Source organism: Rissa tridactyla, chromosome 5 (genome assembly GCF_028500815.1).
Source record: "Rissa tridactyla isolate bRisTri1 chromosome 5, bRisTri1.patW.cur.20221130, whole genome shotgun sequence".
Lineage (NCBI taxonomy): Eukaryota > Metazoa > Chordata > Aves > Charadriiformes > Laridae > Rissa > Rissa tridactyla.
This window is the reverse complement of record NC_071470.1, coordinates 8,428,120-8,496,256: the sequence shown is the minus strand read 5'-3', so window position 1 is coordinate 8,496,256 and position 68,137 is coordinate 8,428,120. Positions and strand designations below refer to the sequence as shown.

Below are 68,137 nucleotides of genomic sequence, written 5' to 3'. Positions count from 1 at the left end.
GGGTTAAAATGTGGAATTCTATTAGGTTTTTAGGTTTGCGACCATCGTATTCCATCTCAAATCCATGTGGCTTTAATGCGGCTTGTTTTTTTTTTTTTTTTTAAGGTATGCAGAGTGGAGGCCGGTGCTTTGCAGGGATGTGACTTAGGTCTCCTGGGTATGTGTTGCGGCACGACTTGTGCTTTCCTCACTGCTGCCGCTGCTGGAACTCCGACTTTCCAACTTCCCCGGGGCCGTGGGGAGCCCCGAAGGGCGGGAGCTCGTCTGCGCGGGGCAGGCTGTGGGACCGGCATCTGTAAACGTCGCTACAGAAGGCGGTGCCTCTCAGAAACAGTCAATACCAGAAAAGAAATCTCCTATTTTTGTAGCTGTGACAAGAATTTAGATTTCAAAACACTTCAAAGGTTCGAGACTGCAGTTTAGAAGCAGCAGGAGCAGGTGACTATAAAGAAAATCCCTGAGATTGGCTCTGCTCTTGCTTGTGATTTATGGTAGCAGGGGTTGGTGTCATGCCTTATGCTGGGAAAAAAACCTGCTACTACTCTTTTTTGTTCCATTAAATAAGAAACATTTTGGCAGATACCCACAACTGAGAAGAATAATTGGCATAAACCTTCAACTGCAAATGTAGGATGTAAAATTCAGTGGATGTGCCTCGTTCCATATAGTGGTTCTCAAGTACGCGCCTTTGTTGTCCTGTTACACCAGGAAACGCGAAGGAGCGCGACTGCTTGCTGGCACCTGTTGGGTTGAGGCTGTGGGGAATGTTTACAGTCAATAATCCCCGCGGGTTTCCTCGCCGGGTGTTTTGAACGGGGAAAGTGCCGTGTAACCCCAGCGCTGGTATTCGTGCGACAGCCTGCGCGTGGAGGCGTGGAACCAGATCACAAGAAAACGCGAAACAGTTTTCTAAATTAAGGAGAGCGATGGTTTGGCTGGTAACGTGGCGTTCAGAGGAAAGCACGAGCACCGTGCAAGCTGCGGCCGAGCACACCAGGGCTGTTCAACACGACAGTCAACCTCCACAGCAGCTGAGGTAGATCTCCATGTAGCAAAGGTGCTGCTCAGCCCGGGGGCTGCCTCTCTGGTGCCTGAGAGGGGGTCGCGCTCTGCCGCCTTCGTCCTGCAGGCTCAGAAGAGGAGAGAAAATTGCAAGCCAAATTAAAACAAAAAAAAAAAAAAAAGAAAAATCAAGTGCGGTTTGATTCCTGACTCCTGGCACCGAGGGCCGTGGGAAGCGGGATCGCTGCCGGTATGTTGTTGCGATGTTGTGCAACAGGGACGTGAGTGAAAGCGGGAGCTTGAGACGGGGACGGGCAAAGTCGCCTGGCTGCCGTTCAAACCCCTTTGGGTGTCTGGGAGGCTTATCTCGAACGGTGCGGGCCTGCGCCGCGCTCGCAGGCTGCCTGCTTAGAGGCGGCAGGTAATGAACTGAGCAGTCTCAGGCGGGAGAAAGCGACGCAGAGTCTGACCAGGGGTTGAAGGAGGAAATTAGTGGGTCGCTGCTTTGGGGGGCAAAGGTATGACCAAGATGCTCCCAGAGCAAACACAGAATGTTTCACTGGTTGGTGTAGATGGCCCGGCGGGTGGCCGTGATGTGCACCTTGGGCAAACGGGAGCTCTTACGAGTGGCTTTATTGTCCTCTCCAGGCCCAACAGCTGCTGTTCTGCCTTTCTCCGGAGCAGCACGTGGAAGCTACATTCTACTGTACCTCATATTCTCCACACCAACTGATACCCAGCCCTCAGTTCCAAAAATACAGTCTGTAGCTGCCAGGCTCGTACGCTCAAGCACTGCCAAGTGAAAGACCAACAGGATGACAGTAAGTGCCCGTACGTAACCCGCCCCCCTCGACACGCGGGGCTCTCAATGGCACAGTCCCGTCTCTCCTCTGTCTCCCCGTGCTGGCCCTTTCACAAAGTCCCAGCCAGCACACGGGGCGTGCGCAGTCAGCAGCAGCCCCTGGCCCTGAGCCCTGCTTGTTTTCTGATTTGGACAATTCGTTTTCTTATCTGTTTTCCTGTGGTGCTCTCCCCGTATTACCTAATTCCACGATCCTTGAAGGCACGCTGGTATCGAACTACATCAGCTTTGTTTGAGGGCTTTAGGCCTCTTTTGGGATTAGTTTATGTTGCCATCTCCCAGATACCTCGTAAGATAGAGGATATTGTGCAGGCGGATGCGGAGCTCTGAGGTACAGAACTTGAAACCAAGACTGATGGATAATTTTTTGAGAGCCTGAACTGAGATGTAAAAAAAAAAAAATAAAATTAGGATACATTTTACAGTAGTTGACACGATTGCAGCATAGCTCCCTCTGTCTTGATTGTCAGTGCGATCAGTACTTCCCAAATACAGCCACTGGTGTCACAGAGCGGGTAAGGGCCAAACACCAGAACGTGCCGGGCTGCCTGGGAGCGAGAGCTCCGTTGTCCCGGTGGGTGCTCAGCCCTGCCTGGTCTCTACCGCCATCCTCCCTCTCGCAAGGCATTCTCGTCTTCGGCCTGAAAGCTGGAACAAAGCAGAAGCCTTTCTCCCCTTTACCGTGCCAGCCTCCTTCACCACAGGAACGCAGCCCGTCCTGTGCAGCCAATGAAACGAGGGGTTTCTGGAAAAGGAATTTTGGGATCCTGCAAAGAGACTGTAGCCCAGCCAAAAAGAAAGGGGAGTCAGCGGCTGCTACGCTTGTTGGCTTCTGGACGGGGTTACCTTCACAGCCTTAGTACACTTTTAATGTAACTCATCCTGCTTTTAAATTTAAAGAATGGCTGCTTGGGATAATATGTACTTTTAATGTCAGTATTTTTTTCTTAGAGGATCAGTTTAGATCTACTGTCCCTCAGCATATAAACATTTGAAAAAATGTAGTGCCAGCAGTTCCTAACCACGTGGGCTCCTGCGGGCGGGGAGCCCCCTGGTTTGCTGGGGGTTTCGGGTGACAGCAAAGGATGCTCGGTGTCGGGGGTCAGGGAGCCAGCAGAGGAGGACGCTGCAGCTGCGAGATCTGCACAGCCTGCTGCTCCCGGCTGTCCTCCTCTTCTGTTTTACTTCTCTCTGACATCTCCTGGCGCTCTGGCTCCTGCTCCTCTCGCTTTTCTTTCTGTTCCCCCCTCTCCAGACCAGTTGCTTCTGCTCCTTTCTCCCACCTGGTTCATGCACCTCCTGCAGCCGCTTAACAGAGCTGTTCCCAGCTCTCGGGGCACGGTGCGTGTACACCACTTGCAGGAACACAGATGCAGCATTTTGGGAACGAAGCTGATGCAAATTATATGTAACTACTCAAAGGTTTAAATACTGGTGCAATTCAGACAGTGGGTGTAGCCTGAGAAAAGGCTATGTCTCACCCAAACCCTCCAGGTACCTGAATCAAAGTTCCGCTTTAAAAACAAGATGGCACTTCAGCACTTGGCAACAACTCAATGCTCATGATCTTTTTTTCACCTGTGGACAAGCAAATATTTTTTTATTTATCTTTCTTAACAAGATGAACCATTTTCACTGAAATACAAAGAGGCGAAAAAGAAGTCTAGGATGATTTTTTTTTCTACATTGGGCATCTGCCTAATAGAGAAATCTCAGCAAGATTAAAAGCCAAGACTCATAGTGGAAAACCTTAACTAAGGCTTACGACTGGAGCTGCCGTCAATGCGGAACACCCAACAGAGGCAGCCTCACGACGGGGGTTCTGCTATTGCTCAGGCAAAAGGGAGAATAAACTTTGCAAAACAAATCAGACTGAGAGGTTGTCCCATATACAATTAATATAATTCTGAGCTGATTCACTGTAGATCAGAAAATGTCCTGAATACACAGCTTCTCAGTGTGTAAACAGACTCACTCCTTTGTAATTAATTGTCCTCTCTTCTAAGTCGCAGAGTGTGGGAGCAGACTGAGCTACAAAAGACCTTTAAAATCTTTGATACCGCAAGTTACGACGGTCTGAAAAACTGGTAGGGAACAACTGCGTGGTCTGCTTGCTTCTTGATCACGGTACCTGGCCAACTGGCATGTTGGGTTTCCAGACTCTTTTAACAGTCAAAAGCAGCTTCTTATAAAATGCATAAATAGCTGGAGATTTCTTCCCAAGGTAATTGTGGTTTCTGCCACCGCTTTGATTGAGCATTATTCTTTCTGGCTCATCTTGTTCTTCTGGTGCAAAGGATGAGAGGTTTTGCTGCTCAGAGATCTTGGGTGTGCCCTTCTCACCAACACTTCTGGTCCTCCAAAAGCAGAAGGGAGCCCCGCTGACGATCCATGGCATAAGCAGGTCATTTGCCTGCTGTTGCCACTAAGGTGAAATCCAAGTTTTTGAGCTTTTTGTTCGCATTTCTTTCTTTCTCCTTCCACCTGTAGCCCAAAGAGCTGTCCATGTAAAGGTGGGACGGGTGTTTGTGCTGGGAGGGAGTATTTTGTTGTTGGTTGTGGTGCCTCCCTAAAGCGCTCAGCTGCTCCCTGTCCACAGTCCATCACGCCTGCTCACTCCAGCTCAAGTCTTCTCTTTACTCTTGCTGCTTTCCTTGCAGATACTTGCCAGGTCATAGAATGACAGAATGGTTAGAGATGGAAAGGACCTTAAAGAACATCTAGTTCCACCCCCCTGCCATGGGCAGGGACATCTCCCACTAGGCCAGGTTGCTCCAAGCCCCATCCAACCTGGCCTTGTGCGTGCTGCTCTGGAGTTTTGCTTCTAAGCAAAGCCTTAACTTGTGGCTGACTACTGCAAACTCACTGGCACGTGTGTCCCAAAACTACTGCTTGATTTTGACAGAATCAAGTTCCTTTCCCGGATTTCCCTGTCCTCACCAGCTGCCAACATTTTGCTTTTTGACATGGGAGATGCCATTCTTACTTCCCGTGAAATGCTTCGGAGCTTCCCTGCATGGGTTTCCTAAGTTGTAGGGGTGTAAAATTTTCTTGGCAAGTGATGTGTTTTTGCATTTAAATGCCAGCGCCCAAACAAATGCTTTGTCTTTCCTGTAACATCTTATTTAATCAAGTTCAAAATAAACTGGATTAACTCTTAGTATTTACATTAACAGTAAAAATCTGCTGGAAGCTAAAACAAATACTGAGGCTGTTCTTCATAGAACTAGACTATGCAGTAATAGTAAAAAAGTATGTTTGTCTTATTGCTTACATATCTATTGCGGGTTTTTGGCAACCATTTGATGATTTTTTCATAACATAGCCAGGAAAGCTGTGTAAATCACATATTTTCTCTTAAGTTTAAATATATATGGTTGCTTACTTGACCCGGGGGGAAAAAACACACCTGAAAAAAAATACCAGACCATCAGACCACCCTCTCAGCGTTTGTGAGGTACCTCAACTACGTGTACAGCAAATGAACATGAAGAAACATACCTACTTTTGTTCTTTGGGTCTGTTTAAAAGGAAAAGAAAAAAAGCGCTAAATTAAATCCCAAAGTTGCAAGTAGTTGTTTACATTTCTTCAGTGAAATAGTCTTAGCTTCCATTACAACGCCTAGGGCAGCAGAGGCAGGGGGGAGGCAGTAAAGTGACATTAAAAATAGATGTCTCTATCTGTAAAAAGAGGAAATTAAACTTTTTGTCGGGGTTGAGAAAACCTTTAGAGCGAGCACTTTCAGAGCTGACAGATGAAGGTTAAATCAATAAGCAATTAATCACGTTCATCACTTTTTCCGTATTAAGGCAGACACAGTAAGACACAGCATTGGGGTTTTTGCTTTTAAACAGCTCTGTTTATTTGAGTCAGTGGCAGGCACAGGCATTCGAGCTCTGGACAGACTTCCATGGGATTTAGCTCTGCTTTTGCAATTGTAAAGCAATTTCCAGTGTGGAAATATGGATTGTCTTGCACAAGGGACATACCAAAAGCTCATTAGTTAATGACTGTAAATAGTCTACACTGCCTTGCTCCACATATGCTAAAGTGGGACAGGACTAATTAAGCAAGTAAACTTACTACTTATTCTTAAATGACGAAGTAATTTCATTACGGCTGTTACACAACTAATTCCAAATAAATCTGAACAAGCCCCTACCAGATTAAGGTGCAAGTTCAGCAGTATATGATGTGCCCTTCATGGTACAGACCGTAAAATTTGACTTGGTTTAACTGTTTTGCAGGTATCAAGTGTCCCAGAAGGTGCATTTCACACCATACATGCATTTTTCCCTAATCTAACCATGCTGCTATGTTGATTTTGGTTTACATAGGTTCAATATTCGCGACTGACATTAAAAATGGACTCTGGTAGTACAATCATGCTAACGCGCTTCTGCTTGCACACTTCAGTTCAAAAAAAAAAAATTAGATGTACAACTAGACGAGCACTTTTTTTTTTAAGGTCAGTTTAACTAGTGGGATGCTGATTTCTGGGTGCTCTCAATGCCTCAGTGCTTCACACCCCTTTGAATTGCTTCTTGCCGTGGTACTACAGGCATTGTTCTAAGGGCTAGAATATCATTTTCCTCAACCAGAAGCCAGGTTTCTTTATCAACTGCTAAAGTTATCTGGCAAAGAGCATTCCTTTTGTCCCTGCTTCTTCCAGTGTTGGTGGAGGGAGAGCTGCGACAGTTTGCTGCAAGCTGGTGGCCTAGTTACTGAAACAAGGGGTGATTAAAGGTTTTCTTTTAATATTTCGTTCAGAAAGGAAGCAATACTAAGTAAAACTTAGCCAGTTATACTTGGATGAAGGTTGACTTTGTATTATAGATTTATGGACAACAACTTGTTTCCCCTTCTGTAAACTTCTTAAAGTGCTAAATTTGCAATTATTAAAAAAAAAAAAAAAGATCTTATTGTAGCCTTTACTGTTTGGAAGAGAAAACTGTAGTATCCTCTGGTCTGAACTTCTGCACTACACTAATACTGTTCTGCATGTCCTGGACACTACCAAAAATCCCATTGTGACTGGGTGTCACAAATTTGCAGGCTTTAGTTAGAATCCCTCGTGCAAGACCGTCTCTGCAGACCCCAAAGAGACAGCAGGCACTTCCCTTCCTTACACCAGTGGCAACTTTAAATGCAGGGCTGAATGGGAACAGGAATAGCACCTCTTTCCCAGGGCGGCCAAGAAAAGATTACAAGGGAATCACCATAAATCCCAGCCCCTAACCTCACTCTCCAGTGTCTTCCCTTTGCGTGCTATAAAACACAAGAATGGCACTGGAAACAGCCAGTGACAAAGATAAAACTAAACTACTGCTCCCTAGGACATTAGGGTGCCTCCTCTCTTAATTCTAAAGGAACTTTACTTTCTTAATTGGAATTCTGGCCCATGTTGTAGTCTGATTTGGCTTCCCTCCCCCGCTTTCCAAAACCCAACCAAACTGCTCTCCAACAACACTATTAGTACCTGGCTACTTCCCATTACAGTTAAGGAAATAAATCAGTTTTTCAGTCGCTGTTAAAATCAGTCTATTTGGAAGCGAATGCCCTTTCTGCCGTGTGATATGTAACATGCACGGTAACTTCCACTGAGGTATGAAATCAGTGCATCTGTACTTTGGACGAAGAAAGTAATTCTTAAGAATATTTATTGTATTAGTATTTATTTTTTTGAGACAACAGAAAAATCTGTATTAAAAAAAATATTTGTTAACAGGCCAAGCAAGAGCTTCAGCAAAAGATCTATAAATCAGGGAAAAGACATTTTTTGGCTCAGATCTCATTTTTGGTATTTCCCTAAGACCCTGTTTCTGTGACTAGATATGACATTTGGTAGGTTATTTTATAACAGGGCTTCTTAGACATACCCTCCTATCGGACCAGAACACTAGCAATTCATCTGAAGTGCTTAAGAAAGAATAACAGAACCGCCCTGTCCCAGGCGGCCTTCTAATAACCTAATTCTTTTCCATGCCTGCTAGGTGCCATTTTAACTCATGTGTGCTTTAGAAGTATTTTCATCTAAAAAAACCCAACCCAACCAAACAACAAAAAAATAACAAACCCATAAACCAGCAACAAACCAACCCAAGAATACTGTCAAGACTGAAGAGATCTAGAGCTAACTGCTGAACTCATTGGGTAGAAATGGCTGAAATCAAACCAGACATACATTAGTATACATTTCTCGTCAGCAGAACTGCTGATCAGAAAGCAAGAAAGTCCAATGTGAGACAGGGTCCTCCATTGTTAGAAGCTTCAGTGACATTTCTATATAGCCATTAGATTTCTGAAGAAAGGAGTTAGGCTGAGGAATCTTTTTCCAGAAGTATTTTTTCTTGGAGGACCTCCAATTCAGACAAGCAGCTTCCAACATAGGAAAGGTACAGGACTACCAAGGACTACAGGGATCTGGGCATTCCCGCAGGTAAGTCTCTGTATGACCATTATACACCTCCATCAGCGTTGTGCACACAGTCAGCTAACAGGCAGGCGGGAGGAAGAAGAATGAAAAAGAAGAAAAAAAAAAGAGAAAGCCTCATTACAGTAATTAGTGAAAAACCGTCTCTGATACTAGCTGAACAGTTCAACTGAAATGAGCATTTATCTTATTTAGTCAACAACATGCAAGTATGAATAGCTTGTGTCCACAGCCAAGAACACTGCCTCTACTGAATATAGTAACTTAATTTCTCATTCAAAACCTCCTCTCACCCCTTTAGTCTTTTTTAAACACCAAACCCTTAAGTTCAGACTAAAATATCATCTGTTGCAAGCAGACTGTGACTGTAGTACGTGTAAACCATGCGGCACATTAACTTGTTTCATGCTACTTATAAGGGTACGTATCACAGGTTAATTCATGTTAGAAGGGTCCTTAAGGTGTCTGCAGTGCAAATGCTGCCTCAAACTGTGAGGAAAGGGCTCAGGCTGCACGGAACTTTGAACCTGTAGGGCCTTTGCAAAACAGCTATTCCAGCAATTACGTTTTGCTTTTACAAAATAATGTGGAATTAGTTTTGGTTTTACGTGCATGTTTTCACCTAAAAACCCCCCAGAACGTACCACTGTTCCCTTCTCCTTAAGCGTAAAGTAGTTCGTGGTCTGCCCCCCACCTCCCCACTCCAAACATTCTGCAAGAATAGAAGCATTACCTTATTGAGGACAGGCTTTGTGGAGAGAACATCATAAATTCTTGGTAAGGAGATGTTCTGAAAGACAATAATACATTTATGTTAATGGCCATTTATCTGTTAGTGTAAATGCGGAAAAGTGTAACTTTTTTACTGCTCAATTAGATAATAAGATAAAGCTTTAAGAATACATCGAGATCAGATGAGCATGGGTTACAAAAACTTGAGCAGACCAGATCTCATGGGACACGTGAGTGTCAGTGTTTGCTGCCTGACAGTGCGTGTTTGAATTTCACTGGTGATAAAACAGCTCAGGAAACAATGAAAATCTCTCTCAAAGTATCTCCAAGTTTATCCCCCTGCACACGCAGCCACAGACAATGCAGGAAACCCACCTAGATGAAGAGAAAACCTAAAACTAAGAAAAAAAAAAAATCATGTACAGAGCCACCTGGTACTTTATTACCCAGAAGCACAAACTGTCACAAAACCGTTAGCCGCTTCTGTCACTACAGCTGTGCTTGCCAATGCCCTGAATGTTCCTGGCTGTGTCAGATCAGTACTGTAACCTGGGAGTTTCAAAACAGCAAGATGAGGTACGGGGAGGATGTCTACCTCTTGCATGGTCTGGTTCAGGCATTTCATTGCAGGTGTTCTACGATTATCCAAGACGAGTGGAGGCTTCCAGCGATCGTAGTTTGTTTCTAACACGTACCACGTGCCTTTCTGGATATCAAGGCTGGAAAAGAGGTATATGTTTGTGTTTTGCTTCTCTGAGTATACAGTAAGTACATACAGAGTATATACTATATACAGCTGGATTTTTTTTTTTTAGGCTTGCTGTGGTATTGTTGAGTGGGAGTGTTGATCTACGTGAGGATAGGGAGGCTCTACAGAGAGACTTGGATAGATTGGACCGATGGGCCAATGCTAATGGAATGTGCTTCAACAAGGCCAAGTGCCGGGTCCTGCACTTGGGCCACAACAACCCCATGCATCGCTACAGGCTTGGGGCAGTGTGGCTGGAGAGCTGCCCGGCAGAAAAGGACCTGGGGGTTCTAATTGACAAGCGGCTGAACATGAGCCAGCAGCGTGCCCAGGTGGCCAAGAGGGCCAATGGCATCCCGGCTTGTATTAGAAATAGTGTGACCAGCAGAAGGAGGGAGGTGATTCCCCCCTGTACTCAGCACTGGTGAGGCCACACCTTGAGTATTGTGTCCAGTTCTGGGCACCTCAATACAAGAGAGATATCGAGGTGCTGGAGCGAGTGCAGAGGAGGGCAACGAAGCTGGTGAAGGGCCTGGAGAATAAATCTTATGAGGAGCGATTGAAGGAGCTGGGACTGTTTAGTTTGAGGAAGAGGAGGCTGAGGGGAGACCTAATCGCTTTTTACAACTACTTGAAAGGACATTGTAGAGAGGTTGGTGCTGGTCTCTTCTCACAGGTAATTAGCGATAGAACAAGAGGGAATGGGTTCAAGCTGCAGCAGGGTAGGTTTAGGCTGGACATTGGGAAAAAATTCTTCCCAGAAAGAGTGGTCAGACACTGGAATAGGCTGCCCAGGGAGGTGGTGGAGTCACCATCCCTGAATGTATTTAAGACTGGTTTAGACGTGGTGTTAAGGGATATGGTGTAAGGGAGAACTTTGTAGAGTGGAGTTGATGGTTGGACTCAATGATCCCAAGGGTCTTTTCCAACCTAAATGATTCTATGATTTTATGATTTTTCAATGATGCTAAAGAAGTGAGTTTTTGCACAACCACCTAAAGGAGGCTGTGGCGAGGTGGGGGTCAGTCTCTTCTCCCAAGTAACAAGCTACAGGACAAGACGAAAGGGCCTCAAGTTACACCAGGGGAGGTTTAGATTGGATATCAGGAAAAATTTCTTCACTGAAAGGGTTATCAAACGTTGGAACAGGCTGCCCAGGGAAGGGGTGGAATCGCCATCCCTGGAGGTATTTAAGACAGGTAGAAGTGGTGCTGAGGGACATGGTTTACTGTGGTTGTGGCAGTGTTAGGCCAATGGTTGGACTCGGTAATCTTAAAGGTTCCTTCCAACCTAAATGATTCTGTGGTTCTACGTCACAAGAAACAGAGGACACAATTATCGGTGGAACCTGTCCCCTTCTGGAAGGCTGAGTCAGGTGTCCAGTTAAGCATACTCACTCCCAAATATCCAGAGTAGCTGTCCTGGAACGAGTTATCACACACCCTTCTCCAGAATTTTTTCCACCCAGTATAAAGTAAGCTGGAGCCAGCAGTCTTGTTTTTGACAGTCTGTCTTTTGCATCCTGGTAACTGCAGATAACAAAGTAGTGTTGGACTATTAAATGTTATAAATGGTTCAAGTACTGAAGAATGAGTTTCACAGACCCAGGAAAAGTTTGGGTAGTTACACCTTTCTTCCCCTCTCATGCACATATGAGGAGATTGTATCACAATGAAGGAACACATGCAAGCAAAGCTCCTCTTCTCACTTTGTACTTAAAAGTTGAGAGGTGCTCTTCGCACTTTCTCTACATTTAAAACAGGAATAAAATGATGACATGCTGTGCCACATTCCACCTAGTTAATTTACTGTACGAGACCTTTGTTTCTGTTTACTTCCTATAATATGCTACTACCTGTTGGATGTGTTTTGATGCAGAATGCTATTACACATTCACATACTGATACGTTGATTAGAAAAAAAAAAAATCCATCTGAGAAATTTGAGGAGTTTTAAGGGATCATGTGTGATGCCTCCCCCCCACCAGAGTACCAGCAAACCCACAACTATTTAATGTTAAGGCTTCTAGGAAGATACCTATACCATTAGATACTAAGCATACATCTACAATATTCATGCCAGTTGGAAGCAAACCAGATTAAAGCAGTAGAATATTTGGGGGGGAGAATACCTTGTAGCATTCTCTAATACTGTTCTTGTAAGAAAGCCCATCCACATACCATCTCTTCTACCAAGAAACCATTCGAAGATTCCTGCAAAATATCACTGGTTACAATCATTTGTTTTCAGAAGGTTCACTCATGCTATTCTGACTTTCACAGGCTTTAAAATGAACTGTGTTTTGTCTTACTCGTTTCACCATTTGTGTGGCTGTTTGTTAAGGTAACTGGTATGCCCAAGGCTGGAAAACTTGTACAGAATGAAAGAAATGAGCGTTACTCACCAACATAACCACCATCAAGACTGAAACGCTCATTCATTGTCAGAGTGAACAAGTCCTGAAAAGCATTAAACAAATCAACCTTAATCCATCGGCAGCCCATTAATACCAGTAATAAACAAGACGCAGCACTGCAATTTACATGCCACTTGAGCTTTTTGTTCATTAGACTTCCCCTTTGAGTAATGGGCTGCAAGCTCAAGCCCATGTGGAGAAGAACCTAATTTATCACTGCTTGAGGAAGCAGAAATGACAATTCATAGTTTTCTGAGCTGGCACAGCAATCTGGCAAACCATGCTTTTATACTAAGTAAGTCAAGCCTGTGGCCATTTTTCTCTTGGTCCTTGTTGCATCACTGAACTAACAGTTTTCCTTCCCCTGCTGTACGTAACCTCCTTCTCAGACTTCTGAATACTACTCTAGTTTGAAGGCAGATTTTTAAGTCCCGGTGCTAACGTTATTGCTGTTCACATGGGCTTGCAGCTGTACACAATCCAATCTGCGCTACCTGCAACATGCAATTCAAACTCAAATCCCAGCCTTCTCCAACCAGTGTTTCTTTCAGAGGGAAGTGGAATTCAGCTACACTGGATCATTTTCAGAATTGACTCTTCCCAGTGTATTTGACCAGAAGATAAAAATAAATGGATACAATGCAGGGATTTACGCCAGAAATGCTCTACTATGAAAAGGGCCACTTATAATTGAGGATAAAGGCCAAGCATGTAGAAAAGGAGGAGTTGTGGTAAGCTGGAGACCCTAGTATAGTTCTATGCTGCTGGTTTTTAAGATGTAGATAAAACTCAGATTTCAGGCGGGTATTAAAAAAAAAATTAAAATCTTGCCTTGTAGGACTCCTTTTCCAAGGACTGGAGAAAGAATTAAAATAGCACAAGTGCGCTGTTTCACCTCTGGGATCACAGCAGTATCTATTTGCTACCAAGAAACTCCGACCAATTGAGCACTTTGTATTCACTCCTGTTTGTATTCAGAATTCAACACTGTTTTTTAAGAATTTTCCAAACATAAGTATTTAATTTCAGCAGTCTGCTTTTAGGAGGAAGCGTGCAGCATTGTTTTCTTTCTTCACAGTAGCTATACTGTGTACCAGAACAACTAAGAGGTCATTTATTAAAAAACATCCCAAGGCAGAAGATGAAAGCAGGAAAATTTACATCTTAAAGGAAACTCTGAAGCATTATTAACAAATTGACAAGCCCCCTTCCCCATACTTACTGGTTTGACTCCAGACACCATGCCTATGTATCCTGCAAAATTTGTGGACCTGAATACTGTTTTGTTGTTTCTCTGGAAGTCCAAGTTTACCACTAAAGGCTTCAGTTCCCGAGTTAAAGTCCAGGAACTATTTTTAACATCCCACCTGCAGAAGATGGTACAGCATTACAAACTTCCCTCCCTCAGCAGCATTTAAAACTTGCCTTTGCAGCACGCAGATTTCCTGTGTGAGTTGCCCGTCCTGATCTTACTCGTGTAGTTATTCAGGAGTTACCTGAGCAGCACCAGCAAGGGACAAGTAGGAAGTCTAAACGCATAGGCAGTCGGTGAAAAGAACCAAGTTGTGTTTGAACCAAGAGCATATCACCACTCAGTATTAAACAGCACCACCATTCCAGCTGGGGGGTTGTTTTTGAACACACATAACTTTGTTCTGTTCCCACTGGCAAAGGGAGGCTGCTACGGGTATTGCCCGTGACACCAAACCCACTGTATCCTGAAAGCATGTGTAGCTTGTTCCGCAGCAGAATGAGCCACTTCCCTCAAATTCTTACTTGTCAAAGTGAGAAAATGAACCGCGCTACTGGATTTGCTCTACACAAAGGGAAGTCCCAATTCTAGTTTGTAAAATAAGCCAGAACAATTTGAGGGCAAGAGCATGCTAAAGAACACTTAGCAGATCGTTAAATTCTCTGGAAACAATCCAGGTTCTGGAAACACCTTTGAAAGTTGCCTTCATTTTCAGGGAGCATATTCCCAGGATTTCTGACCAGTGGAAGAAGTTCAACACAAGCCAAACCAAGGGACAGGTGGGGTCACAGTTGACAATATTTGAGTTTTTGATAGGCAGGTAAGACTTTTAATGAAGCTGGACATTTAAATCCCATCTGGGCATTGAGAATCATCTGGATGAGTGATGTTACAAAATATACTGGGATATTAAAAGCAAATACTGAACTACCTGATCACCACGTATGAAATGAGAACTAGAAAAGAATCCAGTGCTGGGCAACAAATCCAAAGTTTGTATCTAAATGACAGATAATGTTACATCAGCGGAATGCAAATAACTGGCTTCCGAGTAGAAATGATGAAGGATGGGAAGTGCCAGTAGAGCACAGTACAGAACAGGGGGATAATTTTGGGAAAAAACCAACCACAAAACCGAGCCAAATCCAATCCACATTTCACTGCATACACTAAAATTGATGCTGCTGTCCCATCACATAAAGAACAAGATATACCGTGCCTCAGGGATACCAGAGAACATGGACCGTTCTTTGGTTCGAGACAGTTTTAACTGGAGCTGGGAAAAGACTAAGTAACACTGAACACAACTGTTTTACAAAGTCATTCCCGACAAGCTGCGAGCAGTTTGGTGTAAGATCAACACAACAATGCTTTTGTTTGCTTTAGCCTTTTTTCACAACACACAATGCAGCATTACTTGTCACAGCCTTAACAACACCCAACATACAATTCATCATTTAGACTCAAAGAATGCATGTAGAAACTTCAAGTTCAGCTAGCTTTTTCTTTTGGATTTAGCAAAAAAATAAAACCTAAAAGGCACCAGTTTAAGTACTTACCCGAGAAAGAGTCCAAAGTCCAAGTTTCTGGCATGGTACAGCTTCCCTACATATCAATAAATAAATAAATAAATAAATAAATAAATAAATCTTTCCTAAGAAAGAGACATAAAATTCAGCTTAGAAAACCACGAAATGAGTAAGCAGGAAAAACACCTTGGAAAGTAAGCAGGAAAATACCAGCGTCTAGTTGCCCTTTTCATAAGCACAGAAAAATTGTGGGTTTTTTTGGTTCAGAGAAGCGTTTTGCTGTAATTGAAATCAAGTAACCTTGTAAACTGCTGTCCATCTCAGCCTCAAATGCTTTCCATATTATGTTAATGCAATGGTAATACCTTGAACTTCCCCTAAAAGTGAGACGTTATAAGCTCTCTGAGAATCCCTCATGAATTTCCTAAGCTGGAACAGGTGCAGACAAGGGCTGCAGAACTCAGTTAAGAAAATGAGTCTCTTTTCTTAAAACAGCCTATCCATTTTCTCTAGCACCATACATCTGTGATAGCCAGAAACTAGCTGCAAAACGGACTGCAGTAGAATCCTTCATGGCACTGAGAAAGTATCAGCTGTCTGGCTGGTGTTTCTTTCCCCTACACAAACAAATGCCACCTATTAAATAAAAAAACCCAAACAAACAGCACAAACCACCCACAAAAAAAACCTCAACAAAACCAAATGCAAACCATCTTTGAAAGTACTTTTTTTTTTTTTTTTTTAGCCTAAAACACCCTTGATCTCTTATTCCTTCTGAAGGAATAACTTTTTATTATCATTGCTTTTAGTCTCTTCTACCTACTAGACTTTCTTGCCTGCAGATGAGAAGGACTATGTTTGTATAATTGAGGTGGACCCTCTCCTACATAACAGGAAACTGTTAACGTTGTTGCATTACCTGTTTTATCTTCTGCCACTATTGATGTACAGACAGTAAAAATTTCATAAAAGATGTTAAAAATAACAATTTCCCCTAGAACAAAAAGAAACAAACTTCAATAGTTTGAAATTTTTGCCATGCACAGAAAAAAATGGTTAGAAAAAAGCATAGTGAAAAGTTATAATATTCCTCTAAAGAATTTCTGTTTAAGTCTCATTTGATCTTTGAAATGACTGGTTTAGCAAAATCAAGAGCTTCCTGAAAGGCAAACAGAAGGATCAGAATTCCTTGGTCTTCTGCCTTACCATACAGAAAACTGACAGTCATCGCTACTTCCTCCTCTGGAAATGTTAAAACAAGCTATAAAATTCACTTTAAAGATGAAAGCTGCTGTATGTACCACTATTCCCATATAAGAGCTGCTGACTAGCACCAGGTGTCCTGCTCCTGTATGAGGGAGCCAGTGGAAGCAGGTCTATGGACTTCCTCCGCCTCAATTCTGGAAGAATTCAGTGTCTACCTCTCACCTGGAATTGCACTCTTTTGCAGGAGGTGTGGAAGGAAGGCAAGAGGATGTGTCAAGGATCACAAGGGAGAGAAAGCACAGCATGAAACTGAGCCTTGCCTTCTTGGTATGTCAATAGCAGACACACAGCTCAACAGGAAACCAGTGAGAATCAAGGATTCCCCCAGATTTTGGTGCACAGGAGCTGAGACTCCCTCCAGTTCCCAAAACTCAGGAGCAAGAAGCTACAGCTCTACAGAGAAGTCCCAGCCTGATGAAAGGCTTGTGTGATTTATTGCCATTCTCCTCTAAAATACCATTTTCATTTGATGTGAGATGCAATTTATTACTTTATCTACTTAGTTAATGATTCATTTGTTAAAGTCACAGATGACTACAGGTAACTATACTGCAGATTGGTACACATACTGATTTTAAATTAGTCTGGATTGCTAGTTTTCCACTACATTAATAAAGTGTTGGAAACTATTACCCAGAGGAATCCCTGATGAATTTGCAATTCCTTGGAGTTCTTCATTGAAAGGATAAGGAAGCGTGGCGGTCAGATGAGCCTGAAAGGGAAAGTTTTGTACGTTGTTTGTGTAAATTACGGCTATTTTGTTACTTAAAACAAACCTCTCCCCAGTAGGTACATCCTTCTCACAACTGTTAAATTGAGTATTTAATTCCTCTGCAGCCTGTAGAACTTGAGGATGTTTGTAGAGTGCTTGGAAGACAAGTACATACTTAAGGAAAGTAAAAACTATTACTTATCAAAATATTGACATATGAGCAATGGAGATTAGCACAGTATCTTAATTATAGTTAGCAGCAATGGGCAGAACAGAGTGAAGTAAGACTCTCATATTGTAAGAGCTCAACTGGAACTGAGCTTGACGTCAGTATTTAAGGGAATCTCTAACTTTCACATCAGGATGACGACCTGTATGTGCTACCTTTATGTCAACCCCACTCAGGCACATAGGCACACAAATGAAGAGTGGCCAGCATGACCTAAGACATAAAGATGGGGGACAGATTTGACCTCATGCTGTCTCTAGCGCTGCACTGTTTTCCCTGTCCTGATTCTACACCAAAGCCTATTTTAATCAGAATCAAATTATTTTTTAAGATGAGGCCAGGTCAGAGTTTCTCCTGTAATCAGACATTTATTACACTCTTCAAAACCTGATTTTATTCTACTGTTTAAAAGGAGCTGAACATGGCAAAGAGAATTTCAGTAAAATGTTTTGCTAGGGTGACTAAGTCAGTAGCATATATGTTTAGCATGACTAATCCAAACTTGAAAAGATCTTAGAAAGAATTAGAGGAGGAAGAGACATGCGCATTTTAGGTTTGATAGTTTCAGAGTAATTCAGAGTAGGCAAGAAGGCAAAATTTCACCAAAAAGGCAAGATTTTTATTCTAGAAGTGGAAGAAGTTATTAATTGCCAAATTTAGTAGCATTCTAATTGTGGTAGTCAGAGCGTATAATAATAAAATAATTCAGCTGAAAATACTTACTATTTTGTTATCCACAATGTCAACAACTTTGCCACTGGGGAAGAAGGTATTTGCTATATCTTTAATATTCTGGACCACAGTCTTCAGCTAAAAAGAACAATGGCTTTTATTGCATAGAAGATCTTGAGCATAAGAATTGCTATAACACCAACAGAACTCCTTCACATACTTTTCAAAAAAACATTTTGCTGAAAAAATATGTATTTAACATGCTAAATATGGTGTTCTTTGTAAGGAAATCACCCCCAACTCCCCATTAAAGAGTCATTCCTCAAGCTTTATTCAAATAACTTTCTAAATTAGCTCTGACATGTCCCTTTACTAGAGAAAACAAAGTACAGGAAAAAGCCATCCTCGTCTCCTGCTCCTTTGATCACATTTTGATACTCTGCACTCTTCTATCTTTAAAAATGTTAATTAAAAGCTCTTTGCTTAAGCACTGCTGTTCTTGAAGCCAAAAAGATTCAGTAAATTTCTTATAAAAGCACATACTTTCCATTTGCGACACATGAATGGCCACAAATAGAATTCCACTCCGTGTGATCTAACTCCAAAGTACGCAAGAGATAAAACCTTTCAGAATTTAAGGTGCAACCTGAAGCTCCGAACGCCCAATTACAGTGTAAATAGAATTTGTCTGGCTTTCAGAGTTGGAAGGTCAAAGTCAGCAGGGATACAGCAAAAATCCCTAGCCCTTTTCAAGAAATTAAGCCCTACTGAATTGAATTTTCAGCAACCTTCAGAACAGCTGTTCTAAGTAGTCTGAAATAGGCTCGAGTATTTTTAAAATGATTTCTCCCATGAAAACCCCAGTGCTGCAACCAGCACCCCTGAAAAGGGCTGGAAGTTCTGCTTTTCCCCCTCGCCATTTCGTCATCTCATGCAGCGTTTTGAGAGAAGCAGGGACGTGCAGAGGAGAAGGGACGCTGCCTCCGTTTCACTTACCGAGGCTGTCCTTTTGGCGTACTCCTCCTCCTTCATTCTGTATTACTTCATGATTAAAGAGCTTTGATAAATGAAAGCCTGCTTTATGCCACACCATTTTTTATGGCAAGCATCAGTGCCCCTATACTTGATGCTGCTAGCTCAAGAGTTGAACAGAAAAATATTTTACTCAAGCAATTATTTTAGTCTAGAATAATTTTACAAAAGTCAAATAGAAATATCTCTCCCTTCCAGAGAATTTTAGCACAGGTATTCCTTTCCAAACCTTTTTTTTCAAAATAAAAGGCCACGCACTGGTTTTATACCTGCCAAGCTTCAAAGTAAGCTCTGCATTTCATACCTCTGTCTTTTTGTCGTGCATCAAGTTATCCCATCTTTTGCTAGCAGGTAAATCAAGATTTATGACATATGTGGGTACATTCCCTTTGAACCTGAAAGATAAGTACCAGAGTTCGAATTTAAAGAAGGCTTTGAAAAAATATTTGACAAAATAGGTGCTTCCCACCTGTAACTGGCATTTTCTTGATCTGCAACAGGAATAAGTTACAAAAAAAAACCCCACACCTGTTCAGACTTGCAAATCATGACTTTTCTGTAATTTGCTAGACAACTGAATCAGGTTACTTACGTTGGTCCTGAAGGAGGGTATGTTTTACTCCTGCACTCTTCTCCATACTGTAAAGACAGTGAAACATAACTACTTAGCTTCTTTATTAAATCACTTTATTATTCTAGCAGACTTAGTTTTGAATTAAGCCTTTAGGACTAGTCAGCTAATTCAATCCACGATGACTTGATAACAAAGGAAGAGAAAGTTTCGGGACTTTGGAAAGGGTGCAGAACAGAATACAAGACATAGGGGACAAACAGCAACTTCCCCGTTCTGTCTGACAGACCTTCAGACAACCTGCCTAATATAGTCCAAGGCAAGCACGAGTTGATGATAAATATACAAACCCCTTTTTACTCAGTGTGATTCAATACAGAGCCCTTCAAAACCATATTCTTTAGACAAGTTCAGATACCTTAAATCTCACTATGGACCAGTTTGTTCCATCCGTTCCGTTCATAATCTCATTTTATAGCGTCTTTCATAATTATGCTCAGTGTTAAGCTTCACTTTGTGGCTGGGGCAGAGAAAGCACATTGAACTTTGGGAAAACTACTCAGCCAGGGGAATGAGCTATATACAGCATGACTTTATGTTTAGTGTGGAAAAGCGCTGCTGAACTGGTGCTAGATACTATGAGGGCACATTTCAGGAATGAAACTAAAAACTAGTTACCTTCATTCCTGTAAGCATGGCTAGATACAAACGAAAGTTTCGGAACTATATTTAGGCACACTGTGCTTCCCCATCAATTACATAAAGCATGCATATACATACATAAACGTATGCATATACATGCCACAATTATAATTGCATGTTTTACCCAGTGAAATGGGTAATGCAAATGCCTACTCGCTGCACTTGTGCTTCAAGACAGTTGAGAGCAGACCAGATCTGGTCCCCGTGCTATCTGAGCAGATCAGTAAGCTCCTAAGAGCACAGTATGTCCCTCTAGGAAAAAGGAAAGGCACACATGCTATTCTGGGAGTCCATAAGAAGGCTCCCGAAGCACAAGTGTTTGGGAGACAGAACAGAAAGAAAAATATGTAGGGATCCTTCCACCACTTCCTCCCCCCCAACCTTGATTTCCAGTATTTATTTGGCTGTACTAATTAGATTACTTGACTAGCGTGTCCTTACAATGCATTCTGGCTCCAGTAAAAACTGAGACATGATCTCTAGCAGCTGTGTGTCTGGGACAAACAAGCTAACTAATGTCCATGTTCACCTTGGGCTAATCACATTATCTGTTTTTAATGCATTAATCTAGAAAACACAATGTCTCACAGAATGCCACGGACTTTAAACACTGGCATAATTTGTTACAACTGGGAACAGGAATTTGGAAGTGGGATCAGTTTCTGTGTGTTATCATGTGTTTTCTTTTCGTATTGTTTCCAGTAGCTGGGAGAAAGCATGAGGTGGATTTTGGTTTTCCTACAAGAGAGACAAAGATACAGGACCAGCAGCTCTGCGTTTCCTAGATTTTACTGTGGTGCAGTTACAGCCTTTGCACAGCTGGAACAAAAGGTCAAACACAAGAGGTCATTTAATTTTCAAATTGAGGAAGTTTCAAAACAAGGAGGGAAAGGAGGAGGATATCAGATGACTAATTAGGCAACAAAAGTCAGAGGCTTCGTGCAAAGCCAAGCAAATACTTAACAGCATTAATGCAATTGTCTTGTGAAATTTTCCAACCTGCAATACTAAAAACAACCAGAAAAAGTGCCATTACATATACATCCTACTGCAATGGATACACAGGACCTTCAGGAAATAAATACTTTTTGTCACAATATGCTTCTTGCCAGATAAAGCCTATTAAAAAGGTTATCCCAAATGGATAAAAATTCAGTTGATCTGTCAGAATAGCTCATGCATACACAGAGGAAACAGTGGCAACCAGGCAAACTGATCTCAGAGGATTTTAAGTGATGTTCCAGGTGCTAAATGGTATGTCACGCCTGACTCTCTCTCCTGAGATTTTAATCTTGTATTTGAAGTTATTTTTATCTTCCCAGCCCTTTGCAACCTAAGCCACAAAAGAGGTGGGGAAAGCGACAGTTAAGAGAAGAGCTAAGGGAGAGATACAGAGAAGAGAGAAAATGTTCCCTCCTTACATGTCAGTAATTTTAGCCTTCTCACCTGTCTACGTATAAAGCAAGCTAAAAAAACCAGTAATCCCCAAAACAACCCATACACCTCCCAAAACTGTTCGCATTGATTGAGATACCTGAGGAAAGCCAAGATTACTAACAGTTTCTTTAGGTAAGCTATTATAGCTTATATATATTAGTGTGTGTGTATATATATATAAATAAAATCTAGTATATATATGTTGCACATAAGCAACAACTTAAAAGATATCAAGACAACCAGAAAACTAGAAGGTTTTGTTTCTGTAGATTTTTTTGTTTGTTTTTGTTTGCTTGATTTTTTAACACAAAGTTCTGAGGAGGAACAAAAAAATTGTTACCTTTTGCAATCAGCTAAAGACTAACTGCAAACTTTTCTAACAGAGCAAAAAGAAAAAAGACACTTCAACAATTTTCTTACAGCAACCAAAAAACCACCAGGCAGTTTCTATGACCAGAATGAAACAAGCAGCTATGAAGTCAGTGTGGTGAGCTGTGTGGTGAGCGAGATCCTCCCTTCTGCACAGGCTTGACACTGGAAGAGGAACAATAAATGCTGTCTGAAGTAGGAGCAGTCTTCCAGCACGAGTTTCCGACATGACAAACCAGAGGTGGTCTCCCAGAAATAGCCAGCAGAAGCTGGCTACAAACAGGAGGTCGTCACTATAAATTGCTTTTCAAAGATGCATTCAACCTCCTAGAAGGAATACAGCTATTCTTGAACGCTGACTATATGCTCTCTTTTTTTTTTTTTAAATCACCTATTACTAGTAGGTTGCATATTTTGATTATCTGATGTACTGCTGACTTTCAAATTTAAATGTACATAATGATACAAAAATGCATGCTTGGCACCATAGGATAAAAACACTAAAAGAAAAAGAACGCAGTGGAAAAGAAAGACAGTATGTTATGGGGAAAAATGGAAATAATAAGAAAAAATGGAAGTAGTAAACTGAAGATTTATATTATGACTGACTGTATGAAAAAAAAGTAGAGCAGAACAGGAACAAAATAGCTAACAAAGTGCCAAGAGGAATTTCTACTTGGAAAAAATAATCAAGCAATAACAGTTATTATTCAGTGCAGTAAAGAAAATTAATGCATGGTTTAATGATTGCTGAGTAACTATTTTAAAACCTAGCTTGACTTCATTAATATGAAATAGATTGAATGTAGCTTGTCCTGTCTAACGAATGCCAGCACTAACACTTTCTTTACCACCCTCAACAATATTTCGCATGTGGGCCCTCTCTGACATCCTTCCTTAATATTCAGTGTTTCTCATCTTCATATTTAAAAATAAAATTACCTCTTTGAGCTATGAAATACGATTCCATAGGTTAAGGACATGGCATTCAATCTCTTTCAGACAAAATAACCTGTTATATTCAGCATCTCTCAGTCTATGAACTCTGTGGTCTAACACATTTTTCTCTCTGCTCTTTTTCCCTTACAGGACGGTGCCAAAGCAGCACTCTGTCCTGCTGCAGCAGTCCCAATGCTCTTCACCTTTCTGAACAGGGAAGCTGAGTGCTCTTGCAGTGCTGAAGCAATGGGGACTGAGCCAATTTAAATTGCAGTTTGGACAAAATGTCCAGTATGGTTGAGGAGGCCCAGCCGAAAGCTAAAGGGACTGACAGTCTGTACCACTGCAATGTAATTCATGGCATCCAGCTTCCATGTTCTTTGTTAATGAGAAGAACCCAACCAGCTGTACGTAGGAAGACAACAATAGCTGCTCGTTCTTCAGCAAACTATGCACCCCAGCATCTGAACCAAAAATAAAATTCCCAAGCCTGATATCTGGCTGCACAGCAGCACAACCTGCAACCTGGACACCCGGTTGATATTGTGCAAGTGCAATCAAATGCAAAATCAAGCTCTAATGATAGACTTTGCTGATAGATGTCACTTTCACCCCTGCTCCACAACCGAGGAAGCTTTTGGATAAAATTCTGAAGGTGTTTTAAGCTGGTGCTGGCTTGTAGTATTGGGGGTAGATGGGATTGGGTGCACAGAAAAGGAAGGGGCATAATTCTGTGTAGTCGGGATGCGACGGGAACGTGGGTCATCCAGATATCCGCAGTCCTCCAAAGCCTTTCCTGCAGTTCCCCCCTCTCCCAAAACCCATACTTGTTCTCCTGAAATCAATATAATTTGCTAGGAAAAGTCTTAGGGCAAACATGAAAGAATACAGGAAGTAGCGCGCTCCCTAAATATTTCAAGATACATTGCAAAAGAGTATTCTGAAATGCGGAGATGCTTAAAAGCCTGTCCTTGTCACAGAGGATGAGGAGATGAAGGAGTGCTTCCCTGATAGGGGAATAACAAATACATCAGGAATAACAAATACATCAGGACGCAAGAACAGCTGTCGACATGCCCAGGAGATGGAAGCCAGCCTGTTCCAACTAACTACCTAACTAACACCCCCCTCGACTTCACAACTCCACCAAAAGTTAAATACTTCACTTATTACCTTACAAAATAATAATAAAAAAACCCCGAAGAAAACCTGACACCTCAAGCCCACCTGCTCTAGTCCCCTCCCCTTTGCTATAGCAAATACAGCAAGATTCAAAAGCGTTATGTGCTTTTAGCAAGCCCTTCTTAACTTTCCTTCTGAAAAGCACTGCTTTGCTGTAATGTTACTATATTTATGTTATAGATGATGTACATGAAACTGAACGCAGGAGCGAGCAAGGGCTTGTGAAACACACCCGATAAACACCAAGACTCGTTCACCGCAGCCGCCCCAGAGAAACCATTTAAAAGTCACCAAGTCGGTGAGGGCGGCGAGACGCTGCCTTAAATTCACATTTTCCTGCCTGGGAAAGACCATTTTCCCTCACAACCCCCCGGAGCCCCTGGGGCTCCTCCGGGAGCAGCGCTGCGACGATCCCGCGCCCCCCCCAACCCCTTCCCCTCAGGCCGCCATGTTTACCGGGTCCGGCGCCCAGACGAGCTGCGCCACGACCAGAAGGGCTGCGGGCCCCAGCAGCGCCTGGCGCCGGCCCGCCATCCTCCTTCCCGGCTCGGCGAGACGTTTCCCGGTGTGGCTGCCCCACATGACACCGCCCCGCCTGTCAGGGGAAGGGAGGAGGAGAAGGAGGAGGCGGCGGCGGTAGGGCCGGGGCGGCGGCGGCAGGGCCCTGCCGCCGCCGCCCCAGGCGTATACGGGCTATAAGGTCCCCCCCGGCGGAACCACCCCTTCTCCAGGCTGAACAACGCCAACTCACTCAGCCTGTCCTCACAGCAGAGGGCCTCCAGCCCCCCTGATCATCTTCGTGGCCTCCTCTAGACCCGCTCCAACATGTCCCATGTCCTCCTTACGTTGGGGACCCCAGAGCCGGACGCAGGACTCCAGGTGGGGTCTCAACAGAGCGGCGCGGAGGGGCAGAATCACCACCAATAAATATTAAAAAGCTAGGGTGCCTTGTTTTGTTGTTTGTTTCTTGTGCTTTATGCAGTGCCCGAGATCTGTCACGTGTTTTTAGGCACACAGAATAGCAGCAAAACAGTCTTTAGTATCACAGCTTAATTGGCCGTGCAATTAACTCCCTTATAAAACAAAGCGGGGGTGGCAAGAAAAGGATGGGAAGTCCTTGGCAGATGTCTGATTGGAAAGGTGTATGGCATTGCAGAAACGGAGAAGCAGGAAATGATAAAAAGAAATGCGTTGTTAGGCGTGAGGGCCTTGGGCAAAGGGAGGGCCCGCAGCAGCGCGTAGGATGGAATCGGCTCCCAACGTAAGCCTGGACTTGCACAAAGCTTTAGAGACCAAGGCAGAAAAGCATTAAGCACTGGGGGAAGAACATACCGAACTAATCGGGGGATTTAGGAAATGAGGAAAATTACAGCGTAACGGGAGAAACCTTGAGATTTTCATGGAAGTGTCTTTCACAAGTAGGAAATAGTGGCAGATGCCCCACCCCCGGGAACATTCAGGGGCAGGTTGGATGGGGCTCTGAGCAATCTGCTGTAGTTGAAGATGTCCCTGCTCATTGCAGGGGGGTTGGACTGGATGGCCTTTAAAAGGTCCCTTCCAACCCAAATCGTTTCATGATTCTATGAAATTAGGCAGTTTCTGTAGGGCCCAGGCATTTTTGGGGGGTTGAAAACAAATACCCGTATATAATATTACGGTCTAGAGTAAGAAATAGATTAACTCGGTCCTGTTATTTTCTAAACATCTGCAGACCCTTTTTCTCTGCTTTTATTTCGGGAGCAGACAGCTTTTAGATGCTTTACTATCTTTAGGACATTTTTCACAGTAGAAAATAAATGACGACTTTGGAAAATGAAAAACTCTTTCTGAATGCTCTGAGGACAAAATTATGCCATCGTCACATTACACATTCACAACTTACTTTTTTGAAGCCTCTTTGTACTTCTGGTTTAGTTCTCTCACCAGTAAAGAAATTTTCAGTTTAAGTTAAGTTTCTCTGACTATGGCTATTCTGCTGTGTTCCTATCAGGATGTGTTGCCTCCAGGGTCTACACCAGCACATTAGGTTCTCCATTTTGTTGTCTAGGTTTCTTTTGTCAGTTTTCAAAAATCTAAGTTAAGTCAGAAGGGGAAAAAAAAAAGCTTCCTAAGATGTGCAGTTTACTCATTAACTGTCCCACGTGACAGCTGGTGTCTCTGATACGTGGTACTTCATGTCCACCCTTCTGCTTTCTCATACCCATCTATCCAGTACTGTATTACCACTCCCCGCATCTGTTCCTTCCTCCAGAAGGAGAGGCTGCACAAATTATTTCCCCTTTTCTCCGTTTCAGTTAAAGCTGGTCGTGCTAACACTAGTGCCAGGACACAGTATCACCAAGAAGACTCCATGAATACCTCCAGTAGGAAAATATCCCAATGGACTCCTTACAGCAAGTTTAAGACACATACCAATCTTCACCCTTTTGTCACACCTTTTTCCTGGGACTAAAGTTCCAGTGAATTCCCCAGACTCCTGCTTCTGTGTTATCTCAGAACACGTGTTTTTTAGCAAGAATGTAGTGCATCGTTAGTCCCAGCGCAGAGGGCAAACCCATTGCTATTACAATACCCTTATTCCCTGCAGGGCTGCCAGTCCCTTGCCAAATCCCGTACTTCCTCTTCTACTTGGGACAGTCTCATTTCATTTGCTCTGACATTTCTTTTTACTTCACTTATTCCTAGCTGCGTAACAAACGTTGCCTCTCAGTTCCATTTTTCCCTTACTATCATGTATAGCTACTTAAAGAGACTACGCCTTGCATTCTCCTATTTACATAGATAAATATGAAACAGAAAATTCCTTTCCACAGGTAATTCTCAGGCTCTTCTTCAGATTCTGAGCACTCCTTTCAGCACCCTTTCCATCAGCATAGCAGATTCCTGTTCCCAGCTGTGTCCATGTTTGAGCAATCATTTTTATGAGTTCTAGCAGACAGGATTTTATTTAAACAATATATTCTTGAAAGGAAAAACAGACGCTGCAACATCGGTCTACTCCAACCAACTTTCACTTCAGATGCATTTAAGATTCACAGTGATTGTGGATCAATGACACCTGCAATGAACTGCCCAATAAATAATTGCTCTGGCCCACAGCCTGCTCCAGTGTTTCAGGGAGCAGTTTTGGCAGTAGGCCACTTCCAGGTCCGTGATGTCCCAACAGCTGTACATCAGGTTACTTACATTTCTGGGGAGGGACACGTAGCCAGGTACCTAAAACCAGAACGACTTAATCCTAATCCAACTAATCCTAACTACTACCCTAATCCTCAGTCCTAGATCAAAACTGAGGAGTTTTGGGGAAAAAATGAATTAAGTTTTTTTCTGTGATGGCACAACCCACAGCTATGCTGCATTTTCATACAAGAATTCCTCAGGCTCTGGCCAGGAACATTTGCCAGCAATCATCTTATTTATTTCTAGCTTTTGGCCTTCTCCCTGCAAATTCAGCGCTCACACTTCTGTCAGAAGTCCCGAGCACGCACAATGCATCTTTTCAAACAATACAGGAACTCAAAATATGTCTTTTACTCACTGTGGCAGAAGCAGCACAGCCCTCTTCTTTACAAAAATTGAGTCACACAGCATACGGACCGACACTGTGGTTCAAAAGCCTCTAAGCTACATACACAGTTTCACCTGCCTGACCACTTCTGCTATGGGTAAAATGCTAGCCACACGCCATGCCTGCATGGCTTGCTTTGGTTGACGGGGTGTCTGTTTTTCAGAGCAATCAGGTTACACACAGAGTTCCCTGGAAAAGCCAACTCTTCTCTCAAGAGCACTAAAAGCTTTCTCTCTGGACTATGTCATTGTACAGTCTGTCTCCCAGGGCTTAAGCTATATGGCAAATAGCTTATCACTCGTCATTTATATACCTTTAATTTTTCTTGGAGCCATTTCCCTAATACAAGCCAAATATTCACAAGTGACACAGTTAATAAGATTTCATAACTGGGTTATTAATATGAGGGAATTTTAATATAATTGTGGAGATACTTAGAAAACTAGACTCAAAGATCAGTTCTGCTAATTACAGTTTCTTTTTGAAAATGTTTTAATGCAGAGTCTCACTACAAACATGTTGATATTCCCAGCAATTGCTTGCTTTGAAAGAACAGGTAGTTAATAGAAACTGAGAGGAAACAAAGATAACTTTCAAGCTGTTACATGGTAAGCTTGAAGAGTAAACTCAAAGTTTTGTACTACAACTAGAAATAAAATCTGTGTAAACTTTAAAATGAAGCTGTTGATACTGGTCAAAAGGTCAAACTTTTGATCAGTTTACGTGACCATCTGATACCGTTACATTTCGGTTAACAGTATTTCCTGAAATACAATAATCAGATAAGGATCAGATAAAATCCCAGCTACTGGGGGGTCTTTCGTACCTCTGAAAACTGAGGGGAAAATTCTCATTTGATAATTTCATTTTACTATTTTTTTTTCATTCAGCGTAGACCTTGCTTTTATTTAACTTCTCAACATTCTGTTATAACTTAAAATACAAAATCTTAGGGAGCAGCTGGAATGATAGGAAAGGTCTCCAAGGATTTGTCCGTGTAAGAAAGTTACAAGCACAACTGTCCCAAAATAGTTGCAGAAAGCAGCTCCCCAGAGGCGGCATTTTGATTTCTCATTTAGTATCTCAACAGAAAAAGCTGAAGTGGGAAGAAAAAGCACTCATTCCAAAACAGGTATTCATACAAGGAACTAGTGAGTGTGCCTATTCCCATAAAACAGGTATTAAGTAAACAGTAGGTTTAAAATGTATAAAACAAATAAATTCTTCTGGCTTAGAGGGAGAAGCCCTGTGGCACAAACTCTCCATACACAGCTGGATAGAGCGGGGAACGGAAAGGTTAAAAATGCCAGAGAAAGGTATGGATTTTTGTTTGTTTTTCTAGAAACAAATGAGTGTCTAAAAGTCCCTCTGTTACATCATGAACATGCCCAGCCTATGGAGATTTTCTTCTTTTAGTTCCACAAAATTCGTATGGGCTACATCTATATTTTTCTAAATTCTTTGAAAAATAAATACTTTCATCGCTAACCTCAGCTAGCCTTCCCTAACCAGCTATAATTTGTTCTCATGTTGAAAAGTCAATAAAGGATTTAAACAATTATGATGTACTTAAAAGTCTTCGTGCTTCTTCCTCGAGACCAACTGCCTATGAAATTAGACCAATATAAACTGCCGTTACTGACTAGACTTTATTAGTCTGCTCTTGTGCTCTTTTTAGACACGCCATAATCTTGCATGAGTTTACAGTTTTGTACTATGTGTGCAGTTCAAATTGACAGCTAGGAGAAGCTCCATAGAGACAATTCAAATTATTACCATAAAAATCCTCAACATTCTTACCAAGTAATCTTTATGATGCAGATTACAGAAGCTGTGGAGAGAGTGAGCAATTGTTCTGACTGAGGTAGTTCCTATGGAGATGCTGTTACTGAAAACCTGGTTGGTAATCAGAGCAGACAGGGGTAATCATATTTTATACAAGATACTAGGAATGCATATTTATAGTATAACCTTAAAAAAAGTCCCTGCTGTTTTATTAAACAAAGTCCATGCCGTAGAGAAACCAGCAAGTTTGCAAAATCGGTTTTTCCCTCTTGTAAAATAAACGGCCTGCTAACACAAAAGAGCCATCCCGTTTTCTTATGAAGCATGTGTAATAGGGTTCTTGTAACTTGTCGACACTTTTTCCAGCATATGGATTATGCCATTTATCAGCGTGAACAGTGGGTCTGTTTTGAACATTGTTTTATGAAGCCTAAATATTCTGTCCCAGTCCTCACCTGATGCAGCGTAGAATGGCTCCACAGATGTCCTACTCGGGATCTGGTTGAATGTGTTCCAAGACATGTATTCTCAATTATTTCTTCTTGTTCAATATGGTTACATATTTCTTAATGGTTCAATGTGCTAATCATATTTTACTTTTGAATTTCATAGTTGTTCTCTTCTGCCCTTACTGTTTTCTACGCTGTCTCTAAGTTCAGGTTCCTTTCATCAACCTTGGAAGATTCAGTGGGTCTATTTCTTTTTTGTTAAATCATTATCTCACTATTTCAATGGCATGTAGTTTCAGAGTAAACTTAATAAATAGTATTCATTACTGAAAGATGACATTAGTTTGATGCTTAATTGTAGGCAATCCTTTAAAAAGAACATAATAAAAACATCAGCAAAACGCCTTCAATAAAAAATAATTATAAAACATTTTACTCATGTTTTCAGTTTAACCCTGTCATCAAAGATGCAGAAGAAAGTGGACCAGCTGGTTGTCACTTGCAGTATCTATCTGCTTTCACTTTTGCTCTCCTATATGGAAAGAGTAACAAAACAAGATTTAGATTAAGACCAAATATGATTACACCTGGGTGTTTTATCCGCCTCAAAGCGTTAAGGAAGCATTGAAAGCATTTTTTCCTTAAACTTTACAGCACATATAAAAGCCTAACACCACTTTGGATTTGTTAATTAGCTTTGTTTTCTTAGGGAGCTAGAACTGCAATGTCTAAAGTTAACCTTAGGTTTCCCTTCACATCGTCATGAATTGCATTTTGCCCACTCTGAGGAATGGAATTCAGATTCAGAGTGATCTGAAACTGACACTCAAGCTGTGATGGCCCAGGAGTGTTCTCACATCACTTGCGATTATCAGAAACAGTATTCTGCACTCCACGTGCTGAATTAATGCACATACTTATAGTGATACAAAATGTTTTAAAAATTTGAGACAGTTTCTATAGTCTCAGCTGAGAGGAAAAAATTAATTTATTCCCACTAGGTAACACGAAGACTGTTCTTAATAAATCGCTATTTCTCTTTAAAATGCAGCTTTCCCCTCTCCAAAATGTTCTAGTGCCATAGGTATTGAAAGTTAAAAATTAGCTTAATTTTTGTGATGAAAAAGATCAATCCCTCAACTCCTCTGTACTAAACAAACTGAATAACCTAGTTGAAGATTTCCAAAAGAATTCATTTCTGAGTAAATGCAAACCTGCAAACTTCAGCTACAGAACTGAAAATTCAGAAAGGAAAAAAAAAAGCCAACCCCAGATCTCAGGCAGAACACTGACCAAAGATGAAATGTTCAACACCCCACTGCCCTGAAATCTAGCTTTCTTCTGTATCTCAGGTTTACTGTAATTCCATTTGCCAGTAATTTTTAAATCACTACATTATTTCTTGTACTTTGAAGTACCTGTCGAGCAGCATTTCATGAAAAGTGCCTTCTTTCCTGGCTTTTCTGAGGGCTTTTGTATCTTCTTTGCTTATTTTAAGCTTTTTGTCTTGAAAACTTTGGAATTTCTTTCTGTAAGGGGGGGAAAAATATGTTACAAAGTGTAACTTCTTTGAAGTTTTTGTGTTTCGATAAAACAGCAGCTGTGATAAGAATATAAGAATCTTAACTTCTATTATGCAGTAGACAACTAGCCTAATAAAATCCAGCAAACCATCACAGTATCCAACACTGCACTAATACTTCTGTAGGTGAAAATGATTCAGGTTTTTTTTTTTGACAGTTTAAGTGGGAATGAGCCCTACACAAATGGCATGATGTGGTTAGAAGTTCTGAAGAGACCTACGAACATAACAAGTCAGGGAGCAAAAGTGCACTGGGTGTAGGTGCAAAGTGCTGGTAGTGGGGGAGCTGCAGGGCTGGGCTCTGTGGGAAGAGGCCAGGGGCTGCCCCAGCTGGGCATAACTGGCTCCACAACAGACCCACCGCAGGACACGGCCAAGCCCATCACCAAAGCTGGCGGCACCTCTGTGAAAACATATGTAAGAAAGGGCAAAATGCCACACAGGCAGACGAGAAGAGGGAAAAAAAAAAAGTGCAAAATGGCAGCATGAACATCAAAGGACAGAGAAGGAGAAGGAGGAGGTGCTTCAGGAGCTGGAGCAGATATTCACCTCCAGCCCATGGAGGGGACCATGCCAGAGCAGGGGAAAAGCGAAAGAAAGGAGGGGCAGAGAAAAACCACTATGAAAACCCCACCCATTGCTACCCCCCTGCCCCCCCAGGAGTGAAGCTGAGCTTGGGAGATGGAGGAAGGAAAGGTGGGGTGGTGTTTTTAAGTTTTGTCTTTGTTTCTCACTAACCAAATCTACTTTAATGGGCAATAAATGTAATTAGTTTTTCACAAGTTGAGTCTCTTTTGCCTGTGACAGTAACTGGTGCGCAATCTCTGTCTTTATCTGGTTTTTATAGGTTTTTCATCCTATTTTCTCCCCTTGTCCTGCTGAGGGGAAAGGGAGTGAAAGGCTGGGTGGGAGTTTGGCCCTTCCACCAAAGGCAGCCCCAAAAAGAAGAAAAAAAAAGATACTCGAGCCTGTTAACAGCTCTAAACTACATACACATAATTGATTTCACACTGTTTAACGTTTCCTTTGTCTTCTTGTGGAACATCGTCTTTCTGCTTCGGTTCTCTTTCAGCGCAAGTGCGAATCTAGTCATTGAGAGGAAGAAAAACAAAACACAAACCACCTATTTTTCTAAAACCAGAAGTTACAGGTTGAAGTTGACAATGTATCTTTCGTAACAGAATGAGAGTCACAGTGACTTTTTAAGTTCACAGTTTTCAAATTGGTTAATGCGCAACTGGAGACAACTGCAATAAAAGCAAGACCTGTCTGAAGTAGGGGAAATATTAAGTGTAATCCCTGATACTACTGTAAGACCTAATTGCCTTCATCCCAAAGAAGCACCATTACGGTTCTTATTTTTAGCAGGGGTAAAATGCCTTTTTCAGAGACTGAGTTAAAAAATATTATTGCTCTGACTAGTAGACACCTATCTCTGTTTGGAGGCACACAGGTATTTTTCACATTCAGATCAAGTCAAGACAGTCTTTTTACATTCTCCAACTTAAAAGATCTCCCCTTCTGCATCGTTCTGCCAAACCCTTCTCCGTCCCTGCTTCAGCCATAACTCATCTCTCCTGTACCAAGCTGTTCAGAACTATCTGGAACATCACATAGACTGTTGTCTTGCCCTCCAGCGTCTTGCCCTTTTGTGGCAAAATATCTTCCTCTCTCTACTAGAAGTATCTCAGTTTATGCAGCCCTGGAGCTCATTTGCCTTTCTTGTGGCCAAATCCCTTGACAGCTTACAGAAAGCTATTATAACTGTATTAACAGTAAGTAAGTTGTAGCACACAGACATCTGGTTGTTTGCATATCCATGCCACTCCTGTATTAATTGTAGAAGTTAAAGATTACCTTTATCATTTCTTCTTCCCCTGCAGTTTTGCTTTTGGCTTCTATGTCTCCCTCTTCATTACATCTAATGAAACGGCTATTTGCTGCTAGTAATGCCATTTTCTTCTGCAGAAATAATATCACATATTGTTAATATAAAGATTTTGTCTGTAATCCTTGATTCATAAGATTTATCCTCTACAATAACACTAAAGAACTCTGTAAATGCGTTTTATTCTTTTATATATGGACACTTCAATAGCTAGCCAGCAGACTTCCTGGCTCCTTCACTCTTAAGATGCTTATAGCTGCCAAAATGCAGTAACTTGAAGTATTTTAAGAACTTTCAATTATAGTAAGTGCATTGCAGTTGGGAAAACAGGAGATTAAGAGTTACAATATGGAAGAGACTGCAAAAGGCTTTTACTCCACAGACAAAAAGCCATCAATATAGATTAATTCAAAATGCAGTCAAATGCTAGGATGCTATTCCAAGCAGCTTACATCTTGGAAGACAGGTTCCCATTGCTCTCTTGATCCTATTGCATCTGAACGTCCAACAACAAGTCCATCTGAATTTATACCGAGGTATTTGCCATAACCAGACTTCAGAGCAATCCTCAAAGAAAAGACAGTAAAACAATAAAGAATGTTTTCAATTCAAGCAATTCACAATATCCATTATTAGTAGACATCACAAACACATTACTAGCAGACAATGTATTTCAAGAGAATTAATATTAAAACATGTATTCACACCAGAAACAAAAATAACAAGTATCAAAACTTGTAACATTGTTACTCTAATTACCTTGTATCAGACAACTTCACTGCTGTAAATTGTTCAGGAGGACTAGGGCCTTCATCATCTGAGGAATGAGTTTTCCATTAGTTAGGTATGAAGTATGAAACATACAGTATTTTAGCCTATTAAGACTTTGTTTCAAAGCAGTTGAATTAAACACTGGGCACTGCTAAATACTAAGGAAATCTGCAATACTATTTCTTTAAAAATTCCTTTTTTGAATATTCACTTTTGAAGAAAATCAATGCAGGTGCTTATTTTATGTTCATATATTTAGAGTGCTTAAAACAAGACACAAAATAAAGACAATCATTGTGTAAAGAAATTTACAGGTGAGAAGGTTTTGTAATTCTCCAGGTGGCTTTGAAAACCTTAATCTCCTTGTAATGTTATTTTTTCCATAACAAAATGTATCACAGTTCAGCTCTGGTAACACAACTCAGTATCCTAAAAGCTACTAGCCTTTCCATCCCTCACATCCAAAATGAGATAATATTGTCATTGTTGCTTTGATCTCACCCTGGAGGTGAAACACACCATCAGGGCTCTGGGAGAGACCGTGTCTAACTGATGGCTCTCAAATTCAAAGTAAGGACAAGTTAATTATCCCACCGCATTAGCACCTCACTTGTGTGGCAACAAAACAAGGATATTAAGATGAGGATGCAGCAATAAGCCTTGAAACTCATCTGCCTTGAGTTTCACTCTTCAACTGATACTATAAAGATTTTATAGGATTTAATAAAAGTTATACTCCTTTTTTATCCAGTAAATGGTATGGCTTTAACAGGTGATCATCTCCAATGCAGTTCAATTTATTGTACACATAAAAAAGAAAGAAACTAGATAAGTGAAACTGATTGGTAGTCATTAGGTTTAAGTCATCTGCATGCTATGGCTAGGATTATTGCATTATTTATAATAAACTCTTCTTCTAGCTGTAAAACTGCTTGCCTTTAAATGAGGCTACTTTTATGCCTTTCATTACTAAAACTGCTTATTTCCAAATTTGCTGGAACAAACCTTTATGTGGTGCTCCAAGTGTAAACAAGCCATTGTCGAGGGCATGGATGTAAGCTCCTTTATCCATTTCTATAGCGATAGTTCCTGTAATTTCACCGAAATTACTGACAGCCCACCAGTTTCCTAAAATACAAAACCATGACAGTAAATAGAGTAATTACAACTTCTGATTACAGTAGTTCAAGAGATGATATTTCTGTGTCTTCTCCGAGATTTGAAATTCTAAAGATGCAATTGCTATCTCAAGACCTTTGTGCATTATTTTATAGTAAAAAGCCAAATTAATGGTGTTGCCACTGAATCAGAAAGTCCTGCTGTTCTACCCACCCTGTCATCTCTAGTCACAGGCTCCTGCGCATCATCCCTTCGTTGTGTTAGTCCACAGAGCCAGTTGATCCATTCAGCTGATCCAGCAAAGATAACACCTTGCAAGGAAGGTTTTGGTTTTTTTTCTCTGAACCAGCTTCCTGCAGTTTTGGAGTCATTTTATTAGATTCTCCAACACAACAGTGACAGATCATCTATCTCACCTTGCTGTAACATTACTTTGTGTGAACTGTAATCCTAAAGCCAATCTGTCTCTTTGAATGTTTGGGGCCCACAGAATTCTATCAAAGTTTAAGGTAGCCCCACCCAGATGCATTAATTAGAATTATGATGTTTATGTTTTTTAAACAGTAAAATTTTTTCCTGGTATATTGCCTTACAAGTATTTTCTACCTGATTAGGATAATAGCTATTTTTAATTAATCTGAATATGATGGGTTTTTTCCACATGGTAAATTTGGCAAGTCAATCTGCCTTGAGAAGAAATGATCTTCCTCTATCTTTATGCAAAATACAGAGCTAACTGTCTTGTCCTATACAGTCAGGGCTCGCAGATCAATGTATGAATTTTCCAAATCTCTCCCACTTTTCTGAAATCTGGCTAAACTAAAGAACATAAAATATCTCTAACATTCATCTCTGGTACGACGTAACAGCCTATTTTCTCATATATCGTAATTTGTTTTAACACAGGAACAAGGATGACTTCCCCTTGCACTACTTTAGCTTATGCCTATATACACATAATAGAAAGTGACATTTATCTGGTAATGTGCACTGTGCTACAATATACATCTGCATCTCTCCTAACTTTGTGGTTATTTTTTAGCTGTTTTTGTTTGTGAAGTGAACTGTGATCAATCAAGGACATGACAGCACTGAAGGGCAAAAGTCTGTCAAGTTACCACTCAGGACAATACATACTTCGATCCTTCTATTTTATGAAAGAGGAAACAGTAAAGTTCTGTTTTGTCACTGGTTAATGTTTGTGTCTTCAGTTTCAATTAACAGCAGCGAATTTATAATGTGAACACATCACAGCAGTCAAGCAACTATGTCAAGTGAAAAACAAATAAACAAGCTAACCAAGACTCTTCATTTTGAAAGGCACAAAGGTTTGAGTGAACTAAAGAACCCAGTCAGAAAGTAACTAGTTGCAGAGTAAGAACAGAACACGCAGGTGATCCAAACACTAACTTTCAAAGCGATAGTAACAGAAGATGCAAGTTATTTACATAGAAATGCAGTCATTAAATAACAACGTGACAGTGCTAAAAAGCCTCTCCTCCTGAAGCAAATAGCACTTGGGGAAATTAAAAAAAAAAAAAAAAAAAAAAGAGAGATAGCCAACCTGATAAGTACCTTGAGATTACATAAAAACATACTTTAGCTAAAAAGGTAAGTGGAAAATCCACCCCATTGGTGTCAGAAGTTCCATTTGGAGTCTAGGAAGATCCCAACATACAAATAACACGCTGTGAGAAATAGTTATAAACCTCTACAAGGCCCACATTTAGCCTACAAAGTCCTACCGCAATCTCTTCAGCTTCTGCTATCCCCTAGAGTTTCCACACTCTCCTCACCAACAATATCAAGCTGCTCTGCCGCATCCTCTTCCCTTTTCCTTTTCTTCTCCTTGTGCTTTTTCTTGCTGCGAAGGGAGATGCAAAGGAATAAGAAGGTACCTCAGGCCCGGCGCCTCCACAGCGAGCCCTCACACACGGCCTCGCCCCGCAGCCCCGGGCTACCAGAGCCCAGCTAGAGCCCCAGGCACCGAGGTGAGGGAAGGGGGGACAACCCGCTCCTCACCTTTTCTCTTTCGCCCCTTTGAGGACGAGCTTGGTGGATTTCACGCAGGAATACTCGGCCATATCGGGCTGTGCCGACCGCGCAGGGACGGCAGCCGCGGAGGGACAAGCTTCCTCCCCCCACCGTCTCTCCGCCCTTCGCCGGGCGCATGCGCAGTGCCACAGCGGCTGCCTCACCGTCCCTCATGGCACTCCGCGGGGGCTGCGCACGGAATTTGAGGGTAAAACTAAAACAATACAAGTTTAAAATTACGTGTCCCCCTGCGCCTTCCCCTTCTAAGGCTGGCTTGGCTCCGCTGGTTGCTGTAGCGCTTTGCAGACCTCGAGGAGCAAGGAATGATGAGCCTGCGCATCTCTCTCCGGCATGGGGTAGCAATCTGTCCGTGTGTGTTATTTAAAAGCAGATCTAATGGACGCAGAGCAGAGCCCGTGGAGCTGTGTCCTCCCCCACGGGCAGCAGGCCTTGCACCAGGCCAGCCTGAGGCAGGAACAACAGCTTCGAGGGAGGCCCGTGAAGGCAAGTTGGGGAAATGAAGTTCATAAGTCAACCCAGTGCACCAAACTGGGGGCAAAATGACATTTATGTTAGTTTTTCCCATCCTGGCAGCCACTTGGCATTCCATGGAGTAAAATTTACCTCAGGATTTCCTCTAGGGGTATAACCGCCTTTCTCTGATACAGTTAACTTACCACCCTTTCAATAAGTACTGCTCCTCCTTCTCTGGGGAGTGGCTTTCCTAGCACGTTAGACTCCCAATTAGAGCAGTAATTTGTAATTTATGTTTAGTCTTGGAATCGTAGAATCCAATATGTTATAAGGGACCTTTAAGATCAAGTCCAACCTCCTTTTCTCCAGGCTGAACAACCCCAGCTCCCTCAGCCGTTCCTCACAAGACTTGTGCTCTAGTCCCTTCTTCTAGTCTGTTGTTTTACTTCACACCAATGGAAGGGATTTTGTGCCCCAAAGGTTGTCTGCTGATTATATTAGCTGCTCAAGTGAAAGATACCATCCCTATCAAATCTTGTCTTACATGAACACATACAGACATTGGATTGCTTACTTTTGGTTTCTGATTTCATTGCCTTTCTATGCTTGCAAGCTCTCAGCTTCTCAAAGGTATCTTCTACATGTAAGAAATGAGAGTCTTCTACATGGTTATGTCAAAGCCTTTCAAATCACTGAAATCATGGCTGGGTGATAAAGCTGTTGCATACGTAATGTCCCAGTGGAGACCCTGGAGTTTGTGGATGACTGCAGGTGTCTTCCACAGCTACTTTGATTGGATCCAGGACCCTGCTGCATCTCACCAAAATGCTTTCAATGTCCATCTGTGTGCCTAACATGACTAACCCCATGTTTTTATCTGCGAAGCTGGAGTGGTTACACCTGCCATGTAAAATGAAAGCAACAGTAATGGTCTTTCAGGAATTTTTGGCAAGTCCCTCATTTTGGAGCTTTGGGGAGAAGGCAGTTGGGAGGAGGCAATTGCTTGTCAGCAAAAGCAATACTTCAATCAAGCTGCTGGTGTGTGTAAATTCAGAATACTATTTTTTGTATCTCTGGCATGCCATCTTCCTGCTGGTGTCTTCATCTGTTGCAGCTTGTCAGTGGCAGACAGTTGTCTCCTTGATTAGCGTTTTGGAAGTGGATAACTTGAAGCAGTTGTTGGAAGTGTGTTGCTGTAGTAGACAGTATGTGACTTTATTGATTTATTGACTTAGCAGTCCCAGGAACTTGAATCTTGCAATTAGTTCTTCCAGTAAAAGCTGAAAAAAATAGTCAGTGCAGAAAGCTGCAGGCAATGATGGACAGCCTGCTGACCACTTCTGATCTCTGCACGGAGCTGCAGTCAGGGAACTATTGCATTAGCAAAGTCTTGTGTCCAGTCAGGTTGTGAAGGTCCTGCACATCTTACTGTTTGTGAAGGACCAGAGAAGATCCAGGTTTCCAAATAAAAGATCGAGATACCTAGACAGACTACTAGCAATCCATGTGTTGATTTCAGCCTTACCCTCGGTAAATTCCAGGTTTCCAAATACAAGACTGAGATACCTAACCGGACTACTTGCAATCCATCTGTTGATCTCAACCTCACTCTCAAGTAAATTCTGTTTTCTATTTTCGCATTTCTAGAGATTATTGCCAGACTTCTTCTAGAAACCTTTTGATACTGTCTTAGAATTTTACAACCAATAACAGAATTGTTTGCTTCCTTGTTTTTAGTGGTAGATACAAGGGCTTGTTCCCTGTTAAAACATTTTAGTCAACGTATTCATATTTTGTTCCACATTCTCATGCCTCCAGCCCTTTGGAAATTAATTCAAGCTAACCTCAGCATCAAACAATTTTAGAAAATATAGTTATAATTGTATTTGACTCTCATTTTATTGTTAAATACTTTTTTGCAGGTTCTAAACAGATATGCCTGTAAGGCAGAAGTTTTAGTAAAGGGTATGTGAAAAAAGAGAGAGCAATTACGTAGGAATTAGAAGAAAGCACAGAGTAAATGGGTGACGCGGAAAGAAAGTCTGTCAACATGCTGATGACTCAGCCTCACCCCTGTATACTAAATTGTCCTCCAGTGTTTCTTTTGGTTATTTTGAAGTTTTATTTTGATTTCTTTTTAGGCTTTGATTCTATGGAGACCAAATCTACAGGGGTTCTTTATTGTTTTCTTAACTCTAACTTTAGTACTTTATTTGTCATAGATTTGACTTTTTGACTGCTTAACTGTGCAACCTGAGCATTTGTGGGGTATTTGTATACTGTTGTGGAAGTGGCTTGATGTACATTGACACACCATTGCCAGCACTCCAAAGTATACAAGCACTTGCCTGAGAGGGAGGATGGGAGAGAAAAAGGTAGTATTTTAGTATGTTATGAAACAAACATGCCTTGACCACTTTTGGTTAAGAATATACAGCATTTTCTAAGAGATGTAATAACTTTAAAGTTATTAAGAATTGACCAAGTTAAATTGTTGGTTTTTCTTGTTAACTTTAAAAAAAACCAGGAAGTAAAACCAGTTTGTATTTTAAAATACGTATATTTATATCATACGATGGAGGTGTCTTTATATTTTGCCGTTTGTCCACCAGATGTTGCTATAGCCACAAAAATAAGTGTAGATTAAGAAATTTGAAAAAAACGATAGTTTTATTTTCATTACAGATCACTGTTACACATCATGATCCTGAAAAGAATTACACACATGCTTACATTTTTGTATTGGGAATAGTCCCAGCGAGTTCAATTAAGCAACTCATTTTGTGTAAAGTTAAGCATGTTTATAAGCTTTCTTAGGATGAGGCTGTATCAGTTATGTTTGCTGTTTTCTTTATTTGCTATTCTGTTTTCCCCATTATGAACAGGAAGAGGGAAAGACAGAAGGACAGAGAGCATAAATTTCTAATTTGAAAAGAAATGTAGACTTTTTTCAGGCTCTCATAATGTGAAATATATCTTCTTTTTAATGAATGTGATTTTATCTAAAATTCACATAGTTTAGGTTTTTTCTTTAATTTAGTGACTCCAGCAACAAACAGGCGTCACTACAGTGTATACAGAAGACAGTAAAACCTTTTCCCACAGGGCAAAGCGATGCCATCAATCAGAAAACTGTATCTAAAATGGTACCTCTTTAGAAAAGCTATTTAAACTCTAATTTGCTAGTTAGTAATTTTGAAATTAAAACATTTCCAAAATGTGCTGGCTATGATTGTTTAAAAAAATATAACAGTTCATTTTCTTTATGGCAATGGAAATAAATGGAGCCTTTGTGTTTGCAAATGGAGAAAACAAATCACTTTTTTAATGACTGGATTTTCCTGCCAGCTTGGAATTTGCCGCATGTGCATTTTATTTTGAATGCCTAAAGAGTGAAATCATTTGCCGTCTCTCATGCAGATGGGGCAGATTGGCTGAGGTGTCATTTGCAAAATGCGCACTTTCATCATTCAAGTTTGAAGGGCATCATTACAAACAACATTTCCTATAGACACTCAGGATTGATGAAAGTGGAGAGCTGAGACTGAGTATCCATGAATATAGCCTAGTGTCATAAGAGCCTGGACCAAAACTTGGGCACTGGAGTTTTCTTCTGTCTTGTTTATTTATGTTAGGAAATATAAAAATACCTCTCCAGACAAGAGAAACTTGAATTAGCTCTCTTGGTAGCAGAGTTGACAGATAGTTTATATGCTTTTTTTTTGCTTTCATTTATAAGTATGGGGCCCTTGTGAAATATCTAAGCTGCTGACTGATGTAACAGCCAAGACTGATATAGTTTTGTTTACTCATTTACAGAAGGAGTGAAATCTGATGTGAGTTAGAACCAGAGCAACTATATTTTAATTTTTCCCCAGTGGGACAAAGTACATAGACTGGAATGTTGCGGTGGTTTCTCATAATGCTCAGCAGCAGTTGTGTTGATGTGGAAGCATCCCCGGGACATGATGGTGCATACCACAGTGACATGACAGATGTAAATAAAAAGCTAATTTGATTCTTGGCATTTTTAATACTGCATGCTGAAAATGCTTTTATTATAAATTCTAAATCTTAAATGTGACCTGAAATTACCTTTTTAAAAACCTAAAATGTTAGTGTTAGATTTTTAGCACAGGTAAGTAAATATTGTCAAAATGGCATTTCTACTTCTCAGCTTATGGTATAGTAGTTAGAATATTTGGAAAATAGGAAGGGTTTTTCAGCCTGTTGGGTGCAGGATGGAGACCCAGCTCAGACCCCCCAAGTGCTCAGCATCTATAGTTCAGAGACCCTGTGTTGGTTGTGGCTTCTTGGCTTCTTCTGCCTTGCCTGATCACTCCCTCTGTTACTCTGTGAAGTTATTGTGGCTAAGTTTTTGTAGCTGGCTAGACCTTCTCAATATCTGCTTCTCCGGATATTGAGACCCTGCTCTACAGTTTGTCAAGGGGGGACGGAGCACTCACCTAAATCCCTGACACTGAGGGAATGCAAGAGAAATGAAAAGGCAACTGGGAATGTACAGTGATCTCATGTAGGCTCCAACTCTCTATGGTGTTTACTTGGGCTCACGCCTTCTGGTTTCTCCTTGTTGTCCCAAATGCCTTGTAATGTGTACTTCTTCAAATGATGTTATTCTTTTCCGCTAATTGTTGTGATTTTTGTCCTGATGTACTAAGGAAATATTTTGTATGTATGTGAACACATTTGTGTCTCAGCCTATTAGTCTGTTTCTTTATCAATATTTTTTAAACTGGCCAGTTTTGTTCCAATTTAACAGACAGGTAGAGGTCACAACAATAATAGAACTCTGGTGAGTTCTGAAACTGGCATTAGTTAAGGAGGAAAAAGACCAATAGCTTCCTGATGGAGGGAAGGATTGCAATATGAACCCCATTCTTACTTGAGATGGGAGAGAACCCTCACACAGAAAGGAGTCTGTGAAGAAAAACTCCTAGTAAATCATAGAACACTAATGAGCGAAAAATCAAACTGCATTACTTCCAGTGCTTAAGAAGCAACCTATTGCTATATACTGTAATTTCAGTTTTTATAGGATGGAAATTTGATTCTGTAAGTTGAGTGTATTTGATGTTTTTTTGACGTCCTGACAAATAGCTAGCATGTTTGATGCAAATGTAGTTGAAAACCTTGTCTCTTATTCACTGGGACTGTATGGCAAATGCAAACTCAACTGTAAATTAAACATGACAGGATTTTTGTGGCAAGTTACCTGCTTTGTGCTATGTGTTCATATGCAGACTTTTCCCTTGCCAGGACACACTTTTTTCTTGTCTCCAGTGAGCCTTGTTTCCCTTGTTACATGTGTTTGAGTTTGTTTATCTCATTAGGAAAGCCACAGGATCCATGGGGAAAGATTTGCCGTTTCATGTATATGTAGCATTGCTGCACTTCTTCCTTGTTAGCCTATAATCAGGTTTAATTTAAATAGTTTCTAACTAGTCTTTTTTTTTTTTTAATTGAGTGTTTCAAAAAAGGTTTCTTCCTTTTTGTATTTCTTCTGTGACTTTGTAAGAAATAAACAGGTGGTTTTGCATGGTCTAGAAAGGATGTATTCACCTTCACAGCATTCCTTTTGAGAAGTGGCTTACCGAGGGTGAGCTCCCCCACCCCCTTGCAAGAGTATGTGACTTCCCTTTGGGCTATATATTTTTCTTACTCTATGTCCTCTGAGACTACATGGGTATCCTTTATAATTTCAATGAGATATGAATTGGCAGGACTTAAAAGGAGAATGAATCCATGGCAGGGTGTTCATTTTCAGTGCTGCTGTCCTGGCCATAAAGCTGTACACTTTTTCTTTGCAAATTATATTTCCTCTCCCCCAGGATTGCCATATAATTTCTTTCTGCATTTTTTTTTTTCTAACAGGACTGGAGCATTTACCCTATATGGTTGTTTTCATTGCCCATTTGAATTTGAAGAGCTGTTCTAAGTGATTTTCCTCTCTTATCTTCCATAGCTCCTGATTCTGTGTAATTTGTCCTGAATGCAGATGCTCTTCCACAAAAAGGCAATTTTTCCTGATGCAGTGGCAGTGAATGTCTTGTAAAAAATACTTTTGTATGGACTTAGCAATTGTGGAGGTGGAAGGGAGACCTGTAGACTGTTGTATATAGAATAGGTATAGTCTAGGCAAAGATAGAAAAAGCTTTTGGCTCAGGAGGGAATTCTAAGCTCTGTATTATCCCTGTCCACTCACTTCCTTGTAAATGTGTAAAATGTAAGCGATGGTGGTTCCACTTCTGGGGTATTTTTTTTCCCTCTTGGGCCAAATACAAAAGAGAAATAAATACACTTAACTCATGCTCATTTGTGAGGGCCTGACTCTGATTGTCCTATGTGTTTTTTCATCCAGAGCACTGCCAAATGATGACAATATTTATTAGATTTTGAGGCAGTTCAAGAGATGAAAGGCAAATATAGAACTTCCTGATCTTCGCCTTAATCAGGACTATCATCAGTATCTCATTGTACTTTTGTTTTTAATTTTGCCCATCACATATCTAGTAAGTCTGGTTTGCTCAGATTTTCGTGTTATGTTTTCTAAAAGCAGCACAAGCAGAACAAAACAGGTTCTGAGTTTACAATCATCCCCTCCTTCTTGACATTAGGAAATAAAGTTTCTAACCCATAGCACAGTATATGGAAACTGTTTTGAAATATGGCATCCAGAGATGGCAGCATTCACCATCCTAATGCAGCCTGACTGTTTTTTAAAGCTTCAGTAACTTGAATGAATGAATGATGTCATATTTTTAGCTTCTACTGAAAAAATACAATGCAATCCAGAATTCCTGTCCCTCACGGTTATGAAGAAGAGACATAAAACCTGATTGTAAGGGTTTAAAACTTTGAAAGGCAGAACAAAAGAAGGCCACCTCTATTGTTTTTTACCATACTGCTTTTAAAGCCATTGCTGTGAGTTTTTTAGCCTGACTAATGATTGTTGAGTGCTTTGAGTTGGCAACATCTGTTGGCTTATGTCCTGTCACAGCAGGTAAGTGAGTGGGAGTTGAAACTGCTGATATTCCCATATTCTGATCCTGAGAGAAAAGGAGAGGGAGCATTTCAGTATGCATCACCTGCTTTCAGGCTGTTTTCCCCATGACATACCCTCAGCGTACATCAATGCTTTTCTTACAGTATAGGTGCAGCATGAACTATTTTTTCCCAATTAAGCTTTATTTTGCTGAAGGGGTCTCTCCTGCTGCAGAAAATCCCAAATCTAATTTGCCAAAGATAAAAATAGTTGTTTTGCTATCACAGCTTCACGGAACTATGTTGTGACAAGGCGTGATCCGGTTTAGATCTTAAAAGGTGAAGTCTTTGAGACTGGCTAAGGTGTTTCAGTGCATCCCAAAGTACTGTCTGGCTGGTGTGGAGTCCAAGGGAATAATCCAGGCAGAATTTCTGGCATGTGCAATAGGTGGTGTGTAATTTATACAATTAATTTCTTAATGGAGCACTGAGCCATATCCATGCTGTTCTTTGGCCTGTTTTTGGGGTGGAGTCCCTTGGGGTGTGTGTGAGGATCTGCTGTAACCGGGACAGAGCACTACACCTGAAATTCTCCCAGACCTGCTTCAGATGTGGTGGGTAGGACTTATTCTTGGATCTGGTTACACTGGGCTTCAGGGGAATAATTCAGCATTGGTAAGGCCCATTGTTGCTGTTGTCTTTGTTGCAGATGACCAAGATCTAGCTCAGGTTTCATCACTGCCTGAGGTGTCCAGAACTGCCATATCTAGGAGGTACAAAATGCCTAGCTCTAGTATCCAGTGGAAAGCCACAAGTAGTCTAGTTAAAAGAAATACCATCTGCCCAGGGCCCCAGCAATAGCACTGGGCAATCTGTGGATCTATGGTCAGATGCGTAGGCTGTGCACACCTTAGCCATGCACCTCATTTTCCCCTGGAGACAGAGAGGTGCCCTCTGTTCTGAGCAAGGCAACCAGCCTGTCCCAGCAAGTGCAGAGGCCCCCTCACCCAGGGACAGGATGTCAGAGGATGGCAAGTGCAGTTGGCTGAAGTTAGAGTGAAAAAAGAAAAGAGCAATGGTTTCTTTTTATTTTCCCCAAATGGCATGAAATTCAGGGAACAAGCTCATGTGGTGCAGTTCTTTTAGTGTAAAAATAATTTTGGTAGTCTTGTGGTGTGAGGCAAGAAGTGAGCCCTGCAAGCCAGGCCACTCTTAATAGTCCTTCAGTGCTTGTCTGCCTGCGCTGGGACATTAAAAAGAAGAGCATGTTTATGCATAGGTCAGGCTTCTGCTCAGGGGCTGGTAGAGTGTGTAAAGGACAGCCCGTCTTGGTAGCAGTGTATAACAGTCAAGGTTCACAACCACATAATATTTTCAAATATTGTTTGAAACACTATTCACGGTAGTTTACTGCAGCGGTCTGGAAAGCTTCAGCGTCAGTTCAGACTTAACTGTACTCCTATGTCGTGCTTGGGTTATGGCCTGAGACAGATTACTCGCAGGAAGACAACAAACATAAACACTGACCACATTGTGACCTGACTGTTAAAGGCAGTGAGAAACAAAAGCACCCTGTGGAATCAACGTGAGTCCAAGGCAATACAGTTACTAAAAATCAAGGTTTTGTAGCAGTGTAAGACACAGCTTACCCATACCTACGCATGCAAATAGAGCATTTGTCCACTGAATGACAGTGACAACTCTAAAAAGGGAAAAATAGAAAGTGAGCTGTCAGGCTCCTGGTTGCTGTGTGGAACCTCCTTCCTTGCTTTACCTAGCAACTGTCTCACCCCTCTGACCTGAAGGTGCCAGGCTATTCCCTCTACTTCTTGGGGTGTGGGTGCTGATAAGAGACGCTAAGAATGTTTGCAGGTGCCATCTATTTTCCTCTCCTGCATGTGGAGGCATGTGACAAGATTCCCCAGACATGGTGCCATGATGTGTATTTTTGAAAGAACACGTTAAAAGCAGCTATGGCTTCAAATGTGATGCTGGATTGAGAAGCAGTCATCCGTTTGATCCGTTCATCTCTCTGCAGGTAGATACATATAAGACTGGATATCAAATATACATTGTCTGGGTTGATCCTGGACTTGTCTGTATCAGATTTACTGCTCTCACTACAGCTTCCAACAGGTTGACAGCTTGAGAGTTTACCAGCTTTTTCACCTTACTCTGCTCTCCTCTGAAGTTGGTGATCCTCAGGGTAAATTAAGTTTAAGCCTTGGTACCAGTGAGACCTTCACAAAAGAGGCATGTCAGTGTAGGAGTGTGATTCAGAGGAAAGTCATCTGGAGGTGACGTGGTTTCTTGAAGGTTACCTGTGAGTCCCTTGCTAGTGGAAAGAGGAAGAGCAGCTGGAGGCAGCTGTTTTTTCAAATGCCTCCTTTGATGTTGGTGACAGAGTGCTTATTTTGTCTGGATGCATAGTACTGTTTTATGCCTCCACAAAGCGTCTCCCTGCAAAGAGGCTAGGGAGTAATCCTGGCTGGTTGAGATGGTTTTGGCTACTGCAGGGGTTGTGGTCTCCTCTTGGCACGAGAGATGCAATGTAGACATACTCTTGTGTGATGTCTGAAGGGTCAGATCCTTGGGGTCTCCTGTTTCTTCCTCCTCCTGAAGGGTAGTAAGGTTCCCTACACAGGCTGCATGCTGTATGGTGCCTTCATTCATCCCTGAAGCATACTCAAATGACACAAGTTTTGCTTTTTATCTCTTCCATCTGCCATAAAAGAGCTACAAACATCTCTCTATTTTATTTTTTTAATGTTAATTTGGTATGGCTTTTAAATCTCTTACTATCCCGAGAACTGAATCAGGCAGTTTCCTCAACTGTGTGCCAGTTTTTGGAGGCTATGCGTCCATCTGGCTTAGAGACAGATCCCCAGTGCTGGGATCACACAGTGCCTCAGGCTATTGTCTCATAACTGTTAAATAGTATTGTGAGTTTCTTTTTGAGAGGTTGTGTACTTTGCATGGACCGTAGGATGTGATGGATAGGTGGGAATGGAAACAGCGTCAAAGAGAATCCACACCCAGCTCCATCTTGTGGGGAAAATATTGTCAGACTTTAAATGCTGAAGTCAGTGAGCAGGTGGAGAACGGAGTCATGAGAATACTAATGAAGGTACATTTATGGGGCTGTTTAGGTTCCAGTGAAATACCGGTAATTTAACTAGAACATTACATGGAGAGGATTCAGCCCTTTTGTCATGCCAGTAAAGTGGCGTGGATCCTGAGGCTAAACCTTTCAACTTAAAATAGAAACAAGGAAAAGGACAGTATGTGATTGGGTTACTGCTGCTCATATTTATGAGTTGCAGTCCTCATGTAGATTTGTATTTTCTCTTAAGGAGAAGTTGTAAAGGCAAAGAAGGGTTTTCTGAAATGTTTTGAAATTTCACGCAGAAGACTCGTTCGCCTACTGTGTAGCTGGCTCTCTATAATTTTATGCATCCCATCATGATTAAACAGGATAATGCAGACCTATGGATCAGCCCTATTTGTCTTTCTCTTTGTTTCATTGACTGCACAGAGGGGGTATGTGTTCTGGAAAGTTCAGATCGAAAACCTGTACTGTAGCCCAGTTGGAACCCAGCCCTCTGGCAAGTGCTCAGTATTTTGCTGCAGGTGGTGCACGGCGCTGATAGTGGGTTGATTGGTTTGTAGTTCCTAGCATCTTCCGTCACCTCCTTTAGAAGACCAGTGAAGGTATTATTCTGTTTTTCTAGTGCTGTGCAAAACAAAACAATGAATGTTGAATCAATAAAATAATCCACAGTTTAACTGCTGTAAGGCAAAAAAAAAAAAAGGGAAATTTAAAACTGTAAATTATTTATTTTTCTTAAAGCATTTTAGTGCCATCATCTTTTTGTGTTTTACTTGAAGTATCATTTGGATCCCCTTGATGCGAAATTCTTTATTTGAAGCTTTTTTCAGATTGTTAAATTAATAGATTAGTTTTAGTAGTGAGCCAGTTGGAGTTAATCAATTGAGAACAACTGTACAGAGGTTCTCTAAGCTAGGCTGGATTTGAAGGGTTTAATTTTAATCATAGTCTGAGCGCTACAGCTGCTTCATGTTTGTTTAGTAATAGAGTTGATGAGCAGCTAATTTGAAAGGAAAGCTCAGGCACAGGTGTGAAATTCCTCACGAGTATAAGAGAACTGGCCCTGAATGTAGGAAGATGGTGCTGAACATATTGCTCTACAGTAAGCCAAAGAGGTTTTTTTTTTGTATATTTCTAAACTAGCACACTTGACATAAATCCCTTGAGCCAAACATCCTGCACCTTTTTATCATACCACTTAAGTGATCATCCGGTATGTCAGAGACCAGGATTTGATACCCTGTTCTGTCTGGTTTTGAATCTGTATCTCCTGGTTCCAGGATTTGAGGCCTAGGGACAGCAGTGCTCTGAGGAGGGCTTTCATTTTTTCCATATGATGCTATTACAGTTTGCCTAGAAGAACTAGTATCAGTTCGATTTGAGGAGCATAATTTACTACTGTCCATTCTATGTACATATAGAGGATGCAGCAGCGTGAATCCTCACCAGGGCTAATTACTCTGTGGACCCTGGGGGAGGGAGGATGTAACTTCTGAAGAAAGGCAGAATTGAAAACACCTTCTCTGGCATTTCCTACTCACCAGGTTATAAGCTCTGTGGGCAATGTGTTTAATCCTAGTAAATACTACTCTTAGGTTAGTGAAGGTTCTGATTTGTGATCCCTGTCATACTTCCTGTGATTACCCTAGTGCTCCTCTAGCAGTTACTGTGGGTCATAGCTCACAGATGAGAATATCGACTTTAACAATCATCTCCTTAACGTTATGTGAGCGTACGGGCTACTGAGTTGTGGGAGCTGAGGAGGTAACGCGCGATTTGCTCTGTTTCCCTATGCTGCAAGATTGGTAAGCTCCGGTAAAGGTAGCTGTGACAGATGATATGTGACATATCTTGGTGTCAGTGTTGACCACTTTTGCAGTCAGGGTGCTTTCCATGGGGCAGGATTCCCTGGGAAAGCAGGATGTGCGAGACAGGTGTTGTAACACAATTGCTATTGCAATGTGGGAGTTCTTTTGTGCAGCCAGCTCCAATTTACAGCGGGCTGACATGGAGGAAAGAGCTGGATGAGATTCAAAAAAGTGTCGGGAGAAGTTTAAAATAGTTCTAGCAGATTTTGACCAGGGTACAAAAAACAGAGCTGGTTCTCTAATTCTGAAGCATAGGGACAAACTCATGCAGCTAAAGTATTCTCCAAATTCACATAGAAAGCAGGAAAATATCTTAAAACTTTAGTTATTTTAGTGACATCTGCATTTTCTTGATAAGATCATAAGCAGAAATACTGTGCATTGCTCTTCCAGTAAGAATTTCTATGTGCTCCAAAAAGCTGGGACCAGTTTTGGAGGTTCAGAACAATTGCCAGACTGCGTGAATAATAAATCAGTTGTCTGGCTTCTTTGAATTAATTAAAAAATGAAGTTCTTAAAATAGTTTATTACTAGTGAGGAATGTTGCTGGCATTTCTGTTAGGTAATCAGATGTTAGTATCCATCTTTTACAGATAATACGTAAGGTGAAGGTATACACAACTACACGGATATTTCAAGGCTGTGCAAGTCAGTGACAAGGTGAGTAAGGGATGCAAAAAATCTTTATTTTAGTCTTCTGTTGAAATCATCAGTTTCACTGTATTTCCCAGTGCAAAGTCATGCAAGTTTGGAGTTCACTGGACATTAATATTAACTGTATTTGAGATGAATGAGGAGAGAGACATACTTTTTCAATTGTAGGAACCTGAGTTGCTACTGCTGCTGCTAATTGATTTCGTTAAAAAATATTTGCCTGCTCTGTAAGAGCAGCTTCTGTGATTAGAAACACGTTTAGATACTTTTCTAGTTGTGGGTTAGCAAGGTGAGTCATGGATTCCAGGGGGCCTCCATATTGTCCAACAATGATAGGAGAGGGAAAAAAATAATTGGTTTTTTCCATCTCTCTTGATATTTCTGGGTGTTATGGTTATTGTGCTGGCACATAATTGGTGTCATTTCACAGAATTTCCTTCATTTTACAAATACGGAGGAGCTGATTTTGCTGACATTTTAGTTTCACAATGGCTGCCTTTCTTAGAGAAAACCACTGTGTTGTGAAAGGCATTGGATGCAAGTAGTAAGAATAACATCCTGTGCCTGGAAGGCATTGTGAGCCACCGGAATCAATCCAAGGACCTTATCAAGTACAAGTAAACAATAAAATGAAACCCATTTATCTGAACCGGCAGTATAAACCTATGATATGAGAAGCGCTCATTTAACCCCGTCAAAGGCAGCACAGCAGCAGGAGAAAGTTTCGGGTTTTTTCCCCTGCCAATTTCTCCTGTATACTGTATGACATTGGGCTTGTGGGAAGGGAAGGAGTGTGTGCATGTGTGCATCTCTATGCACAGACACACATGCACGTGAATGTACAAACCATCTTCTGTTTCAAATAGAAAAAGCAAAACTTTGTTTTTAATTAAGGTTTAGAGAACTAATGCACCAACATGAAAAAATGGTTGTTTTTCATGTGATTTCTGACTACTAGTGTAAGAATCAAAACCCAATCTTTGATGCTATCTGAAATAAGCCTGTCTATATGACTTGCTTTACAATAAGAAAGACTAGATGGAACCTGTGTATTTTTGAAAGAATATCTGAAAAGCAGCTATGGCTTCAAATGTGATTGAGAAGCAGCCATCCATTTGATCCGTTCGGGTCTCTCCAGCGTAGATACATATTAAAACTGTGTATCAAATTTACATTGTCTGTGTTGATCCTGGGCTTGTCTGTGTCGGATTTACTGCCGTGTCTACAACTTCTAACAGGTTGACAGACAGAGTATTTACCTGCTTTTGCACCTTGCTCTGCTCTCCTCTGTTGCTGAACTTGAGAGTAAATGAAGTTTAAGTTATTTTGCGTATGACTTGCAGTGACTGTACTTTTACAAAGCCCCAAACATACTGATAGGATTTAGATGCTTTTCACTGTGCTGCTGGTAGAGTAGCTGTTTGACTAGAGACTCCAGGGTCTGGAAATTTTTTAGCTGTGACTAATAGAATCATAGAATCATTTAGGTTGGAAAAGACCCTTGGGATCATCGAGTCCAACCATCAACTCCACTCTACAAAGTTCTCCCTTACACCATATCCGTTAAGACCACATCTAAACGAGTCTTAAACACATTCAGGGATGGTGACTCCACCACCTCCCTGGGCAGCCTATTCCAGTGTCTGGCCACTCTTTCTGTGAAGAATGTTTTCCCAATGTCCAGCCTAAACCTACCCTGTTGCAGCTTGAACCTGAAACAATAAGACTTAGTGTTATTTTAACTTTGTTGAGTAAGAGGGCATTGTGGTCCTGGGCAACATGCTGTAGCTGGCCCTGCTTCAGCGTGGGTGTTGGACTCAAGGGGCTGGATCTCAAGAGATCCCTTCTGACCTAAACAATTCTGTGACTATAAAACACAAGGTCAGAGAAAGTAATTATGGGTTAAGTGATCGTTAGTAAATTTAGTTTAAATTCAATGGAAGAATAATAGTGGGGTTTTCAATTTCAAAAAGAAAATACATAGTATGTTCAGCTATCCTGAAGAGCTCAGGAACTCGAATATGGAGAATGCTTGTAAATTGATGAATGTGTTTGGAAAAGTGTATACCAACTAAGAGGAAAAAACATAGACATTTAGCTGGATGAATTAGCACCTTGGAGAGAATTTAGAAATTAAGGGGAAGAAGATGAAGACTTATACAGGTGAAAATAAAGGATCCTGCAGGTCTAGCACCTGCATGCATTCTCAAAAAAAAAGTGACAATAAGCTGAGAGGGATAATGGAAGGAGACCATCATGTAAATTGCAGTGCCTGTAAACAGGCTAGAAATTCATGTTGTTAGTACACTCACGTAGGATTGATGAGATAATTTCCATCTCAGAATTCTCAGAACTGTTGCAGCTTCTGTAGCAAACATTTTAAACAAAGCAAAGGGGTGTTCAGAGACCAGCAGAGCTAAAAATGAAGAAGTATTTGAGAAGCAGACAAAAGTCATCATAAAAACTGCAGGTCAGTAAAACTGTCCACAGTTGCCTTCAAGCCTACAGACAGAAATGCAATTTAAAGATTTGGATTAAAATGGGATTAAAATGCTACAGTGGTTTTTGAAAGGTAGATTGCACAAAATTAATGTTACTGCTTTCTTTGATTTGGTGTCAGATTTTCTAAATGGAGATGATCCCTGGAGACATTCAAGGCCAGGCTCAATGAGGCTCTGAGCAACCTGATCTAGTTAAAGATGTCCCTGCTTACTGCAGGGGGGTAGGACTAGATGACCTTTGAAGGTCCTTTCCAACCCAACACATTCTATGATTCTATGATCTCATCTATTTGGATTTCATTACAGAATTTGATATAGTAACACCTAATAAGTGATGGCTTAAATTAGAGAAGGAAGTGGTTAACTTGAAAAGTGTTGCTAATGTAAAAAAAAAAAAAAGAAATAAAAAGATAAATTCCCAGTTTATCAATCAAAATGTATCCAGGAAATACAGGGAGGGATGAATATCACTGTGGAGTTCCTGAAGAGGCCTTACGTGAAACACTGTATGCAGTTCTGGTCGCTCGTATTCAGTAAAGAGAAAATGAAAATTGAACAAGTGCAAAGAATTGCTATTAGAATAATGAGGAAAATGGAGGACATTTAAGAAACTGAGAGGGCTTTGCTTGTTTAGCTTAGCAAAATGAAAGCTGAAAGAGGGATTTTATAGTTTTCTATGAATGTATCAGGTGGTAAGCAGAAAAGAAGAATTATAAAAGGTAGAGTTATGATGAGAGTACGTGGTGATAAGGTGGACAGTAATAAATCTAAGTGAAAATTAGAAGAACAACTAGCTGCTTTTAGGATGGTGTTTAGCAAGTTTCTAAAAGGCATTCCTGGCGGGAGACTGGTGGTCTTAATGAACTTAATGACTCTGGGTAAGTTTTTCCCCATTAGTGTTCACATATATGATTCTGATGAGAATTTTGACAGAGAAATATCTCATTTTGTTTTCCAAATCAGTATCAGAAGACAGGTAAGCTGTTGGGCATTATGTGTTTGTTGTATCATTTTCACAGTTTAATCAGCAATATCATTTTGAACGGGTAACATCTACATATATGATTTTAAATATAAATTTGACTTCTTCAGAAAGCAAAATAGGTATAGCAGAAATTTAATTGTCATAATGCTAGTAATTATTATTTTAAATGATATATCTTTCTGGGTAATAAATTTTGAGTAGACAATAGGAAGATGAGAAGAGATTTTCTGCTTTTGTTTCTTGGTTATAACCAAGTCATAAACATTTGGAATGGGAATTTGGTACAAATAAAACACCTTCTAAAATTTTTGATGCAGATGAGAAAAATAGTATATATCCATAGATCATCTGTATCCAATTACAGAAATTGCTTAAAGATTTGGATGAAATTTCAGATGCTCACTATTTTGTTCTCTTAAAGTAAGCAGTAAATGTAACAAACATGTTTGTTGATGATGCAGCTGTGTGGAGCATATGTGTAGTTATACGTAAAGCTACTTGGGAAAAAATGTTTGTCAAATGATGTAAATCAAGGTAAATGCTGAGTATGTTCTAAATAGAAGTATCTAATGAATGGAAGAATACGGTGTGTCTAAGGAATATGCAGTAAGTGCCATTTCTTGGGTTAATCTCTACTGCTAATAGGAAAAAAAGCATCTGTGATGGTGAAGTGTCCTAAGAAATCCAGGCTGTAAAAGTACTTAAGGACCTGTGGCAGGTTGACCTTGGGTGACTGCCAGATGCCCACCCAGCTGGTCTTTCACTCCACCTTCTCAATCTGACAAGGGAAGAAAATAAGATGGAAGAGCTTGTGGATGAGATAAAGACAGGGAGATGGCTTACCCATTACTATCGTGGGCAAACCAGACTTGAATTGGAGAAAGTTAATTTTGCAAAAGTTAATGTTGCGACTTGGAGAAAGTTAATAATTGCGTCCAATTCTGGAGCCCCTATGACAAGACAGATATGGATGTGCTGGAACGTGTCCAGAGAAGGGCCACAAGGATGATCAGGGGGCTGGAGCACCTCTCCTATGAGGACAGACTGAGAGAGTTGGCGTTGTTCAGTCTGGAGAAAAGAAGGCTCTGAGGAGACCTTATAGTGGCCTACCAGTATCTTAAGGGGGCCTACAGGAAAGCTGGTGAGGGACTTTTTAGGATGTTGGGTAATGGTAGGACTAGAGGGAATGGATTAAAACTAGAGATGGGTTGGTTCAGACTGGACGTTAGGAAGAAGTTCTTCACCATGAGGGTGGTGAGACACTGGAACAGGTTGCCCAGAGAGGTGATGTAAGCCCCATCCCTGGAAGTTTTTAAGGCCAGGCTGGATGGGGCTCTGAGCAACCTGATCTAGTGGGAGGTGTCCCTGCCCATGGCAGGGGGGTTGGAACTAGATGATCTTTAAGGTCCCTTCCAACCCTAATAATTCTGTGATTCTACTTTAATTTATTGCTAATTAAAAATCATTGAATCATAGAATAGTTTGGATTGGAAGGGACCTTTAAAGGTCATCTAGTCCAACCACCTGCAATGAACAGGGACATCTTCAACTAGATCAGGTTGCTCAGAGCCCTGTCCAACCTGACTTTGAATGTTTCCAGGGATGGGGCATCTACCACCCCTCTGGGCAACCTGGGCCAGTGTTTCACCACCATTATTGTAAAAAATTTCTTCTTTATATCTAATTTGAATCTACACTCTCTTAGTTTAAAGCCATTACCCCTTGTCCTGTCGCAACAGGCTTTGCTAAAATGTTTGTCCCAATCTTTCCTGTGGGCCCCCTTTAGGTACTGGAAGGCTGCATTAAGTCTCCCCAGAGCCTTCTCTTCTCCAGGCTGAACAGCCCCAACTCTCTCAGCCTGTCTTTGTCGAAGAGGTGCTCCAGCCCTCTGATCATCCTCATGGCTCTCCTCTGGACCTGCTCCAACAGGCCCATGTCATTCCTGTGCTGAGGGCCCCCCCGAGCTGGACACAGTACTCCAGGTGAGGTCTCACCAGAGCAGAGCAGAGGGGCAGAATCACCTCCCTTGCCCTGCTGACCATGCTGCTGGGGATGCAGCTCAGGATGCAGTTGGCTTTCTGGGCTGCAAGTGCACATTGCCAGCTCATGTCCAGCTTTTCACCCACTGGTGCCCCCAAATCCTTCTCAGCAGGGCTGCTTTCCATCCCTTCATCCTGGGGGTTGCCCCGGCCCAGTGCAGGACCCTGCACTTGGCCTTGTTGAACCTCATGAGGTTCACAAGGGCCCACTTCTCGAGCCTGTCTGGGTCCCTCTGGATGGCATCCTGTCCCTCAGGCATGTCAATCCCAACACACAGCTGAGTGTCGTCTGTAAATTGTTGAGCGTGCACTTTATCCTTCTGTCTGTGTCATTGATGAAGATATTAAACAGTACTGGTCCCAGTATGGACCCCTGAGGGACAACGCTTCTCATAGCGTGAGATGGTAAGAAACAAAGACAAAACTAAAAACACTTTCCTAGTGCCCCGCTCTCCTTGCCAGGTTCAACTTCACTCCTACATTCCCATCTCTTCTACTTCCTCACCACCCTGAGTGATGCAGAGGGATGAAGATTTGCGGGGTTGTGGTCAGTCCAGCAGTTTGTCTCTGCTGCTCCTTCCTCCTCACATTTTTCCCTCCCATGGGCTACAGTCCTTCAGGAAGAGATTGCTCTAGCCTGTGTCTCTCATGGCCACTGTTCCTGCCAGGAGCCTGCTCCAGAGTGGGTTCTCTGTGGACTGCAGCTCCGTTCAGGGCACATCCAGCTGCTGCAGTGTGGGGTCCCACACAGGCTGCGGTGTTGTGTTCCATGGGCTGCAGGGGCTACCTGCTTCACTGTGGTGGTCTTCATGGGCTGCAGGGAATTTTTACTTCACCATGGCCTTCTGCACAGGCTGCTGGGGAATCTCTGCTCTGGCACCTGGAGCAGCTCTCTCCCTCCTTCTCTGCTGACCTTGGTGTCTGCAGGATTTTTTCTCACTCCTCTGTCTCACAACTACTGTGTAATGTTTTTTTATCCTCTCTTGTTACCACATAACACTCTATGTTACCACAGAGGTGCCCCCAGCTGATGTCCTCATCTGTCTCCTGCGGTGGGTCCAGTTTGTTGCTGGTTCTGTCCACAACAGGGTCAGCCACTGGTTTGTCCTCACAGACGCCGCCCCTTGCCATGTACAGGTACATGTACCAATACAGGAACACCTCCTTAGGCCTCTTGACACCTGAAATAAAACCAAAGCAACTTGGAATAATAGCCTGAAAACCAAGCCAAACCAAAAAGACAACCATATGTAAGTGTCCTCTAGAGCTCCCTGAGTTTTGTTGATGCTACCAATGTGAAAACCAAAAGTTAAAATAATTAAGATGTTAATATGGCACTCTGGGTTAAACTTCGCCAGCCGTTCCCAGTTTCTATACTGGCAATGAAGCTACAATACCTGCACTTGGGAATGTTATGGTAGGAAAGAATCTGGCATAAATTGAAGTGGTCCCAGTAACATCAAACAAAACATGCCGCATTAGCGCATTAGAGTAGCTCTAGAAAAAGGTGTTAAAAAGGCAATACACTGGATTACTGAACATTATTAGAGAAGTAAGAAAATTAAATACTTTCCCTGGTCCTTATTTCTACAAACAGCATTAATTAATCTCCATTCTTTTCTTTCCTGGCAAAAATTATAGAGGATGTCTGTTTGTTTGTTTGTACACAAGAGTAGTTGTGAAGAAGCTATTTTATGTAACACTGTCAGAAATTGCTTCACAATTTGTAGTCTCTTCAAGTTTGGGATCTTCTTTCTCTCTGTGGTGCTATTAGTGTGTGGCACTTAAACATATAGCAGTAATAATAAAATGAAGGGCTTGAGTTCTCTTCATTTGAAAGCTATTACTTTGCAAATGAAGTTCCATTCTCCTCCTGGTAACTTGTTTTGTGGATGGGGAACAGCTGAGACCACTGCAAGTATGCACACAAACACAGTATGTGATATGTATTTCCCCAAACATACTGCAGATTGAAAGAAATTTTATTTCTGTCTGTTTGGAAATATATGTTTTGAAGACAGGTGGTATTAGAAGGCACTTAAAACAAATATAGACAAACAGGGAGGGTTTCACACTGTCATTTGGATAAGCTCTGTTTGGTAAATCAGTTATCATACTTATGAGTCCGAAGAGTTTGAAACACGTGGCTTTGGTCTCTTATCTACTTTAAGTAAACTCTAGTTTAAAAATTGCTTTGCTTGCAGCAGTACTAAGTATACAATTCTGAGTTAAAGGGAATAGTTGGTATTCTCAGGAGGATTACCCCCAAAAGCTCTTAAAGCTCTCTGCTATCTTATGACACATCTGTTTTTTCAGTCGTGGGAATAAACTGAAATGTTTGGGCAACAGTTTATTTTTCAGAATGATTTGTGAACCTGAACTATAGAGTTCAAGTATAATATTTTATCTTTCATGCTTTTCTTGTGCTTAGGTACCAAACCAACAAAAGTCATTGGTTACTTCTCTCTGACCTTCAGGTGAAATAACTGAAGACATACGTAGATATATTAAGAGACTTTTAACAGATGTTTTAAAGCATTATTTTGCAGATTTTTTTTTCCCCTAACAAGTCAGTTTTCCCCAAGTTGAATGGTTGAGACAGAAGTATTTCCTTTGCTCTTTTATCAAGGTAGGTGGAAGTGATTAGAGCAAATTCTGTCATCAATTCCTAGTAGTATACTTTTATCTTCAGTCCCTAATAGGTTGGTCGTGTCAGCACACACTCTGGGTCAGCCCTTGATCTCTTCAGGCAGCCGTAGGCCACCCACGTGCTCAGAGAGATGAGCTGAGGTAGAAAGGGGTTTTGAGAGTGATAACAGCATTTCTAACTCTTACTGTGTCTGATATTTTTCCTAAATTTCCAGCTTTAGGAGTCATTACAATCTGAGCTTTAATTTTAAGTGAAACTTCTAGTACCAGGAAGGAAAATTAATATTAGTGAGTTTTTTTGAGGTTTGTTTTGTTGTTGTTGTTTGTTTTTTTGTTAATTTAAATTTAATTGTGTTTTCTGGAGGCTGATCCCAAAGTAATTCCGTGTGTTGAGACTACCGCTGACCATTTCCAGAGGAGCACAGTCGCAGTCCTCTCTGATAGCTGGGACACCTTTTCAAAGGTAGATAATTTGCCATGTCTTCTCTCTGTCTAGAGAATAAGGATTTGTGTAGTAGTATTCCAGAGCATTCCTGCAAAGGAAAATGATTTAATATATACTTTCTTTTCTTAGAGTTTCTGTATTAGCTTGAAATAACTTATTTACCAGGCTGCTCTTTTGGGATCATATTCTGAGACATCTAACTTACTCCTTGTGTTGTATGGGCAACCTAGCAAACAACCAATGAAGCAAGTTATTTATCTAACTCCCAGTTAAATCAAGGGAAGTCAGGCGCTCTTTCAGTTCAGATTTTTGTGTGGGGGATGCAGCGCCAAATACTGCTGCCCTGAAGTTCCTTTCTGATAGCACTCTTTCAGGAAGCTACTTTAATAGGGGCTTTATCATTAGTTTGTCATCAACTCGACACACTATTGCTGTATTTTTATGGTCAAAATGAAGTTGCAAATTTTGAGGCTACCCTCAGATTCAGCTTAGACATTTGCTGAAAGGGAAGACTTTGTTAGGGGAGAAAGGTTTTTTTTTCTGGTTGCATTAAAACATACAGGTGAAATAGCTGCAAAATATAACGAGTGTGCAGTGTTTTTTAACACCGTGACAGAAATTAAGAAGTATTTTCAACAGATGATTATAAAAGATACGTTAAGTATTAATTGCTGCATACATTTGTTTCATGCTTTTAAAAACATATTCCAAAAATGATTGCAGGGAATTAGAAATATCTGAAAAATACTAGTTTTAGAACTCTGATTTCAGTATGGAAAACTTAGATCATCTGGGGAACAGATTAGGCATTGACCTCCATTGATGACTGTAGAATGCACATCACTGTTGCAGCTAAAATGTGCAAGAGGCGGAGTTCACATGCCACCGTTCGGGTTAGCAAAGGTATGGATCTGTGTGAATAATGAGTTACTAAGGAGCCTGATATTTGTTTGCTCCTTTTTGGTGCAAAGTTTGCAGTTTTGCCTAAATGCTGTGGAAATACTTGTTGTGAGATATATCATAGAAATAATTTAAAATCTGATAAGATTAAAGAGGAAGTTTCACAGTTTGGAATAGTTCTTTTAGTATTTTAGATCCCAGTTACACATAACCATGCGTGCATACATATGCACAACAAATTTCTACCCTACTAGGAAAATGAAAAGGGTACTGATGACGCTAATGCCATCAGATACTATAGGCGCCCTCAGACCGGATAACTCATGACATGCATGCATGTTGCTTTTTGCCAAATATTTCTGCAGTTGTTATTAGGAGGCTTACCTATAGAGTCATTACCTTCTAGAGAAACATGTAGACACAAGAAGAGTTAAAAATAGGGATTACTGTTACAGGACATTAAAGTTGGAAAGAAATGTAGCTAGAAATAATGGAATTTGGAAAATGGAGCTATTGCAGCTGAGAAGTATAAGAACAGGGTATGATTTGTGAAGATCTGGTGCTTTGGGTCCCATGCAAGATGAATTAGAAATATGGATGTGCCTTACAGCTGTACATACTGTCACATGGTGATTCCTGAGCAGAAGTCCTGGGCTAGACGAGGTGCATTATTTGCATTAATTGCAAATTTTATCTACAGTGGGCACTAAATCTTGAATATAAATGGAAAAAAATTCATTATGTTGGAATATTGCTGAAAGCAATTCAAGACAAGAAAATGTTAGAAGAGAATGGAAAGGGAGCTTGTGCAAAAGACATGTCTTTGAAATTGCATATACAGTAAAACTCCTGCAGCTCAGTATTCTGCAGCTGACTACTCCAGCTTTACTTTTCTATTAACCTACGGGTAACTTCTGTCAGAAAATAAAATGGGGAAGAACGAGCGTTTAGAAATAAATCAATTTTAAAGATTGAATGTTTGTACTCATCAGGAGTTAAGTAAATAGACCATCCATTCCCAAGTCAGTCTTTTGGGGACTTGCATTTAGATAAACATTAGTTACAGGTTATTGTTATTAATAGTTGAAAGCCAACAGTGGACAAAGTGCTTTAGCAAAAAGGACAAAAAGTTTTTTGAAATGCTTACTGTGTCGTTAAGACAGTAGAGAGTGAGAGGATGAAATGAGTTACAGTGAGAAGCATTGCAAATAAAATTGAGTGGATTTTTCTTTAGAATTTTATGATTTACTTTAGATTTTTATGTCTCTTTTTTTAGTGTTAGTGGCTTTCATTTCTGTACTGGTTCAGCCTTAACTTTCTTCTGCTCTGGAGTGCCATGAGGTGCAGAAAAGAGGGCAGATGTTTATGTGAGCTTCTGAAAAACAAATATAAAAGAAGAGGTTTTATTCGTTGGGGTTATTGTTCATAATTTTCCTCTAGTTGCATCCCTCTTCGTCAAATATACATAGATTTGCTACACTTCAGCATTCCTGGACCAATTTCAGCAAATCTGTTATAGGAGGCAATTTAAACGAATGGAGAGAAGCAAGACACAGTAAACATGATATAGATTCAGCTTCTCTTCTGAGTTCCTGATTTACAGCTGGTACCAGCACATACTTAGGTGATAAAGTGAGGAAGGTTCAGTCTTTCATAAAAGCGATGCAGGACTCTGGATGGAAGGAGATTTCCTGTAAAGATCAAATATTTCAGTTCAGAGCTAATTCTTGCAATGAATCTGAGAAATTGTCTCTTGCTGGTTTCTATTTGATAAGGATTTCTCTGTTGGCAATGAATCATCCTCAGAACAACCGCCTTCTAGTGCTGCAGCTCTCCTTGGGAGTACAGTTAGAGCTTCTAAAATAAACAAATGTGGAATTTCTAAATCTTTGGTTAGTTAAACACTGGCGCTTTATTTTCTGCCAGGGATTTGGACAGTCCCATAGCATATGTAACAGAGCATCCCTGTCAGAGTTAAACATTGCCAACATTTGCTTATGCTGGCAATCCCAGCTGTGTGTTTTCAAAATGGAGCACACTGTGGGCCAAATCCTGCTTGCTTTATTTGATGATCAGCTCTGGGCCAACAGACAGGCATTGATAAAAGGCTTTTCAGAGTTAAATGCATGAACTGCTGCATCTCCATCACCAAGCTACAGTTCCGCTACTGGGGCTTGTATCAACTCATCTTTGGATGTGACTGATGTGAATCAGGCACAAAAGGGCCTGGAAAATACGCTCTCACCACTCATTCAGTAACAAGTATTCTAAACTGTTTGAGTCATACAAACAGGATTTTGTCCATTGTTTACTTTTGTAGAACAATTTGAGTTAATTGATGTTAAAATCTCCCAGGGGTACATAATTAAGCCATTGGAGGAAGCCACATAGGTGATGTAATAGGCCACAGGAGGGCTGTGGACTCTGCGCTTCCACAGCTGAGTGTCTCTGGAAAAAAAAAAAAAGGCAATATTTTGAAAGTGTTGGCACACAGACAAGCTGTTACAATCGTACCTTGAAGCTTGTGTAAGGCAACTTTATTTTGTTAGGAGGAAATCGGCTGTATAGCATGGATCTTGGGGTAGGACGGTGTTAATAATGGACAGATACTGTGTAGCCATGTCACCCACATAAAATTTGCACAACAATTTATCTTGTAATTAGAGAATGAACAGTACCTATATAAAGGGTAATGGTATGGATCACAGCCTGATAACAACTAGCTCTGGGAAGGCCTTCTCCCCTTTATCCCGAGTGCTCCACACTTCTTTTCATACATGAAAGAATTTCTGCTACTTAAGGTTTGTGCAAAGCAGACTGAGCTTCATCCCCTGTGATCAGAGAAGGGCTTTTCAGCCTATCCAGGTCTTTCAAAGATCACTTAAAAGCAGCACTTGAGAAACTGAGCTAAAGCAATGATTGCTTCCGATTTATTTGTTTTCACAGCAGCCTGTTGCTACACCCTGTTATTTTTTTCTTGGGCATAATTTGCTACTTGACTCAGGAAGCAAACAAAAGACAAGTTTTCTCATTTAGCTTGAGGCACTGCTTTTTGATGTATAGTACAGCAATGCATGTGCCTGTAAGTGCACACATACGTCCACATCCTGTAGATATGTACAGGGGATGGTTAGATACAAACTCATTACCAATTTAAGATTACACATGAGAAGCATGGAAGGGGAGACAGTTTTGGTTTTTTATTATTAATGTGTAACAAAAATTTCTTTGCCTAATTTAACTCCTTTCCAAACTTTGCTTGACTTAGAGAAGAAAAAGCTGCAGGGGGAGGGAAGCTGGAAAAGGGGAAAAAGCAGGATGAGTTCTGCTCCTTGAAATATGAATAGAATGGTTCAGTTGGAAGGGACCTACAATGACCATTTTGTCCAACTGCCCGACCACTTCAGGGCTGACCAAAAGTTACAGCATGTGGTTAAGGGCATTGTCCGAATGCCTCTGAAACACCCACAGGCTTGGGGCATCAAGCGCCTCTCTAGGAAGCCCGTTCTAGTGTTTGACTACCTTCTTAGTCAAGAAATGTTTCCTAACATATGAAGGTGTTCCTTCCTAACTCAGAAAGGTGTGTTTCCTGTATGGAGATATAGGGAGATAATGACTGGATACCCAGTGATTCCACTGGGGGGTTTTATAGAAGTGGAAACTGTCAGGGAAGCTGGTGTGATTGCTGCTTCCAAGTGGAGCCCTTGGGGAGCTTTGTGCTCTGTGAAAACATGAATAGTAGCTATAATTTAAGTAAGCATAAGCTAACTTGTGGAGAAGAGGTGAAGCAATCAGTATAATGGTATTTATCACACTGAAAACATGTCCAAGTACTTTTGGAAGAAATAAGAAACACTAAGAACGCTCTGTAACACCGAAATCCTGCACTTGTGTTCACCTAAACAACTTTGGTTTGGTTTTGGCTTTTTTTTCCTGCGAAAATTTATTCAAACAAATTCTCAGTTGAAAAAAATATTAGAAAGGAGATCTGTTCATATAATCTGCAAGCATCTTTTTTGGAAGGCTTCTGGGAGGAAAGTGTGTTGAGGTTAGTATTGAAATAGGAGCGGATAGATGTTAGCGGATAGATGATAGTGCTCCAATTGTAAAAAAGCAAGATGGACGAAGTTCTGAGTAATAGTGTGTGTGTGTGAGTATTACTCATACCATATATGCACATACAATTAACACTTAGTATTTACAGAAATATTTTACTAATAAAACACTTGTTAAAAAATTGCACTGCTATAGAAATATTTGTACTAGTAGCACAGTATGCTTAGAGATACGTCAGGGTTAGGTCAATGGTTGGACTGGATTATCTGAAAGGTCCCGTCCAACCTGGGCAATTCTATGATTCACGTGTGTAGAAACTAGTTGTATATGTATGACTCTCTGCTGAGATGTGTTTTATATACTTTTGGGGCGCTGTTGCATTCCCGAGTATGAGTACCCTCTTACAGGGATAAGAGCTTTCTCAGCCACGCATGTTGTGTTTTAGCAGGGAGGTGATTTGTGTGAAATAGGCCATGCTGTGGCAGTGAAGCTTGTTTCCTTAATTTGTGCAAGTCCTTAAGAGTTCAGTCCTGCTTGTGCTAGCTATATTACACCCTTTTACATTTCCCCTGGATCGGGAGTGTTTTGAAAGTTAATGATTTCTTGCTAATTTTAGGAATGCTATATACAAAATCCTCAAAACATTTTGTTTTTCGTGGGTTCTTGTATCCTTTTTCATATTTATGCACATTTAGACTTTTTTTTTGTTGTTGTCAAATCCAACATCACCATTGATATCAGATTTTCAGAATCTACATCAATACCTGAGGCTTGAAAACTGAAAGCACTGGCAGTGAAGATCACGTATTTAGGTACAGGTCCAATGAGAAGGAAAGCTGCTTAAATGTCACAGTGGCCTCGTAACTTTGACCATAACTTAAAGCTTCATCTTTTTTAATGTTGAGAAAGCTGTTCAGTTCCAAAGGGTCCTCCCATTTAACTGTGCTGTAGAGAAACTGGCTTATGTAATTGTTTTTGAGATACTTTTTTTTCTGTAAAGTGATGATAGATAATGAAATCCGTTTTAGTTTACTCTAGATGGTACATATCAGAAGCGTAATGGGCATCTACTCGGTGAGCAATGTATAGAGAAATTTGGTGGTAAATGTACAGTGATGTAGCAGATAAAAATGTAACACAGGATCTAATTTCAACAGAGGGTAATGGGATATTGCAGATGAAAAAAAATCCATGAAGAATCTCTATTTCCCTGTAGTATTCCTAGTTTTCAAAGCAATTTTTACCCTTGGTTTCTTAGCTCCTCCCTGACTGATTTGTATTGTGTGATATGTTTTGTTACTCTTCTCACAGTGTTTCCCACTACTTTATGGGTGCATAAGTTTTGACAACACTCGAGAGGGTGAGAAACAGAGGACCAATGCAGCAGCAGAATGTCGGAAAAAAGCAGATATAAATTATGAGAAAGCTCAGCTTTTTGTTGCTCACTTCCCTGTTCTGAGTCTTCAGTCCATCTAAACAGGGACAGGTAGTATTCCTGTTACACTCAACAATGCAGTGTTCATTTTTATTTTTGCTTTATAGTCACTTTTCATATGTGGTGAATATGCCAACAATCACTCAGCTTCACGAGCCCCTCTGATCTTTAGAAGTGGCAGGGTAATGCCACTAGGTATCAAAGCACTCTGTCTTTAAACTGCAGAGTTTAGTTTTATATGTCAGGGACACTTAAACACTTCTCTTTACTGCTTTTTCTTCCTCAGAACAATGCAAACATCTAGATTTCTCATCTATGGTGCTTTAAACAAGTCCAAAGCTGTTATCTGACAACCCTTGTTGACAAGACCAATTGTTCCCACAGTTATAATCTCTCCTTGTTTTCCTTTGGCGAAAGATAATTTCAGAGGGGAAAGGCTTTTATTTACTTTTCCTTTTATCTCTTCTGCCCCTTTCCCTTTTGCAGCACTTTTTCTTACCCCCTGCTTTTCCCTCCTGTTTGTCTCAAACCACAGGTAGGCCTGGGAGTAGAAATAGAACGGAATGTTTTCATTTCTGTTGAAGATTAAGGCTTGGGTTTTGACGGGAGCCGATAGAAATGGTCTCAGTGCAATTTTTGGTAACAAGTTCAGTAGCTGATGCACAGAGATTATCCGACACCCTGTGCCTGGACAGATGGGCTGTAGTTTTCTCTACAACAGTGTTAATTTGTTGGGCGTTTGGAACAACTTTATTTATGAATTCATCTGTATGGATAAAATGCAAATGCCAAAATATATTCTAAGACTGAAGTAGAGATAGTAAAGAAAGTTTCAGATTTAGGTTGATCTTCCATTCTGTGTATTGATGTGCATGCTTACATATACAAGATTCTTGTCATTGGACTTTTGATAATCTTATTTCCCTAGCAAGTATTTTAAGGTAGTTACTAGCAGCTATAAGTGCCTGTTTGCTCTCTTCCCTGACAAGTATCAGAGCATCATAAAACAGAAAGCAGTAGCTGCTTTTGGCATTAGATCTGTATTGTAGGCAGCTCATCCAGTAATGCCAGGAAATGATTTAAGAAGGATGTTCAGGAGCTCAGTATCTAATTTCGCTCTGAGTGCTCCCATATCAACAGTATCCCAGTGTAGATCCATAAGCAGAGGCAGAGATGACAAACAGATGTTTGGTGAAGAAAATAACAGCTCAACCAGATGAAATAAAACCACAGGAGCACAAGTAGCATAGCGTCACTGCGAAGGTACTGCAGAATCTTTTCACCTCTGCACTGGATCAGTCTGAGTTTGGTTCCAGCTTGTGTGTTGCTCGGCATGGCTGGGTGTTTTGGCTCTGTGCGAGATGGCAAGGCTACCAAGCTCTGGCTGTCTGCTCCCACTGCCTCACCAGCATTCTTCTGTCATTTGCCCAGCATCTGTTGTCTGTGCTATACCTGATTGCAGGTGCTCCTGCTTCTTCCTCCTCCATCTCCCATGAATAAATATTGATGCCTGGTATCATAATGTGCTCAGGGAGACAGAGAAAATCTTTTCTCATATAGAGATGAGTTGGCTCTACGAGCATTTCTTCGCTGTCTTACAGTCTAATTGCTGTTGTGTGTCATCTTGGAGCTCAGAATCTTTAAATCCCTTGCCATCAGTGCAGTATTTCAGAGATCGCAATTTGAAATGAGAGAATACGTGTCGGCCTTCTCAGTTATGATGAAAATAACTTCACGGTATTAATTGAACTGGCAGGTATTTACATACAGGATGCAGAAAATAATAAGATTTACACAGGAAGTTGCAGGAAAGACGTTAATTTCTCTGGGTTAGGTGTTATGATGTCTGCTCCCTAAACTGATCTCCGAGATGGGTTTTGAAATGCTTTGGTTTTTTTTCTTTAAGGCAGATGACAATGTTTTTTTCCATGAGAGAGGCTACTTCATTGTGCTTTTTATTTCCCTGTTCTTCTGCGATGATGGGCACACACAAATCTGTACTTTTGGCCTTTTGGCCTCTACATAATAAAAGATAGATTTTATATAGAACATAATATAACAAATGATAGATTTATTAGGTAGCTTTCTACAACGATGTCTTTTAAATTTGCAAACAAAGGAAACGGTAGAATGATGTAGAAATGCTCAGTTCCCTTCACCTACAGCAAGCTTTGTCCTCCACAGGATGCTAGGAGGAGCTTTGAAGTCCTGGGAAAGATTATCGTGCCAACAGCAGAAGGAATGGTATTAACCTCCTGCAGAGATGTAATTCTTTAGGTACTAATGAACTGCTTTTGTATTTTAATGCAAGTAACATACAGAAGGTCTGTCCTTTTATAAGAGCTGTTTTAAGGTTTTCAACCATTGCAGTCAGATAAGACCTATTATAAACAATCTTATGCATGTATTGAAAAATAAACTTCTCTCTACAGAAACTACTTAATAATAAATGTGTGCTATGTAGCGCTCTTTTTGAAACACTAGAGGCTGATGGAGCAGAGCAGAGGGTCTAGTGCCCATAGTGGAAACGACAGATGAAAGAAGAACTTGCTTTTTGAGCAAGAGGCAATTGGAGATTCCATGTACATTCATTTTGGACTTGGCCTGACAAGCCATGCTGTAACTGTGGAGTGATGTCTTAGTGAGACTACGTGCTAATTCACTGACCCATATCCTGTTCATCAGACATGATGCTTAAATGATTGTCTAGATGAGGATTGTTAATGAACTCCTGGGAG

At 41.0% G+C, this 68,137-nt stretch overlaps 2 protein-coding genes across 4 annotated transcripts; both read right to left on the bottom strand.

Moving 5' to 3' along the window:
• Positions 1–7,523: 7,523 nt before the first annotated feature.
• Positions 7,524–30,291, bottom strand: ASAH1 (N-acylsphingosine amidohydrolase 1). Of its 3 annotated transcripts, none has more exons than XM_054203567.1 (14): positions 29,895–30,291; positions 19,479–19,525; positions 19,191–19,281; positions 17,906–17,992; positions 16,875–16,953; positions 15,895–15,969; positions 15,006–15,051; positions 13,417–13,561; positions 12,183–12,237; positions 11,910–11,991; positions 11,176–11,307; positions 9,626–9,749; positions 9,032–9,088; positions 7,524–8,358 (listed from the first exon to the last, which is right to left on the bottom strand). In XM_054203567.1, exons 3-14 carry the CDS (start codon positions 19,209–19,211, stop codon positions 8,269–8,271), a joined length of 993 nt encoding a protein of 330 aa, XP_054059542.1. In that variant the 5' UTR covers positions 19,212–19,281; positions 19,479–19,525; positions 29,895–30,291; the 3' UTR covers positions 7,524–8,268. The 3 variants fall into 3 exon arrangements, with proteins under 3 accessions (XP_054059542.1, XP_054059540.1, XP_054059539.1); XM_054203565.1 differs by lacking the exon at positions 29,895–30,291 and adding an exon at positions 24,838–25,048; XM_054203564.1 differs by lacking the exon at positions 29,895–30,291 and adding an exon at positions 24,543–24,742.
• A 2-nt stretch (positions 30,292–30,293) lies between these two features.
• Positions 30,294–37,407, bottom strand: FRG1 (FSHD region gene 1). The gene is made up of 9 exons (XM_054203568.1): positions 37,271–37,407; positions 37,045–37,112; positions 35,135–35,257; positions 34,118–34,175; positions 33,811–33,925; positions 33,328–33,432; positions 32,464–32,555; positions 31,307–31,417; positions 30,294–30,420 (listed from the first exon to the last, which is right to left on the bottom strand). Exons 1-9 carry the CDS (start codon positions 37,330–37,332, stop codon positions 30,384–30,386), a joined length of 771 nt encoding a protein of 256 aa, XP_054059543.1. The 5' UTR covers positions 37,333–37,407; the 3' UTR covers positions 30,294–30,383.
• Positions 37,408–68,137: the final 30,730 nt, after the last annotated feature.

What these genes read in the sequence shown, in the direction of transcription:
- ASAH1 (XM_054203564.1), bottom strand. Translation starts at nt 24,668, where the DNA reads ATGTGGGGCAGCCACACCGGGAAACGTCTCGCCGAGCCGGGAAGGAGG. An exon ending in TCGTCTGGGCGCCGGACCCG is followed by an intron (nt 19,526 to 24,542) that starts GTAAACATGGCG and finishes CTGTCTTTACAG; the next exon opens with TATGGAGAAGAGTGCAGGAG. An exon ending in TGCACGACAAAAAGACAGAG is followed by an intron (nt 17,993 to 19,190) that starts GTATGAAATGCA and finishes TGTTCTTTTTAG; the next exon opens with CTGAAGACTGTGGTCCAGAA.
- FRG1 (XM_054203568.1), bottom strand. Translation starts at nt 37,332, where the DNA reads ATGGCCGAGTATTCCTGCGTGAAATCCACCAAGCTCGTCCTCAAAGGG. An exon ending in AAAGGGGCGAAAGAGAAAAG is followed by an intron (nt 37,113 to 37,270) that starts GTGAGGAGCGGG and finishes CTCCCTTCGCAG; the next exon opens with CAAGAAAAAGCACAAGGAGA. An exon ending in CATGAAATGCTGCTCGACAG is followed by an intron (nt 30,421 to 31,306) that starts GTACTTCAAAGT and finishes CTTTCCATATAG; the next exon opens with GAGAGCAAAAGTGAAAGCAG.